We start from the raw sequence: 72,089 nt of genomic DNA, 5'->3' as shown, positions 1-72,089 counted from the left end.
CCTAGAGTTTTAAAAGATTTCTCCTGGGTTTTCAGGTCAAATCATACCAAATATCCTGTCATCTTAAATACACTGAACTGAATTAAAGTATGCATACACTAAAAAACACTAAAGAAATCATAACCAAATATTTTTCAACAAAAACCTATTATGTACACTAATTACCTGATTAATAATAATTAATGCATTTAGCAGACGCTTTTATCCAAAGTGACTTACAGTGCATTCAGGCTATACATTTTTTTTTACCAGTATGTGTGTTCCCTGGCAATCGAACCCACGACCTCTTGCGCTGCTTACGCAATGCTCTACCACTGAGCCACAGGAACAACAAATAATAACAACATTAATAACATAATTAATAACAAACAGCTACAATGTAAAAAGCATCACAGCGAAAATGAGAATGAGACTAGGCCTTGTACATAATAATGACACCAATATTGAAATTCTGGGAGATACTAATGATTATGGCTGGTATTAAAATATTGATTTTTAACATAAATAAATAGTTAAATATTAAAAATATAATAAATATGTCTTCAATATTTATTATATCTTATAATATTTATTAAAACAAACATATTTTAAATATTTAACCAATATACAAATGATATACTATTTTGTCTAAAGTAAAAACAAAACACAAATAAAATAAAAAATAAATAAAATCACAGTATAATGCAAAGTAAACAACTACTGAACTAAACATGAATTTACTTTGTATTTTATTATATATTTAAAATATTTATTCAAATATTTAACTATTTAAATGAAACTTAAAATGTATAATATTTTGTATAAATAAAGTAAAAATGTGCTAAAGATTACATTTAACAGTGTTATTTAATTAATGTTTTTGAAGATTAACTTTAAGTGAGCGTTGGATGGTGGCAAAGGTAATCTAAAAGTAAAATTAAGGGAAATTGAGCATGCACAATTTAATATTCTGCAAAATACCGATAACTTACATTCTAATACAAGCCATTAAGTTATTGTACCGATATATCATGCATATGCCTTGTAGACAATGCTCTAAACTCAAACTACAACAACAGAGGTCTCAGTGCACAAATGAAGGGGACTGCTGGATATTATCCTTCAGCATGCTGTCGCAATAATAACACTAAATATTGCTGAGTACAGTCCTCAAAAGGCCAGAAATGCTGGTGCTAGGAGTAAAACACACCTTGCCCTCCTCTTTTTTCTTGACTTCAGTAAAACATACTAAATTGGCAAACCAGTGAAAACAAATACCCAAGATACTAAAGTTAGTGGGTGGCACTACGATTCACACACTATGTAATACATGTACTACAAACTCTCTCTCACCACATTCACAGCAAACTGAGGATGATGCAAGTGATGGTGGGTTATTAGGATTCTCTCCTCTTTGTCTCAAGCACTTGAGCGATTTAAGTCATCACCACGCAAGTGTCAGTGGGGCTGCTGCGGATCTTTGCCTCAAGCTCTTTCCTTTACAAGAGTCAGCCTCCATCTGTGCCTTTGTAGTTTCTTCATCCTGATGAGGAGAGAGGCTCCAAGGTAATTGCCTTGAATCAGTAAAATTGCATTTCTATACTTGGCAAGCCTTTCTGTGAAAGAGTAACATACCAGAGACTGGGAATTCCGTTTTGAAGAGCGAAAGAAAAGAGAGGAGAGAGAGATATCATTTAATTCTGCCGACAGTCAAACAATGGTGTGTCAGAAGTGATCAGAGGTTACATCTTTCTGAACCGTAAGACACGGAGCCAAGGGAGAGAGAGTATTAACACTCGCTAAGAGACGATATTATAGCCTACTCTGACAAGTAAACAGACATGCACATAGAAAAGCACATGCACTGTTAGCAATCTACCTCTGCATTCATCTGCGGATCACTGAAAGGCTCTCAGATGTTTTCCCAGGTCACTGTGATGAGCCCAATCACTCAGAGTGGACTCACTGCCAAAAGAAACTGACCAGAGATCAACTTCCTATTGAATTCTGTATCCTGAATAACAGGGGAGACCAGGGATGGTTATAACATGGGGTGAGTTGAAAACCATCAGTTTAACCACTGAGAAATAGGTATCATACATGACCACCAACCCCATAAGGTAAAAGTATTTTAGATGTTGTAAGTCTGTGTGTGTGAAGTATGAAGGGGGAAAACAGGTAGAAATCAACAATTCACTCCTAGGTTATAATTTAATTTGCAATGTTAAATTACAGAACTAGCATCATCTCAATCAGCAGATTCTCTTGTTTAATTCAGTGGCAGCTCGTGGGTTTTAAAATAGAGGAGGCAGGATGCTTGTATTGGTCTGGGATCCCTGCCGATTATTATTATTATTATTATTTGCTTAACCACTTTAAAATGGCTTTTTGGTTGCTTTTAGTCAGAAAACGTAAAGAAAACGACATACAGCAAGATAATATAATTTCACTTACCTGGCCTATCACATGAAGCAAACATCCATCCCTTCTTAAAAGTCTGTGTTAAAAGAGAGCTGCTGTTGCACCATTTAATTAAGCCGACTGCTGTAGCCTATCCAGCTTAGGCTGTTTTCCCTACATTTGTATATATACTGTTTGAATGACAGCTTGGTAAATCTGTTGGCGATCAAATATTCGATATTGCTACTCATTATAAGTACTTGGTACATTATCAGCTCAGCGGCAGACGTTCAAACTAATATCACGTAATTTACATCTCTTTGATGATTGGTTGATATCAGAAGGGAGGCTAGTCTCCCCTACAAGGGTTCTTTTCTCAACACTCCTCAGCGCTGAAAGTGAACACTCGATGCTGATTGGCTATTTTTTTTTTACCAACGGAGGCACGAGAGCTCAGCTCTCCCCCGGCCTCCCCCTACCCTTCTCTATCATTAGCGGTTGTAATTACATCAGCAGATTCGGCACATTCGCGAAAGAAAAGCGGCACTTTCACGTTATGTTATTACAAATGTGAAATTACAAACAAAAAATACACATTCTGAGACATGAACTGAAATGAATTGTTAATTGTATTAACATTAAATCGTCCTCCTCCTATTTTCACCTCAAAATTATGGGGAAGCTGTGCCTCCCCCGACGAGCCGCCAATGGTTTAATTTGACATATAGCACTCAGAACTTTCAGCTAGAAATATCATGTTTAGGCAGACAAGGAAGGCTGTAACATGACTTTCCCACTGACTTCTCTCATTTTTTTAGATTAAGTACTGAAATAACTAAAACTAAATAAAATGAAAAACTAAAACCTAAAAATTATAAAGACATATACAAAAACACAACAAACACATAAGAAAAATAACAAATATAAATATAATAACAAAAATAAAATCTATTTCAAAATATTAATAGAAACTATAATAGTAGATCAATGATAAAATAACACTGACACACACACTTCTGTTTCTTAATTGCTAGCTTATGCTTTATGTATATTTGTTCAATAATTTTTCCAACTTGTTTACAATTTTAGAATAATAGGTTTTCTTTTTGTAATCCTATTTTGATTAAAAAGCTTAAAATGAAATGTCCTGGAGTTTGGGCAAGTGGTTGATGGGGGTTGGAATATAATTCTTAAATAATTCTAGAAAACAAAAAACATCAATTTGATTAACAAAACGCAAAATTTTAACTAATGTCTATGTTTTCCACTGTGTTACCCAGCCCACCTGTTACGATTCAACCTGGTAGAGGGCTGCAGAGTTTAGCTCCAACCCTGATCAAACTCACCTACCTGTGATTTTCTAATGATCTTGAAGACACTGATTGGCATGCTCAGGTGTGTTTGATTAGGGTTAGAGCTAAACTCTGTAGGGAAGTGGATCTCATGGGCCAGATTTGAGGATCCCTGCTCTAGTCCATCAATTAACGTGTTGTGAAGCCAAAAGGCTGCATTTTTTTAAGCAACAAATCCATCATCCATAATAACGCTTCCCCAGTTGAAAAAGTTCATCCCCTGTTGTCCTTTCACATCAAAATCCAAAAAGCACTCTGCTAAGCCACTGGCCCCAAACCTTTCAGGTCGTGGTTTCGAATCCTGTGTGGCACATAACACACAGCGATTTAGGGGAAGTTGTGGCCTAATGGTTAGAGAGTCAGACTTGTACCCCAAAGGTTGTGCAGGTTTGAGTCTCGGATTGTAGGTGGGGGGGAGTGAATGGCCAGCGCTCTCTTCCACCTTCAATACCAAGACTGAGGTAAGACCCTTGAGCAAAACACCGAACCCCCAACTGCTCCCCGAGCGCCACAACAAAAATGGCTGCCCACTGCTCCGAGTGTGTGCGCGCACTTGGATGGGTTATGTTGCGAATCATCAGCAGAGTCTGGATCCATTTGCAGCGTTTATTGCGTACACAGACAAGACAGGGTCAATCACCAGTAGATACAATAGCGGAGGCTTGGCTGAGACAGAACGTGGGACAGGCAGGAGGTCGAGGCAGGCGGCAGACAATCACAGTAGTAGAACAATCCAAGTCAGGGCAGGCAGAGACAGATCAGAGTACGATAAACAGTCCAAGGTTAAACGAGTAGGCAAGATACAGGGTAAACGCTCAGTGGTGACAACTCTTCTGTGAGTGTGGGGTCGAGGATATCTCCGGTCTTGACCCAGGATCGCTCATCCGGTCCGTATCCCTCCCAATCGACCAGATACTAGAGAGTGGCACCCCGGCGCCTGGAGTCAAGCAGCTTGTGCACCCGATACGCCTCCTCGCCGTCAACCAGAATCGGTGGGGGGGTCTGCAGCCTGGCTCCCTCCTCCGACTCTCCTCCCGAGTTATTTGTCTTAAAAGCTTGAATGGACCAACATACCTGGGACTGAGCTTTTTACATGGGAGCCTGAGGCACAGATCCTTAGTTGACAGCCAGACCCATTGGCCTGGGGCATATTCGGGACTGGGGCGTCGGTGTCGGTTGGCCTGTTGTTCTGTTCTCCTCACAGCATGTAGCAAGTGAGTATGGGCTCAGTCCCAGACCTCCTTACTGTGTTGTAACCAGTCTGTGACTGAAGGGAGGTCGGTGGGCTCGCCAGCTCAGGGGAACAAGGGTGGTTGGAAGCCCAGCGTGCATTTAAAGGGAGTCACCCCTGTGGCGGGTTTCATGAGGGAATTCTGATCATATTCCGCACAAAACAAGTACCTGCTCCAGTCTGATTGTCGTTGCTGGCAATACGATCAAAGGAACCGGACGATCTCCTGATTCAGGCACTCTGTCTGTCCGTTGGACTGAGGATGGTAGCCGGATGTGAGGCTGATGTTTGCATTGAGGTGTTTGAAGAAAGCGGTCCATACCCTTGAGGTGAACTGGGGACCCCGGTCTGAGACAATGTCCTCAGGCAGACCATAGAAACGAAACACATGATTGCACAGTAATTCAGCCATTTCAAATGACGTGGGGAGTTTAGGAAGGGGAATTAGATGACATGCTTTGGAAAATTGGTCTATAATCGTAAGTATAGTGGTATTACCTTGAGAGTTGGGTAGGTCGGTGATGAAGTCAATGGCGATGTGAGACCAAGGCCGCTGTGGTGTGGGCAATGGTTGTGAGAGGCCTGCTGGTAGTTGTCTGGGTGATTTAGAAGTGTTGCAGGTAATGCAGTTTCGGACGAATTTGGTGGTATCAGATAACAGAGTGGGCCACCAGAATAGTTTTTGGAGCAGATGTGCAGTGGCAGCGATTCCAGGGTGTCCCGAGCTGGGCAGAACATGTACTTGTGTCAATAGACGCTCTCGTAGTGATTCAGGAACATAGGTTAGATTGTGGGGGCTTTCAGGCGGTGGCAGATTCTGGAGATTCAAGTTGTTTGCTTCAGTCATGATGTCCCACTGTACGGGTGCGATGAGGAGGTTCTCAAGAATTATACTTTCATTGACGTTTGAGCAGCACGTCTCCTCCGTTTGACGAGAGAGAGCGTCGGCCTTGATATTCTTGATGCCGGGTCTGTATGATACAGTAAACTGAAATCTAGTGAAGAATAATGCCCACCTTGCCTGTCTGGGGTTCAGTCGTTTGGCCGAGCGTAGGTATTCGAGGTTCTTGTGATCGGTGAGGACTACAAATGGGTGCGAGGCTCCCTCCAGCCAGGGGCACCATTCCTCTAATGCTAATTTCATGGCCAGAAGTTCCCGGTTGCCCACGTCGTAATTCCGTTCAGCGGCGGTTAGCTTGTGTGAGAAGAAGGCGCAAGGGTACATCTTTGCTGGTGATCCGTGACGTTGGGAAAGTATCGCACCTACCCCAGTGTCGACCTCGACAACGAATGGGCATTCTGGATCAGGATGTCGGAGGATAGGTGCTGGAGTAAACCGAGTCCTTAGTTCATCGAATGCCTGTTGTGATTCTGAAGACCAGGTCCATTTAGTGGGGTGACGTTTATATCGCTTGTCATGGTGGTCAAAGGAGCGGCGATCGAACTGAAGTTCCTGATAAATCGCCTGTAGAAGTTCGCGAACCCCAGGAAGCGTTGTAAATCCTTGACTGTCTGGGGAAGCGGCCATTCCAGAACTGCCCTGACCTTCCTCTCATCCATCGCTACCCCCTCCTGGCTGATCACATACCCCAGAAAAGTTGTGCTTCTTTGATGGAACTCGCATTTCTCCTCTTTAGCGTAGAGTCGATACTGAATGAGGCGCTCTAGTACAGATCGGACATGACGAATGTGTTGTTCCGGGGAATTTGAATAGATCAGGATGTCGTCGATGTACACGATCACCCATCTGTTGAGCGTGTCCCGAAAAACGTCATTCATGAAGGACTGGAAGATTGAGGGACTGTTTGCCAGGCCGAAGGGCATAACCCGGTATTCGTAGTGCCCACTAGTGGTATAGAATGCCGTTTTCCATTCGTCCCCCTCTCAAATGTGGATTAAGTTGTAAGCATTGCGTAGATCCAACTTGGTGTAGTATTTGGCCTGGCGGAGCTGTTCTAGCGCTGCGTGGACTAGTGGTAGAGGATAACGAAACTTGACAGTAATATCATTAAGGTTGAGGTAATCAATGCAGGGCCGCAACCCTCCGGCCTTTTTCTTTACAAAGAAGAACCCCACCGAGGCAGGAGAAGTCGAGGGTCGAATAAATCCTTTGACCAATTCCTCCTCGATATAGGCTTTCATAGCTTCTGATTCAGGTTGTGATAGTGGAAAGATCCTCCCCTTTGGAGGGGTGGCGCCAGGTATCAGATCTATGGTGCAATCGACGGATCGGTGGGTTGGGAGTTGTAAAGCGATCTTTTTACTGAAGGCTTCGGCTAGATCGGCATATTCGGAGGGCAGGTTTAATTCGTCGGTGGTTTGAACAGATGGAACCGAATCCTGGATGGGTGACCGTGTGATCCTTGACAAACAGCGGTCTTGACAGGTAGCATCCCATTGAACGATTTGTCCCTCTCTCCAGGAAATGCGTGGGTTGGGGGTGCGCGGGCAGGGTAGGAAATGCGTGGGTTGTGGGTGCGCAGCCAGGGTAGTCCAAGAATGATCGCATGATTGGGAGACTGGATGACGTAGAATTTGATATATTCAGAATGGAGGGTTCCTATTTGTAGTTTGACTTCTTCGGTGATACGTAACACTTTCCCCTCTCCGAGGGGTCGGCCGTCTAGCGCCTCCACTACCAAAGGGAAATTACAAGGGGTAAGTGTGAGGTTATGTTGCAGGGCGAATTCATGTGAAACAAAGTTTCCAGCCGACCCGGAATCTAACAGGGCGGTAGAGGTAATCGTTTTATCATTGACAGTTATTTCAACCGGCAACATTATGCTTGAGGGGGAAGTTGTGATACGATTGTTGACACTCACCGATCGGGGTTTGGATGATGGACGGACCGGGCAGGAGGATATCATGTGCCCAGCCTGACTGCAGTAGAGGCACAGTTGGTTCTGCATTCGGTGCTCACGTTCATCGGGAGTGAGGTGAGTGAAGCCCAGCTGCATGGGCTCTGTTATGGCATTGGTCTCTGGCGTGAATCGAGGCATGGACCGGGTAGGACGTCATGAGCAGATCAAATTGTCAATTTGAATGGCGAGTTTAATGAATTCACTCAAACTTTTCCCCTCATCTCGGCAAGCCAACTCTGACTGGAGCTCCGAATTCAGTCCCCTCCGAAACAGGAGTTTTAATGTGTCCTTGATCCAACCTGTCTGGGCGGCAAGGATGAGAAAGGACAGGGCGTACTCGGCTGCCGGTCTTCTTCCTTGCGAAAGTGTTAACAGTTTATCTCCTGCACTTTTCCCCTCCGCGGGATGTTCAAAGACTTTGCGGAAGTGTTGGAGAAATGTTGTGAAGTTGGGAAATTAAGAGCTGTCCACTCTCCAAACAGCGGTAGCCCAATCCAGCGCCCTCCCGGTGAGCAATGAGCACACAAAGGCAATGCGGCTAAAGTCTGTGGGGTACAGCGAGGGCTGTTGATTAACAAAGAGCGAACACTGGAGCAAGAACCCTTTGCATCTGGTGGGGTCTCCGTCGAATTTCTCTGGGAAAGCTAGTCGTGGGCTCACTGGGGATGTGGGTGATGTTAGGGGTGGCGTGGTGTAATGAGGCACCGGGGCTGGAGCGGCTACAGCCGCGGTTGGCGTTATTTATTTATATGGCGTAACTCCTCGGTGAGTGAGGTAAGCTGGTTTAGTTGGTGGTGATGCATGGCGAGCTGTGTGGCCTGCGCAGATAGCTCAGTGGATAATTGCCTGAGTGCTGCTGGATCGCTGTGTGGCGAAGTCTTCTGTTGCTAATCATCAGCAGAGTCTGGATCCATTTGCAGCGTTTATTGCGTACACAGACAAGACAGGGTCAATCACCAGTAGATACAATAGCGGAGGCTTGGCTGAGACAGAACGTGGGACAGGCAGGAGGTCGAGGCAGGCGGCAGACAATCACAGTAGTAGAACAATCCAAGTCAGGGCAGGCAGAGACAGATCAGAGTACGATAAACAGTCCAAGGTCAAACGAGTAGGCAAGATACAGGGTAAACGCTCAGTGGTGACAGCCGGGGCAAATCAAGACTTCGCAGTGAGCTGATGTGAGTGTTTGGCTTAAATGTGTGTGTGTGATTAGATGCAGGTGTGTGCATGCAATCAGTCCCAGGTATGAGGCATGATGGGAACTAGAGTCCGAATGGATAAAGTCAATATTCAGGAGAGAGTTCCCTCTGGTGGTGAGGAGGAGGTGGTACGGAAGCCTCCTCTGTAACAGGTTAAATGCAGAGCACAAATTCAGAGTATGGGACACCATATTGGCTACACGCCATGTCACTTTCACTTTTTCTCTTTCATATTTCTATCCCGATTTGAATGAGATGACTTTTTCAAGAGAGAAAGCAATATTACGGTTAGAGGATGTTAGCTGGAATCAAGGGTTTGAAGTTAAAAACACCTGAATGATGGATTTATTTCTCACAAACACACAGCATGTGAATTATTTACATACTTGTGGAGGGTTGTGATGTTTCTATCAGCTGTTTGAACTCTCATTCTGATGGCACTCATTCACTGCAGAGGATCCATTAGTGAGCAAATAATGTAATGCTAAATTACTCCAAATCTGTTCCAATGAAAAAATTAAATTCATATTATTATTTATATTCCTAAAAGTCACTGCAAAAATCACTGCCTTACAGATGTTAAGGCAGAAAGGGTTACAATCAAAGTCACTCACCCCATATCAGTAACAAAGGGCAACCTCCTAAACACTGAGGCTGTCAGCTTGGCCTAACAGCACAGCACCTTGCAGCTGAAGTTCTCCGATTGGCTGTTGCCCCACCTAATAGACAGGCTGAATACCGTCTGTTCAGTCAAGCTGTCAACCCTCAGCACAAATACAAACACCCATGGCAAACAAAAATGAGTGATATTAGAAAAATGCTGCAATGGCTGCAATAAAAATGCCTAAATTTCAAAAAAGTAAAATCAGTATTTTCAAAAGCACATTCAAATAAAAATAAACACTCCTAAACATGTTGATTGTCAGATTTCCAGTTTTGCAAATAGCAGCATAGCCTACCTGGCAACGTCTCTGACAAGCAGATGGGTTCAGAATTATATTTCATTGAAACACAAACAGACCAGAGGGTGCCCCCGCAATGCTTTTCCCATGGCACGTGTGTCTTGGCTACACAACAGGAACAGGGTTTCACAAAGAGTAGATTTCTAAATCAGGATTTCTAGTGGATGTATTCACTACTGCAATTAGAGCACAGTCTATGGGTAACGGTCTGTGACCCCATGTCTGACCCATCATTTGGCTGGTCTCCATCAAGTTCCAAATGGGCAACAGCTCAAGCGTGCACTGACCAGCATGTACCTCGGCTACCAGCTGAAAAAGTCACCTATCACTTGCAGGACTGCGGTCTGGTGACAGAGGGACTACATTAATCTTATTTGTCATAAGCAGTCTCTTGGGAGAGGAACGAGCCAGCCTGGGACTCAGCAAAGCCTCTTTATCTCACCCAATCATGAAAACAGACCCAAACACACACACACACATACACAGCCCTATCTCTGGCTGGCAGTCTGGAGCTCTAATTAGATGTGATAGTTAAAGAGACTGAAAATGGGGACAAAAGCCACATTATGCAAATGGTGTTTGATTTTTGCCCATTCTCTCCTCCGTCTCTCGCTTTCTTTTGCTCTCTGCCTCTTTCTCTATGCTCCTTTTTCACACTGTGTACCCAACTTGTGAAAGGAAGGAGAAAAAAAGAGAAAGGGAGAATTTTGTGCCGTGCTGGCCTCAGTGTGTGCCCTTCCATGTGTGAAGACTCAGCTGAGTAGGTCCGATAATTGGACACTTTGGCTGGAGATAGTTTCATAATGGAGAGGCTTGTCATTGTACTGTATGAGAGTGCGTTTGTGAGTATGTGTGGGTGCGAGAGGCTTTTTAGGCATAAGACACAGGAGATTTTACTGAATGGGTTCAGCAAAATCATGCTGTAAAAAATATGAGGTATGGGGGACTGTGGGTTCAGATAAAAATGCAGCGTAACAAGAGAGGAACCTTTCACGTAACACTATAAAATATGGCAGACGTGTTGTACTTTAAGAATAAGTCATTTTGACCCACTTTACGTTGCATTTTTATGGATTTAGCAGACACTTTCATATAAATATATACACAAACACACTTTATATCAGTTAATGCATTCATCAAATCAAAACTAGTACACTAACATTAATAGCACCAATTTCATCCTAAAAAATTAGGGACACACTGATATAAAATTTCTGGCCAATACAGATAATTATGTTCATAATATTTAAAAGCATCATGCTGTGGGGGTGTTTTTCAGCTGCAGGGACAGGACGACTGGTTGCAATCGAGGGAAAGATGAATGCGGCCAAGTACAGGGATATCTTGGACGAAAACCTTCTCCAGAGTGCTCAGGACCTCAGACTGGGCCGAAGGTTTACCTTCCAACAAGACAATGACCCTAAGCACACAGCTAAAATAACGAAGGAATGGCTTCACAACAACTCTGTGACTGTTCTTGAATGGCCCAGCCAGAGCCCTGACTTAAACCCAATTGAGCATCTCTGGAGAGACCTAAAAATGGCTGTCCACCAACGTTTACCATCCAACCTGACAGAACTGGAGAGGATCTGCAAGGAGGAATGGCAGAGGATCCCCAAATCCAGGTGTGAAAAACTTGTTGCATCTTTCCCAAAAAGACTCATGGCTGTATTAGATCAAAAGGGTGCTTCTACTAAATACTGAGCAAAGGGTCTGAATACTTAGGACCGTGTGATATTTCAGTTTTTCTTTTTTAATAAATCTGCACAAATGTCAACAATTCTGTGTTTTTCTGTCAATATGGGGTGCTGTGTGTCCATTAATGAGAAAAAAAAAATAACAAATGATTTTAGCAAATGGCTGCAATATAACAAAGAGTGAAAAATTTAAGGGGGTCTGAATACTTTCCGTACCCACTGTATATATATATAATTGAGGGACTCAAACACAACTATGTTTATGAAAATTATGAAATATAATTTTTTTCCATTTAGTACTGCCCTTCGGAAGCAACAGAAGATACTTGCATGTTTCCCGGAAGACAAATTACAATTTACCTTGATCTTCAAATTCAAAAAGCTCTTAATGCATCGTGTTTCCTTCTGGAGCATCAGTGAATGTTTGAACCTTTTTTAATAGTTGTGTTTGAGTCCCTCAGTTGTCCTCAGTGTGAAAAGATGGATCTCAAAATCATACAGTCACTGCTGGAAAGGGTTCAAATATGCAAAAGATGCTGGAAAACTGAAGAATCTGCAGGACCTGGTGGATTTTTCTGAGGAACAGTGCTCAGTTTAACTGTTCAGAACAAACAAGGGACTCATGATTTTTTGTTTATTCTCTTGCCTGTCTTGGAGTAATTTGTGTTCCTGTGGAGCCATGTTTTGTCTTGTTGTGGTGTTAGAGTTCCGTGTTAGAGTGACCTGTTCACTTGCCTGGCGTCTGGAGTGCTTCAGAGTTTATGGTCAATAAGTATCTGAGCTTGGCTCTCTGGTGCCTTGCTCTGGTCTCTCCACCGGCCTGGTCTTGCCGCCTCCTCTGCTGCTATAGTATGCTGCCAGTTGATGTCTGAGGCCGTTCCAGTGGCCTTCCCTAGCAATTTCTGTTTGTGTTCCTGTTGTGGTATCACCTGTGCACCTCACAACCCTTTTGTATTGATCTGTTTTGTCAATAAACCCTTGTTATTCCCACTGCAATTGGGTCCTCCTTCCAGATCCCCGACATATATATGTAATAATGAACAAGTAGGCTAATGTAGTCAGGGTCTTGTTCGGCGTCCTGGGGTGTTACAAAGTATTTGTGAAATCTAGCTAACAAAATATATATTGTGTGTTGGAGTGGTCCAGACGCTACACTAATTATGAATAATTTATAACTAAATTATTTAATCAATTTCATTTTAGAATAATTTATACAAACTTGACATAATTTAGGCATCACATTAAGTTAAAATGTCTAATATCGGTAACATTAACCAATATGGTATCAATATATTGTGCTTCTCCAATGAAATTTCATGACATTATCCACACCGCTATGCTAATAAGACCCATGAAAATGTCTTTTATTTACTCTTCAGAACAAGCTTTGGGTACGTCCCCATCGCCCTCTGCATTTGACCTATTAAAGCTCACCAGCACAGAAAGCTGATTATATGTGCACCGCACCATTGTTTCCTCGTATGAATGAATCCGGCCGGCCACTTTGAATGGCTGAGCACAATACTAACATACACCAGACAATGACCTTATAATTAACAGATCATGATGAAAAGAAACGACAGAGAGGGGAGGGAACGGAGGCATTTGAAAATAGACATGACTTGGCAGGGAACTCTAACCCTGCAGACAAAGAGTACAAGGTCAAATGAATTAATCTGATTAGCATGTTTATTCGGAATCCATTCCCCCGAGTACGACACCTTTTCTCACCCAACAAAACCAACCATCCTGCCCTCACTGATGGAAGATAATTACCCAAAGAGTTGAAGGGAAGAAAGCTATTTATGAGTACACAGAGAGCAAGATTTCCCTAATATCCAAAAACTGTGCGCCAATGATCTTACAGATGAATTTGTGTGTGTTTGTGTGTGTAATTGTGAAGTTTATCGTCTCTCTGTTGGAGTCTGAGAGCAGGGCCTTCTTTGCTCTTAAGCATGAAGTCTGGAAGAGATAATTAGTTCATCTGACTCCATTCAGTACACTGGCAGACGGTCTACGAGTTGGCATTGCTTCACTGCCTTATTACACAGAAGACACAGGAATAATATTGCATATAATGTGATCGCTGCATGAATTAGGACAGTATTTTACATTCACTTTAACTTCAAAACAAAGACGAGGAAACATTTCAAATGCCTCTAAATTACTGTAGGTATGAAAACTCTTGCTTTTCCGATACAATGACTTCACGTTTGCCCTAACCGTATGCAGCATGAAAATGTGACAAGCAATAAAATCTCTTTCAAATTGTGAAATCTCATTAGTGCAAAATCCTGCTTCTCCTAGCTGTATATCAAACTTCATATGTCCTGATTGGCTGTGATTGTGTTGCATCATGCAGATTTTTCCCTGTCAGTATGGAAAGACAAATTACTTGAGGCTGAAAATTTGCCGCATGGTTAAAAAACACAGTGTAAGAACATGCTTTTACTATTTCATGCTAAAAAAAGATGATATATCAAACACTGCACAGATTAAATGTATTCATCATTTTGCCCATGACGTCCAATAAAATTGTTTATTAACCAAACAGTTTTGATTCTAATTGACTTCAATTGGCTTTTTTGTTAAGAAAATGGATATCAAAGGGAATTAAAACAGTTTAGTTACCAATATTCTTCAAAATATTTTCTTTAGTGTTCCACAGAATAAAGTAAGTCATACAGGTTTGGAACGACATGAGGGGGAGAAAATGATGACAGAATCTTCATTTTTGTGTGAACTATCTACTAAATACTTGCACATCAATCCCTTTGCCCCTCTCTCTCTCTCTCTCTCTGTGTGGTTCTCTCTAGCTGAGAAAGATTGGGCAAAAAAACAAAAGCAAACAAAATCTCATTATCCTCTTAAGTGCGTGATGGAGACTATAAGTGCAGTGAGGTAGACATCAGATGGAGAAGAATGAGGCAGCTGAGCTCTCTTCCACAGATAACCACTCTCTGAGATTGATAGCAGGCCAGACTTGATGCCATATTGGTTTGGACTGGCTTTGTGATGTTTATCTCAAGGGAGAGAATCATCACATCAAGGTTAACACAAGATGAACAGTTTATGGGCAGTTAAGACAAACCCTGAGTTCAGCTGCAGGTGCGGCAGAGCTCAGTATGCTTGTGTTTGAGGATTACAGGCAAAGACTCTGATCTGAAATCAATCCCTGAGCAACTCTGTACATACTGTATAGGCATGATGGAATCAAATAAATATGTAACTTGTTGACTTTCTAATAACACTAAGTTGGACCACATTCAAATGTTCATCATTCACAAAGCTCTAGACAACTTCTTGCATGCTTGTTTATTAAATACTTAACTTTGCTGATTTTTCTGTCCATTACAATTGATGTATATCAGATTGTACAACATAACTCAAGTGAAATCTTTAGTAAAACCAAGACAGATTGTAACAATTGTCAAGTTCTGATGTCCTTACTATTAAAATGTAAACAATGCCACACAAACCTAAGAAAGGTCTTGTGCTAACGTTAGCAATGTCTGGCCTAGAAAAGAAATAAAATATTTTTATATGATCAAAAAGTGTTAAAAGTTTACAAGATGTTATGCATATGTGTAAAAAGCAGACGATCAGCTTTTTTAAAACAGTGGTTCCCTTTCAGTCGGTCACTCTCGACATCACGTCAGAGGACCGACGAATTGGGATCTCGTTTGAGGGACCAATCTACTTTGAGTGTACCTTCGATGGTGGGGCAGCTAGGGGGTTACAAGGGTCCCCCCGGTCGGTTGCGATGCAGTTGTGTCCTAATACCACCTCCAACGCTCCTTCAGGGAACGAGGGTTACATACGTAACCGAGACGTTCTCATATATTAAATTAATATTGATATAATATATAAATAATACTGCAATTATTAATAATATAATAATAGTTTTATAATAATCAATATTCATTTTAATTATCTAACTCAATTAACACGTTAAAAACATTAATGAGGATGTAATCTGAAATCTTTTTTTTCTCTCAATAACTTTTTTTTTTTTAAGAAGAATTTATCATTGTTGAACTTATCCAGTTTCCATTAATAATATTTTAACATTATTTTGTATAGCCTTACCGAATATTGTGTTGGACAGCTGGCCCTTCAAGTCAAAAAAGTTGAGAACCTCTGACTTAACATGAACTAAATTAATATTTATTCTAGTCAAAAATATTACTTCAGATTATTCCAACTCAACCAAATTTTAAGAGTCCAATTAGATAAAAAATAGCCTTTTAACATAACAATTACAGTGTATTTATTATGTTTGAATGCATTTAATCTAGAATTCCACAGATTATTTCCCCCAGTATCATCAGAGATAATGGAGAACAAGTCCGCCTGGATCACCATTATAAGTATCAGAAGGTGGTGTGGCATACGATCAGGCCTGGTAAAAAATTAAGTTTGATTCATGCAAGAGGTGATCCATGAACTATTGCCGCTGTGCCCTTGAGCCAGGCACTTAACCTCAGGTTGCTCCGGCGGGATTGTTCCTGTAATGTACATCACTCTTAAAGCACCTGCTAAATTACTTCTTACTTTCTATCACGAACATTACAATCACAGAGTTTTCTGTCACAGTGACATACGAACGTGTGTGTTCGTGACTCAAAGTCCATTCCAAACCACGTAGAGAGGCTTTTATTAAAAGGCCACGGCTTTCTGTGAGATTGTTGTGCTGTGGTGAGACACTGCCCCCACTGTCATAAACATTTAACGTTTAGACTGAAATCACATGCTGAGTATATCACTCCACAATTCCCTTGATGAATGACTGGCTTGATTAAAGCAAGACTGTGATGAACAAACAGAAGTGCAGTTTAGAGCGCTGTTTACGTGCACACTGTGAATCTGGACGGCAAAATCAGTCAAGATAATGAACAGAAAAACACTGGGCTTATAATTAAATGCTAAGACAGCCTCAACGCAGCCACATCTTTCCTTCACTACCCTATTACAAACACTCTGCTTCTCGAAGCCTGGATATTTCCTTTTTAATCATCAGTGAATCACAAGAGCTTTTGGGGAATGTACGAGATTTCGAAACGGATTAAATATGAATTAGTTGAGGCAATTAATCAAAATTATAAACATCTGTGTACATCTTATAAACCCATTTAACCTTGATAAGTTTTAAAAGGTGTGTTATAATTAGATGCGCCGCGTGTCATTACTCGATTTAGAGATGCGATGTAAAAGTTGAGCTCTTATCAGCAGAGCGAATGAGTAAATGGGAATTAAAGGATCATATGAATCTTCTGTCTGGGGCGTGGTTATCTAACAGCCTCCCATAGCGCACCAGTATGCTTGCGAACACCTTTATTCCAGATGGTGCAGGATGACACACACACAGAGAGAGAGAGAGAGAGAGAGAGAGGGAGAGAGAGAGATAACTGTTTGTTCCATTCACTCTGCATTGCTCAATAAAGAAAGATAATTGTAGAGCTTTGACAGACGTTAAGAAATTATTACAGATGGACATGAATGGAATTTCATTACTTGATGATGCTTCCTCAAATACAACAACAAAACCTGCACAACATCTCAAGCAATGACTTTCAATGCAGTTAAATATTTGCTGATCAGCAGTGTTGGGAAGGTTACTTTGGAAATGTAATAGGTTACAGATTACAAGTTACCCTACTTAAAATGTAATAAGTAGTGTAACTTTTCAATTACTTTATTAAAGTAATGTAACTGATTACATTTGATTTACTTTTTGATTACTTTTCTAAATTTCTAATGTTTTCAACTGTTTATCATTTTCAAACATGTAAACCAGGCAGGGTAAACCTTTCAGTAGTACTCAACACTGATTACTGTCACACTTTCGAAATCCTTTTTCACTTCAATTAAGATTATATTTAAATTTTAAAGTAGACATTGGATGCAAAATTCACTTTTACATGGTGTTTGCATATAAATGTATCTTAGTGTGTGGACACAACCACCCTACAATGATAAAAATCCATTCCTTTTTTTAAATCCCCCCAAATCCTAAACAGTCTCAATTATCAAGCTGTTTTGATTTTCTGAGCAGTATGATGTCATACTGTTCAGGCCCCGCCCACAACTGCTGATGTACTGTCCAATATCATCATATTTTCACCCTCAGCCAGTTTTGTGATGTAGAAGAACATAAGAATCTTAATTTTCTCCCAACAACAGAGCCACTGAGGACGCAGTGCATTAGTTTTGTTTTGTTTGGTAATGCGCCACTGAACACACCTAAATTAATTTATGTCTGCGCAAATAATTTTACTCCAGACTGCTTTCTGAACGAGGAACAATTCAAGGCAGGTTTTGTTAAAAAGTTCAAACTCAAGGATAGATCAGTACCCACTGTTCGTGATCCAGCTGCACCTCCAGAAGAAGTCTGACACTTTATATGTTTTATGATTATTTGCAAATCGCCTTTGCTGTTCACAGAAGAAAGGGGCGGGTGACCAGAGCTCATTAGCATTTAAAGGCACATGCCCCAAAATTGATGTGAACAGAGCAAGGTAAAAAGGGTATTGTTTTACACGACCACTGAGGAATTTTAACCAAAGTATGTTGCAGACCGTTCATGAAGACCCTAAAGAATCATACCAACTTGTAGAAGACCAATGTCCCCTTTGAAGCACAGCCACCACAATGTCAGACTTACTTTGAGATCATTCTGAGGTTAAATACATATTTAAAATCATAACAAGAAATATTTTATCAGCTATTATACTGTTTTTGAAATCAAATCTTTACATAGCTATAACAGTAAACACTGGAATCTAACAATGCCTTGGGGGAAAAAAACAGTTAATCTTTAAAAAATGAAGCATAGCTATACATAAACCCATTTAGGAAATAAAAGAGTTATCAAAAAAGCACGTTCTAAACTCCTGAAACATTGGTGTTTCATATTTTAGAGCAGTCACTGCAATTTATGAAAGAAATCAATTAAATCTGTATGAGGGAGTGTGTGTGGAAAAAAAGCAGATGTAACCCCCTTTGTAATCCTTAACATTTTCATAAGTAACTGTAATTTAATTACACATTTTTTCTCAGTAATTGTAACTGATTACAATTACTTTTATTTTGTAATTACATTACGTAATTCCGTTACATGTAACTAGTTACTTCCCAACACTGCTGATGAGCATATCATCAGCTTACTACATTTTAGTGATTTATATTAGATCAACTTCAGGCCAGTGAACACATTCAATAAGAATGGCAGATGTCATACTGTTTTTGTCATAAATGTTGTGGCAGCAACGAGTGGGTGAGATAAAGCACATTGGCTCTCAGCTAGTTTGACTCTCTTCACCCTCAGAAGTGCAGCTCCCACATTCTGATATCTATAATGAACTGCTGTCCTAAATCTAAAGATTTTGCCCAGTCAGACAGGCTTCCAAAGCACCATGATGAACAACGATCTAAACAATGACCTAAAACAAATTCAATGAGATATAAATAAATTAATGATAATAGTGACTAAAATGCTTACTTCTGGGAAGAAATGGAGTCATAAGTTGATTTTAAAAAAAGATGAAAGAAAAGGGATTTATAAATAGGACTAGGTATATTAAAAAAAAGATCTTTATTCTATTCCAATTTCCACTTTGATTTGATTCAGATTCATTTGCATCTATTTGTTATAAATTTAATTTTGCTTGCATATTAAAGATATTCAATAATTATACAGTGTATCTGACTCATTCACCGTCCTATGAATATGTACCGGTTAGATCTGGTTTCCTGTGCTTTTAAAACAAGTAACTTCTCTTTGTGAACTACTAAAAGAACTGTATAAGATTTGATTCACTAAAAATAACCAGTTCATAAGAGTAATTTGTTCATGAATCAGACTGCACTGGGCGCATATGTTTTTTGCATTTATCTCAAAAGAAAACACTCACCAGTATTTGCGATATACAATCTTTTCATTTTACAGTAAAGGATACACTATTGTTTAAAAGTTTTGTGTTGGTCTCTTATGCCTCCCAAGGCTGATTTTTTGTTTTAAATCAAAAGACAATGTTGTGAAATATTATCATAATTTCAAATAACTGGTTTCTATTTTAATATATTTTATGTCATTTATTTCTGTGAATTTTTAACAGCCATTACTCCAGTCTTCAGTGTCTCATGATCCTTCAGAAATCATTCTAATATGCAGAATAGGTGCTCAAGAAACATTTCTTATTATCAATGATGAAATCATTTGTTCTGCTTAAAATTTTTTAAGAAAAGCATCATACATTTTTTTCAAGATTCTTTGATTAACAGAAAAAAAACAAAGCATTTATTTTTAATAGACTGTTTTAAATTAATATTTATATATTTTTTAATTGATTTAATGCATCTTTGGTAAAAAAAAAATGATTTAATATATTATTAATTTGCTTTAAAAAATGGTAATGTACAGTACATCTATGCTACATTTAAAATCAAGACATCTACTCTAAGCAACCATGTTCAAACTGTACACTGCAGCCTAAGACTTTTACCCTGTCTGCTTCTTCAATGATAACACAAGCAGATAAGATGAGAACATCCCAGCATACAAACAACTCTCTTACCCTCTATTTCTACAAAAGGTCACATCGCTAATATAGAGTGTCTCATAGCGTTTGTGTTTGTTTGTGTGTAAACTATCATCAACAGCAGCATGCACCATTTCCAGATGAAAACGATCCTGGCTGTCCAACTCAGGGCGATTAGGTAAAAGAAAGGATGACACAGGCTTGCAAAAGTCAATGAAATGTCACCATCAGTGGTTGTAAGCCTCCTGTGCCATCTCAGCATCTAAACAGGGTTACATTAACAGCACTGATTAACATAAGTGTCAGTAGAAATGTGCCGAAGAGCATCCTAATGATTTTTAAATGGATTTGTGGAAGCAGCAGGTTTTAAGCAGCTCTGGTGATAAGAATCCGCTGGAAGGAGAAAAGAGTTTTACTTTGGAGCTCTATTAAAGGGTTAGTTGACCCCAAAATGAAAATTCTGTCATTAATTACTCACCCTCATGTCGTTCTAAACCCGTAAGACCTCTGTTCATCTTCGGAACACAGATTAAGATGTTTTTGATGCATTCTGAGAGCTCTCTGACCCTCCCATAGACAGCAATGTAATTACCACGATCAAAGTCCAGAAAGGTAGCAAGGAGATCAGTAAAATAATCCATGTGACATCAGGGGTTCAACCGCAATTTTATGAAGCTACGAGAATACTTTTTGTATTCAAAGAATAAAGTCATTATTTTTGTTTTCTTTGTGTACAAAAAGTATTCTCGTAGCGTCATAAAATTGCGGTTGAACCCCTGATGTCACATGGATTATTTTACTGATCTCCTTGCTACCTTTCTGGACTTTGATCGTGGTAATTACAAAATGGTGAGTATACAAGGGACATACTGTATGAACTGAAAACCATATTTTTGGGTGTTCATTTTCACAGCTCTTAGCTTTAGGGATAATACTTCATGACTTTTTCAAATCTTATTATAACTGATTATATGACTTCAACTATAACACTTTTCAAGCCAAAAATACTTCTCTAATGTACACAATTAATACACATTGTGTTTTTCAACAACAGGTTTTGCGATCAGATTATTATTAACTGGTTGATATTATATATTCGCAAACTGGGTTTTAATCAAGTCAGAGAAATTATAAATGGATAATAATATATAATTTTGATAATTTCATTATTATCACTATTTTATTATTATTAGACATACATCATTGGTGTCTCTGGTGCCTCAAACATGAAAACAATAAAGACATAACAGCATAAACTGATGGTTAAAAATACTTGGAGTTGTCAGAGTTATCTTAATACACATGCTTGTTTATATTCTTGCAATAGCTTAAAAATCAATAATGCAAAAATAACAAGTAAATTGCTGTAAGTAACCACAACAAGTCAAGGCTGAGTCAATTGTTCAGCCTCGGAGTACATCGGAGTAATCATAAGTTCTGCAGTGTTAAATAATTCAAGATGAGTCTACAATAATAAGAAGGATATAGCAGAGTGAAGAGGTGCTCTCACTCTTACTTTTATTTTACATTCTCTTTGTGTCGTCTTATTATTAGGCCTGAGAAAGAGGGTTGTGAATGTTATTGCGAACTTGCCTTGACTCTATACAGGGTCCTCAGTGGCTTCAATGAATAAACAGCCCTCCAGAAGACACTGTTTATTTTGTTTCACTTCAATGAGTTCTTGTAGTCTTTCTTCTCAGTCACTATATTGTATGCTGCACAAAGACACACTGGTGATGAACCACTTTGCATTCAGCAACTACAATACCGACCTAGCTTTCTCTCAAATGCAAACACTCTACTGTACTTCAGAATTAATCTCAGTTAGTGTTTTTACAAACAGGTGGGAGATATGAAATAGCAGGTGGTTGCTTGCTGTGGGTGTAGTTGTTGCTCTTACTAAACTGTAAAGGTCTCAGCGGTGGCGGTCAGATGTTCATCTTAACAACTTTTGTTGATATTTATGAGCATAAAAGGTTTTTATTTTAGTTTGAAAAACTAATTTCACTGGCTGTGAAACTTTCTAAAATCAATTTTTAAATATATTACTACACTACAACTACCTTTAAGAACTTTGGGGCTATAGTAACACTTTTTTAAAAGAAGATAATTTTATTATGCCAGGGTGTGTTAAATTGATCCTGAAAATAAAAACCTCCTATCACTGTTTCCATAAAATATTAAGCAGCACAATTGTTTTCAACAATGATAGTAAAAAAAAAAAATTCTTGAGCAACAAATCAGCATATTAGATTCAGACAAAATCAAAATCACACAATCAGAAGTCATCTTCCTGCCATGTGCATTGACTACAACACAGGTGGCTTAATCTGTTAATTATGAGGACTCCAGTCACACGGATGCACCGGCGGATCTCCTAAGGAACAGGGCGGCACTGCACATATTAATGCAATATACATGTGACCTGTAGCACAGCAGGGGTGAAGGGGGTTGCAACATGCAGATTTCACTTGATTGTGTAAAGTTTAGTGAGGTAATATGGATTAAGACTAGATTATTTAAACTTGAATATCCCACGGGGGCTGGGGATGGGGGCATTTTAGTCAGCAAAGCTGAAAAGCAGATTTGATTGTGTTTGTGATGCTAAGGAAAGGACAATGCTGTTAATTATGAATATTACATGTTACATCAAATTCTCATGTTTTGACTAACACCTTTTTAATACATAGCAAGACAAAAATCCATCTTTAGCCTATATCCCAAAGCAGAGAGAAATCTGTTCGTGTGGGCTGCTGAGACAATCTTAAAATGTTCTTGTCTCTTTTTGGCCTTCATCCCTTTCTGCTACTCTAAACTGTACTAAAAATACTAATATTTTAATTAAAGATTAAAGGGACATTCCACTCAAAAAATGAAAATTCTGCCATTCCAATCCTGTATGCATTTCGTACACCTCCAGAAAACAAAATATTTTTTTGAAGAATACTGGTAACTCATTTTCCGTTCCCTTTGAATTCCATTGTATTTTATTTTTGTCCATACAATGGGCAAAATATCTTATTTTACATTACAGAGTGAGTAAATTGTGAAATAAAGTGTGGACAAACAATTAACTATGAAAGAATAAAGTTGTACAGTAAGTTGTACTATAGTGCTTAAAGTTTAATGCAACTATGCCTTAGGCAGCAAATTATTCCAAGTGCTATCTATAGAATTCTTACAATATATTTCTGTAGGACAGCACATAAAAAAACATATTAAACTTGACTTACACTAATCTTTCATGAATGTCAGATCCTTTTTACACTCGTGTTCCTGGTAGATCTCTCATGAACTGGTTGTTCCTAATGGAGATTTCCAGCAAACTGAAAAACCATTACTGGTGCTACTCAGAACCTTATTCTCTAAAGGTGTCCTTGTTGTGATGGAGATGGCTGTGGCTCAGAGAAATAGGTTTTTTATTGGACCATGAGATTTCTGAGTTATTTCCATCATGTTCTGGGTCACCATCTGGAGTGTACCTACACCCTCACAACCAGCCAAGGAGATTGCTCTTTATCTGCCTGTCCCCCCCATTGCCTCTCTTTCCATTTTCCATCCCTTTTTCCCCGCCTGTCTTACGATTGCTTGACAACCTGCCAGGATAAAGGAGATGTGTAATGGGGGAAGAAAGAAGGAAAAAGATGAAAGTAAAGCTAAATCTCACCCACGTCTCCCTGGACCAACCTGCTCCTCGTGGGGAGTCCAATATCATCATACCGTTTCAGTTGTGGGATTGATTTCAGCTGTTGTTCAAAAGCCCAAAACTTCCCAAGGGAGGGCATTTTCTCTGATTTAATAAACAAGGATAGAATGCCAAAATCAAAACAAAAAAATGGATTGCCCTTAGCAGATCTCATCTAATATTATCTACTGGGTCCATTTTTCCTTTAACAGATGTCATTTGAAGCATCATACTAAGTCGCAAACCAGTTGCGAAAGGAAAGGAAACGAAAGGAAAAAAAGGGAAGGGAAGTGAGGAAAAGTAAAAAGAATAAAACCAAAGGAAGGATACAGGAAAGAAAAACAGGAAATGAAAATGGAAAGGGAAGGGAAGGAAATAGGCATGGAAAAGAAAGGAAACGGGAAAAGTGAAAAAGAAACGGCAAAATAAGGAAAAATGAAAGGAAACAAAAAAGGAAAGGGAAGTAAAATGAAAAAGCAAATTGAGGACAGGCAAGATGTAGGAAGGAAATAAAAGGAAAAGGAAAAAGAAAAGAAAGGAAAGAACAGAAAAGGAAAGGAAATTGGAAAAGAAAAACAGCATTAGAAAAAAAAGAAAGACGGGAAAGGAAAAGAGGAAAATAAAATAAAAGTACAGTAAACAGAAACAAAAGAAAAAGAAGAAAAGAAATTAGCATATAAAAATGTATATAAGAAAGTGGGAGTTAAAAAGAAAAAGAAAGGGAAAGAAATAAAAAAGGAACACAAAAATGTTCTCAAAGAACGCAACCCATTAAAATGAAATCAATTGCAGCAAAGATGTCTTAAAGAACTCTGTGGAATCCTATGCCAACCACTTCACCGCATTTACAAACAAAAGCAATTCCCTGAGGAGCTTTTATTATAGACAAACACTTCTGCTTCCACAGCATAACTATGTGTAAACCCACTCTTGTTCTCTAAAAGCATTTAGAAATACAGGCTATTTTGCAGCAGAATAAACTTTTAAAATCTTTGCCTCCTCAGAGCTCAGAATCAGAGCGGTTGGTTGTGTGTGTTTATTGGGTTTGTTTGTGTTACGAAGGAGGGGTGATGTCTGCTGCTGCAGGCTGATTTTCACCCTGCTTATCTCCCATTTACATGGGTCACAGGCTTTATAAAGCTTTTATTGTGTGTGTGTGTGTGTGTATATATATATATATATATATATATATATATATATATATATATACTGTATATAAACTTGAAATTGGCCTAATTAAACTTTCCCAAATTAAACCTTAGAAATTAAATTTTATTTATTATTATACTGGGGAGAAATGAAAGTCTAAAACTGACCAGGATTTTCAAAAGAGATGTCACAAATGATATCAGACACCAGATTTGCTTTGTACCCACTATTGTGTGTGCCCCTCCCCCCAAACATTATGCAGACGACACTCATGAATATGCATGATTATTTTGGGATGAATAAATCCATAGCATTTGAGTTTTTTCCCCACAAATAATTCAGCACTTGCAACTCTTTGAAATTCAAAGCATTCACAGCATGTGCACACAACTGAATTAAAATATATATATATATATATATAAAAAAAAACTTTCAGGGGAAAAAAAATAAATAAATAAAATGTAGTGATAAAAAGTAAAGATTCACAAGCTGGTTGGTGCATGAGAGGCCAATGCTGCTTCTTATAATTGTGTAATTTTAGATTTATGCAGAACCCTGAAGGAGGATTGCTGACTTTGCCTTTTCCACAATAATAATCTTGTCTTATCTCTTCATTTAGTTGGTTTTATGTCACTACACCTCATTATTCCTTCTCCCTTCTGCTTACACTTCCCTGAAAAGCTCCCAAATAACCCTGATGTGCCTATTCACCATATTAATGTTGTGCTAGAGCAACAAAGGGAGAGAGGAGCAAAGGAAGATGGGAGTGTAGAGAGAGAGGCTTATATATGCTCAGTGACAAAAGACCCTAGCAGAGTTGAAAAGCAGTCTGGACCTTCACACAAAAACAGCTAGCAATAGGCTTTACGAACACATCACCTCACTTCTAACATGCCGTTACGGCCAACACAAACAAAAGCAAGAGCAAAACATTCAGCAGCCCTAGGTCGCCTTGGCTGAGCATGTATTATGGTTTTGCAAGTGCTAACAGGGACAATTATTGTCACCACAAGGGAAATATTTGGTTGAGGATCTAGATTTAATTTAGTCACTATTGGTACGAAATAAACTGGCAGCCCTAGAGGTTTGACATTGTCTAATAAGCTAGGCCTGATGGGAGTGCACCCTATAACATACACATACACACACACACAATTGTACAGGCACTGAATGGTGAATATATCCACCACTAGAGAACCAATGACATATGTAATGACAATGGTTCTCAAACTGTGCTCCACTGGTGGTCTGTGAAGGTTTCAAAGTGGTCTGTGACATGAGTGAGTGATAAAAAAAGGTCAAAATAAATAAAATAATATTATTGACATAATAAATTGATAATATAATTGGCCAATACTAGAGTATCAGAATAATATGTATCAGTATCTTCGTATATTGTATATTTAATTGTACTGTCTATGTTGTTTTTTACATTTAGATGAACTTTTCTGTCATCTGATGCTCATTAAAAAACAGTGTTAAATGTAATTGTTTATTTCTAATTTATTTATACAAAATATAATAGCATTTTAATATAGGTTATCAGTAATATCTGCTATTTACCATGTATAAGAATCATTACTTTAGTATTATTTATTTTATTGTATTACTTAGTTGACATTTTTATATTTTAGTATGTTTTAGTAACTTTGTTATTTGCTTTTGTCCTTTTTATTATTATTTTTAATATTTCTATGTAGCTTTAATTTATTTTTATTTCAGTATTTCAGTTTATTTTATTTCAGCTTGTTTTAATAAATGAAAAAAATATTCTTAATATTTTAGTTAAAATGTTTTATTTTAGTTTATTTTTTAGCTTAGTTCATTTAGAATTTTAATATCCACTCATCTCTAGAATTAACTGACTGCTTTAACATTAATTTATGAAATTATATAATTTATATTCATTTGTAACTGATAACGTCATTTTTATCTTTATCTTCATAGGTGAAATTAGCAGTAATTTATTAAATGAAAAATTAAAAGAAATAAGTACAAAAAAGCAGTCGGAATGTATTGTATGAAAAATGTGATGGTTATGAAATAAAAACAACTAAATTGTTTTAAGGTTGATGGCTTCCAGATTCAGGGTTTTCCATCATTTTTGCTTTACTGTTGAACGCTCAAATGCATTGCTTTGGAATACCTGCTTTATGCTCACTACACTAGAAAGAAGACAAAATACATTGTCGATATGCATATGAGAGACACTGAGAAAGTGACAGCACATGCCAGGGAGCAAAAGCAAACAGTCCTACAATGCAACTGAATAATAAACAAGCACGCCACCAAACAAAGGAGGTGTCTATTGTCCATACGAGTGTCTTATCAGTCCACTCAATACTGATTTTGCGGAGCACTGATATGAGAGAATGAGAAAGGAAAGCATCAAGAATTCAGCACTCATTATCACAGTAAAATGTGTGTGTGTGTGTGTAGGGCCTAATATATTCTGGCAGCCATGTGCTAGGCTGTTTGTGTGTATCCTAATGTATTCTTACAGCCATGCGGAGGGTTGCGCCACTTAGCATGCACTACAGGTTTCCTTTGTCCCCCGAGACAGTGATGAACGAGTACTTCTCTCACATAAAGACCTGGGAGTTACACCCAGCAAGCTCAAACACAAATACTCGCACGCACACACTCCACAAGTGAAGTGACACACTCCAATGAGCTATAATTAAAATAGCCCTGAAATAAACATATTCACCTGACAAACGGGCTAGAGCTCTTCCTGTAGAGGTGTGTAAGAAGAAGCGCAAGGCACATGGTCTCTGTTACATGCAGCCTCGCAGTATGTCAGCACCCATACATATGTAAGAAGTCGTGTTACATATGTGCTGGTTTCTACAAGGATAAGCTGCAACTGAATAATGTATAGTAAAGCAGCACAGATCACTAATCAATCGTTCAATAATACAACATACAAAGTGCTTGTAAGGGTAATGTAGGTACTGAGCGGCTGAATAAATGAACAGTGCATAAAATACATGGCATGCATTAGCCTCTGTACACTCACTGATGGGTCATTAATGCTGTGGCAGCAATCGATCACTCCAGTCCCTTTTCCTATATTTGTATACATAAGCATCATGCCCATCCAAGCTGAGAGAGCACATGCAATTTTAAATGTAATTTAAAAAATAAATAAATACATTTTATATATCTTTTTTAAATTGCATAAATATTTTTATAAAGTATAAAATTGTATAAATACATTTTTATTATAATAATATACTGGCATTTGATAGATAGATAGATAGATAGATAGATAGATAGATAGATAGATAGATAGATAGATAGATAGATAGAAATAAATATTTTAATATTTTTCAAAAATTACTGTATGCAATAAAAATATACATAGGCCAAGTCGTTACATTTTCTGCAAATTATTCGCTTTCATCAAAAATTCTGACCACCCTCATCTAAGTAATTTTACAATGAAGAAAAATAAAACGAGTTATTACAAAAATGTCAAAGCTCCTTATAATGTACAATGTAACGGACTAAAGACCTTTAGGCTTAAATACAAATAAAAAATGAGCAGTTTAAACCAATGAAACGAGGCATGTTTGACATGTCTAAGGCAAAAGGCAGCCCAAAGATTAACAACAGTTAAGTGTGCTATTCAAGCCTTAATCAAATTCAAACTTCAGTTTTGGCTTCATCTCGCTGTGTGATGAGAAGTGTGGAAATGCGTGTTTTTATAATTAGTCTCTGTTGTGGACATTATTGCAGAGCTCTGGGATGTTTTAGCACCTGAGGCGCAGCATCACACACTTAGGTCTGTTAATAAGCTGTCCACAAGCACAACATCTGGACCCGTTCTGCTATTTTTAACTGTCTGTCTCTTATTTCTCAACAGCAACACTTTGATATCTTATTTTCTTCATGAAAGTACATCACTTAATGTTGTGTATTCTAACAAAATCAACTTCATCAACAATTGTTCCAACATAAAAAACATAATATTAAGCACATTATGCAGTATGGCTATAGTATAGAATATCATCTGCTGCTTCATCTACCGGCAGATCTTCAGCTATTCCTATTATTATTACATTTACATTTAGACATTTAGCAGATGCTTTTATCCAAAGCGACTTACAAATGAGGACAATGGAAGCAATCAAAATCAACAAGGGAGCAATGATATGCAAGTGCTATAACAAGTCTCAGTTAGCTTAATGCAGTACATGTAGCAAGTTTTTTTTAATCATATAATAAAGAAAAAGAAAACCGATGGAATAGAATAAGAATAGAGCAAGCTAGGTGTTAGAGGCCTTTTTTGCTTTTGTTAATCAGAAGTCAGAAAGTCAGAATTATAATTGTACAATAAATAAAAAGAAAAAAATATATAGAATGCAAAAAGATTAGAGAAACAAGTGTTAGTTTTTTTTTTTGTGGAAGTCTAAAAGGGACACGTTTTTTATTTTTTATTAAAGGGGTCCTATTATGCTTTTTCACTTTTTAAATTTTAGTCAGTGTGTAGTGTGTATGTTTGGGCATAAAAAAGATCTAGAAAGTTACAAATCTCAAAGTCCACTCCAAAGGGAGATATTTCGTTTTTTTTAAAAATCCCTTTTCAAGAACTACAACGAACGGTTCGTTTGGACTACTGCGTTTGTTTTACGGGCTTTGTGATATCACAAAGCGGCTCATTGGAATATCATTAAAAATAATTCCCGCCTACAGAAATTTGAATGTTTAGGGAGGGGCGAGGTCATGGTTAGAACGCTTGGTTGAGTGAGTGCATCAGACGAGACGACGAAGAAGTGCTGCTGTAGAGTTAGTGCATCAGAGAAAATGAAGAAGAAGAAGAGCTGCTGTGCTGTAGCTTCAAATTTTCGGCATGTCTAGAACAATTCTTACAAGTATAACACGACGTAGCTGGGTGCCACGGACAGACGCCGAACGGCACCGCCGGTGTGCCTACACTCATAGAAAATAATGTATTTGAATTTTAAAGATGTGGCGCGACACGACGCTGCGCTTCTCGTCTGGTGCACGACCTCCTGAAACGCTGTTTTTTTTTCACCTCTGTGTCCAAACGTCTTTGCTTGGGCTTCCGAAAGCAGATGATGTCAGGAAACAGTGGTTGCAATTTATTTTTTAACTCTGTTCCTGAGCATTATAACCCCAATTTGCTATTGTGTGCTGCGCATTTTACTGAGGACAGCTTCCACAACATGAGGGAGTACAGTGCCTGCCGGATTTGCCAAAAAGCTTTTGTTGAAAGACAGAGCAAGGGGGCGTAGCAGTAATGAAACACTGTCTAAGCTGTTCGCCAATCACAACGCACTGGGACAGCTAACCAATCACAACACATTTTGTTTTTAGGAAGGCGGACCTTCATCAAAGCCGTTTGTGCCAAGATGGGGAGAAAAGTATTTTAATAATGTAAATTATGTGAAAAATAATGCGTTTTTCGAACCACCAAGCATGAGAGCATGTTCTAGTACACCCCCAAAACAAAATCAAGACTTTGTAAAAGAGCATAATAGGACCCCTTTAACAGAATCTTAGGTTGTGTCTCAATCCATCTCTAGTTAAGTAGTAAGTACACTGACAAGTGAGCCATTTCTAGGGCCTTCCAATTATCAAAATCATTCCAGTGCACTGAAACATCGCCCCCCCAGGAATGAACTACTAGTGAGCATCAGTTGCTCACAATATTCACTTGACAAGTGTTCAATATTCACTTGTTCACGTGTCAAGTCTTCTCCAGTCTCATCCTCTGATAGGAAAAGCACCTAAACCTTTGAAACATTTAATGATATTTTTTACACTAGGCTAGCTAGTATTTCATTTTAAATTATACATATAATAAGAAAAGTGGGCCTTTCCAAGAGTACATCTAACGCAGGTACAGACATCAAGCCTCAGATTGTGCGGTTCAGAGACTGTGAGATGACAGAAAAGGGTAGCAACCCATCTGTGTAAGGACAGTCAGCTCACCTTTCTGCCCCATCAGCGGTTCATCATTGATGACAGGTCACAGCAAGCATGTATGAGCATGGCACTGTTTTTTAAGTGTAAAGACACTCAACCAGGGTTGATCTGGACAGCAAACACTGATATTAGGCACAGATAAAACAATGAAGGTGACACAGGTTCAAATAACATAAACAAGTATACGGTCTAACAAACACAGTGAAAAATGATACATAAGGCCATATGATCATTAGAAATGCACCATTAACAGAAAAGGCAGAATAACCTATGGCAGTGTCGATTCCTATGGTTGAAAAGGTGCAGGTTTTGCGGTCCACTGCGCTGGACCGCAAAATTTCTAAACACACGGACGCCATCTGAAACAGCCTCATGAAGCTTCGAAACATTCACGAATCATTTGTTTTGAATCAATGTTCGAAACGCAAACTAACCAAGTCACGTGATTTCAGCAAACTCAGCTTCACGCTTTAGCCTAGCCGTTTCGAAATGTCATTAGGACGCTATGGGGTGTTTCTAATATGAATTATATTGTTGTATCTGATCTTGAGTCCGGTTTATCATTTAAGGTGATTATAATTTAATGATTAAGTAAACTTTTCTATAAAGTTAAGATTCTGTAATATAGGTGCTGTAAGTGCTACAAAAAAGACAAGATAAGAAATATTGATCATTAACAGTATTTAAATGCTATTACAGATTACACTGTTCTTGAAAGGAGTAAATATTTTAAAAAGAATTGTTTTCTTAACTTTTAATAGGCCTACATTTTCTGCTGGGGAATAAGCTATGATGTAAAAAGTGGTAACCTGCCATTGTTACCTTAAAGAGCTATTTCCACCTGATTTAAGCCATTAAAAAGTTTTACTGGTATAAATGATTGAATTCAGGTTAATTTGGCGATGTTCAATAATATTTTTGATTTTAGATGTTATTTTCTTTTGTTTGCATTTTTTTCAGTGTAGGACTGACTATTTGCTTGGTTATCTCTACAGCTCACTTAAAATTGTTTTAGATCAATAGACTTGACATTATAGTTCCTTGGGAGCCTCTCTGAACCCATTTTCCTTACAAACGCTGCCTTTTCTAGCCATCAACTTACTGGGCCTTAGGTTTCAGACACAGCCTATATGTGTTTTGAGCTTGAGTTGACAGAAACATGTGAAGTATTTGCATGTGCTGCAGTCTTTCCCCCCTCCTTTCTCCTCAGGGCATCCCGCGCTCTTTTTCTCTGAGAGCATTCCGGGCAATTATTCCAATTAACTACAGAGCGAAGTTATTAAGCATATGCACAGATCACTTAGGGAGAATTTCACCAGGTGTTTCTCTCTATAGCCTCCTCTGGGCCTGCTCCACCATTTAGGGGGGGAAAGAGAAACAGAGTGTGGAATTTCTCCGTCCTGCTCGTGTCAGACTCTATTGTTCGTCTCTCAGGGACAGCAGATGCTCACTCTGTAATTATTTTCGGTGTGGAAGCTGGCGGTTGACAGTAGATGTGCATCACTCTAAATTGGCTGGGAGTGACCCCTGGCCATCCAGGAGCACACGGGGCAGCAGAGATGGAGGGGATGGGAGGCGAAGGAAGACAGGGGTCCTAGCGTACTAACAAGCAGCCAACTCAGGACACGGAGGGCCGCAAGCATCAGTCTGACCTGCACAAACTTTAATCTTTCTCTGTGTCTGCTTCGCCTTTTCTTACTCTTACACTTCTCGATTGTTCTGCCTTCCTCTGACTAACAAGCAGCCGAATGTGTATGTGGGATCATTGGTGAGCTCAGCATCACTCAACAGTCCTTCCAGCAACATAACGAGGATGTATTAGGCCACTTCCAGCAAACGAACTGGACCCAGGTTCATCTAGTCACACTGGGGGAAGTTGGAATGCAAGACAGCACCTTGGTCCGGCATATTTTAATAAAATAACAGAGATTATAAGGGGAAGGAACATAAAATATGTTCAGTATGGTGACAGTAAGAATGAAGTCATGTCTTATAGGATGAATGCAAGACAGCACCTTGGTCCGGCATATTTTAATAAAATAACAGATTATAAGGGGAAGGAACATAAAATATGTTCAGTATGGTGACAGTAAGAATGAAGTCATGTCTTATAGGATAGTGAGTCGCAATTTTGTTTACTGTACAAGGCAAATGTACATTAGCTGAACCAGATTTGCGCTACATCAATAATAATGATTGTTGTCAGATTTTACTGCTGATTTCATGTATGATAAGAACTTAACAATAAGGCATTTTTCCAAATGAACAACATTTTCACAACCACAAAAGAATGAAATTTTTTTATTTTTAGCATTTGTTTGCAATTATTGCCTGAAATATTTATATTTGTATTTTATATATTTATTTTTATTAAAAATACATTTTCTTTATTTTTTTGGCGTACACGACATTCTTAGCAATTCTGATGATGAAAAATCAACAGAATTTGCAGCAACAATGTAGAATACATGATGGAAAACCAAGCGATCAAGTTCACAAGGAATAAAACTATACTGTATGTACAAGATACATTAATGTACAATTTTCAGTGGCCTAAAACAGCTAATAACGACTGACTGAATTTAATAAGATGCAGGTGTTTGACGCAGGTCTCTTTCTGTCTTTGAATCTGTAATTTGTCCAGGAATGCAAGGCTAATCGCTCTCTCTCAGTCTCTCCAAATGCCTCGTTGTTGACCCAAACAGAGGCTAACTTTTCTCTGTGATCCTGAGTTGGAATCAGAACATGCTGACATCACAGCAGCATGCAATTATCAACTCTTAGTCTCCAAACTGGATGTCCACTCCTTAGACACATATTTCTGAACCATTATGAGTAATTTCAACATTTGAAGTTTGCCTCTCAGAAGATCTTGACATCATTAGCATTCATATTAGACAACGGCGCAGAGCTGTGATGAGTTTAACCATCTGAGAGTTGAATTCATTAATTGACAGTTATTAACACGCAAAGGTAGCTTGTCCTCTACCAGAGCGACACTTTAAATTGATTCTGAGTGGCTCAACCAGACGTTTAATTTGGAGAGGCAGAGTAATTCTCTGAATGTTCTCTTGACAAAATAACTCTCCTCTCTCCCTGAAGGACGTTTGTCCTCTCCAACTACTGAAAACAATTTAAGAGTCCTTTTGATAAAATGTTGTTTAATTAGTTTAAAGGAGAGAGAGATTTCTGGTTAAGTAAGGCTCTATTAACAGTAGTGATTCCTATTTTTTTTTAAAAAGCATTACCAACCAAATAATACCCAGGACATATGGATCAGATTTATTAAAATGCAAAACTGCCTCAAAAAGATCCAGTCAAGCCATTACCCCGGTCTTTTCTTCACTCTTAAAAATAAAGTTTTATTATTGGCACCTTTAATATCTATGGAAACTTCAGATAGAAAAAGTTTTTTCAGATTATTATTAAAATGTTCCTCACACTAAAAAAAATGGTTCTTTTAAAATCTGTTCACTGAAAGCTTAGGGGAACACTAAATGTTTTTTTTCTATTGTATCGCAGAGAAAAAACCCTCTGGAACATTTATTTTTAATAGTGTTGGCCAAAGAGTCTTGATAGATAGAGAGTTTTATATCTACAGCTTTGTAGACTTTCTATAAAACTGAGCATTGCCTAAAATAATGTGTGTAGTACATATATTAATAAAAGATGTTATGATACATGCATCTATACAATCACCATACATGATAGGTGATTATTGCAAAACAAACCCAGACGCAGAGCATCTACTCACTCACTCGCGGACATGAAATATTGATCTAAGTGGAATTTATTTTATAATGTTACCTGTATATCATCTTAAAGCTTCTGTTAAGAAAAATATATTGGGTTTGGGGTTGTGAATTTAAGCAAAAGGCCTGGATCAAGTCAAGAAATACAACTTTACTCACTGTGGGTTACACCGTTTAAACAAAATGTTTAACTAAACTCCAAGGCGATATTTCATGAAAAAGCAGCAGCTAAAATTTTTTGCCTGCAAATGTAATGTGATTTTGAAAATCAGAATCTAATCAAGGTAGCTTTGACCTTTTGGTCCAGTAGAATTATTGTTGGATGAGCAATCTCATTCAGTTAGAACGGTCATTTATGTTGTTAGTCAGCTTTTTGTGCTGGAAGTGTGTGTCATGGGGCTTCTTTTAACACACATTGTGGAGGGCTCTTGTGGCTACCTCTGGAAGTGAAATACACAGTTTGTTCCACTGTACAGGAAAGTGCTGTTGTGAGATCATAACAGGATGGTATCAGATGCTAACGTCATGATACTTTTATGTAAATAAATAAATACAATTTTATTTAAAGAATACCATATGATATTTATATAGTTGTCCAACGTACTACCAGGAGGAGGTGCTATGAATAGTCAGTATAGTATGGTCATAGTCTCTCATTTCTTTTTTTAATACGATTATCGAACAATAAGAATATTAAGGACATAATTTAACAACCCCTCTATATTTTGAAAGTGCCCCAGTGACAGCTTTTGTTTTTTTCTGAGAGTGTTGACTACAATTAAAAAAAGTATTAATTTATTTATTTATTAATACTAATATATATACATAGATCTATATGGAAATTGTATTTTAGTTGGATTTTCTAGAAATTTTTCAGAACTCATCAATTAAAACAACACGACAATTCCCGGGTTGTCATGTATGATAACTTTAATGACTCATTAGTACATATTCTCATCTCCATCATCCAGAGATCAGCTCTTTTACATGATACAAAACAATTTTGTCTAAAAAAGAAACAAAAGACATATACAAAAACAAGTTAATGTGATGCAAACATGACACCACGCCCAGCAGAAACTTTCAGTGGCAGCTTGATTGCTCTGAAAGCCATCCCCGGCACAAAAACAATCTTTCTGTGACTTACCCAGGAATGAATTCCAATATCATTACCACACTGGGTTCCTGACCAAATGGAATAACTGCCACTAATTGCTCAATTCTAAAGTGTTCAGATTAATGGTCTGTGTCCTTAGTAAACACTTTAATTTGACTGACTTGTGCTAATACATATTCAACACTGAGCAACAGAGGACTTGTAATCATTTTTGTTTTTACTCTCTGCACCCAGTGCTTCAGTTCTTCTTCATAACGCCAAACTGGATCCACAGTTTTGCAGAAAACAATTTATAGATAGGCCTATACCATTCAAAAGTTTAGGATCAGAAAGATTTGTTAATGTTTTTGATAAGTCTCTTATTCTTGAGATGCTGCATTTATTTGATTTAAAAAAAAAAACAGTAGAAGTTATATTGTGAAATATTTTTAGAATTTTAAATTACTATTTTCTATTGCAATGAACTTATTTTCATCAGTCATTACTCCAGTCTTCAGTGTCACATCATTCTTCGATGCTGATTTGATGCTCAAGAAACATTTCTTACTATTATCAATGTTGAAAACAGTTGTGCTGCTTAATATTTTTGTGGAAAACATGATATATTTTTTAAGGATTTTTTTTAATGAAATGGTAGATCAAAAGAACAGCGTTTATTTGAAATACAAATCTTCTGTAACATTATAAACATCTTTGTCACTTTTGATTGATTGAATGTGTCCCTGTTGAATAAAAGTGTTAATTTCTTTCAAATAAATAAATAAATAAGACTTGATGACCCCAAACCTTTGAACAGTAGTGTATATACCAAGACAAAATATAATATTTTACTATTTCTCACTGAGAGTCACACCAATGCAGTTTACAAAGGTTTTGTTGCTTAATTCTTTAATGCCAATATTCATTCAATATTAATTAGCAGTTTTTTTTTAGGTCATTTACACTGAAATAGACCCACTTCATGAACTGTTTTATTTTACGACTTTGTGTTTATGTAGCATCTCATAGAGAATCGGAATTCTCTGATTGCGATTTATTTCTATATAGTACGTTTAACCACTTCTACTGTACAGGGCACCGCACAGTAGGTACCAAATTTGTAGAAGTAGTTGATTCACCAAACCATCATCAATTTTGTCCTGTTTATTAAGATGATTTAAAAAAAAAAAGTATTTAACTGACTTATGTCAACACTCTTCATGCTCAAACTCTGAAACAGTGGCCACACTTGTGAATTAACATACAATTTACAAAACGGAACAAGACAAGTGCCATAGAAAGGCCGGCACTGGTGTTTCAGCTACACAGACGCTTCACAAAATGAGTATGAAACATGTCAGAAATCTTTAAACATCTACTCTAATACAATTTATTCTTTACAAATCTCTGTTTTGGCACAGTTTTTATCTACTTTTATGACTTGGTCGAGAAGGAAGCACAATTGTGTTTGCTCCACTAGTGCATGAGACATATTCAGAGCCACAGACGTCACAGCAAAAACACTACAAATGCTTATTTAAATATCATTTTTGATTGTGATTTCACAAAAGGAGATTACAGTTGCGGTTAATGCTAATGCACATCCCTATTAGGGTGATTTATTGCTGAAGGTTTATGGTGGTCAATATGACTCAACGGTCTGATTTTATGGGATCAAACTCTAACTGAGCACTACATTTGATTTAATTACCAGAATAACCTTTTTGGTTTTGGTTTAAAATCTATTGATTCATCCTACATACATTTTAATGATTGAATGATTTAAAGTGGTGATATGCATTTAGCACGCTACAGGAATGGTCAAGCAAGTAATATCAGCAATATCAGTGTACTTGCGTACAATTTTGTAAGTCTAATTTTTAAAGGGCTTACAGGTACATACCTCACATTAAAAAGCGCCACTGGTGAAACTTAAAAGTGCTGTAACATCAATAAATTCTCCATTTTATTCTTCTCCTTTCATTCAGAATTAGTGCACAGTCTTTGGTCAATAATAAAAACCTTTCAAGGTTTATTATAACACATCAATTCAAAGCAACAAAAATCTAAGACTAATCTGATTGGTTATAGAGTGGAGGTAACGTCAGTGAAAATGACCCATGGCTTCAGCGGCTTTCACTCGCACGAGAGGATCTGGATCCTGCAGCAGCATCACCAGACCTGAAGAGAGAAAAAAGGACATGAGGAAAGGAAAAACAGTCTTTTAGTTTGTCCATGAATCAAAGTAAACAGATTGAACATACAAGTCAGTTTATAACCAAACAAATGCATAGTGCATTTATGTGTTAGAGTTACAACAGCAATATATTCTACACTGCATTTTACCAGACAAAATCGCCATTAAAATAGAAGCAAAAATAATAGATTCCTTAGGTGCCATGAAACAACAAATGTAGCAAGATAACAATGATGTGCTCTCCTTTAAATATATCTCTTGACTGCAGATATTATTATAGAACTGTGGTACCTACCTTTGGTCACTGACCCCATGTTCATATGGGAGAAATGCTCATCATGAAGGTTCCCCAGCAAAAACCCTAAACAGTCACACACACACACACACACACACACGGTTACAAAACCAACACAAAATAATAGTAGGGAAAAAAACATAAATACTAGATTTAAAAAAAAAAAATACTGTATAAAAAACAACCATTCAGTGAAGCACAAATATTTGCAATACTAAACACTGAACTAAAAAATGTATATATTATTATTATTTTTACCAATAAACATGGCAGCACTGGCTCTGATCTCAGCCCAGTTACTCTTGAAGAACTGAATGACTGTGATGTGGTAGAAGTTCAGCATGCCTGGAAAATCCTGGATCTTTGAGAAAACACATTATACCTTTTTTTTCTCTTTAGCTTAATCAAACAGATCATAGTTCAGGAGAAATCAGCATTTCATTTTTGGGTAAACTATTCAATTAGTAAAAAAAACATCAACAGAAAAAACATTGAGTATTAAAAAATCCATACAAATGTGACAGAGCAGTTATAATAACATTCTTTATAAAAGGGAATCTGTCAACACATAAGCACACCGAGTCAGTTATTCTTGACTGTAATAAAGTGTTATTATAATAAAGAAATCTTTGGCTCTTGCCGTACTAGGTATTTAGTGAGGTCATTAATGAACTCTCCATAATGCAGACCCTTCTCCTCAAGAAGATGATTCTGGAACATGGCAGAGATCTGTTCTGAACCTACGATTGGAGCACATATGCGCATGGAGTACTTGCATGCCTAGGGGAACAAAGAGACATATACTAAACTCACACACAAGCAAACATCATGCTTTTAGACTTAAAAATATCCTCTTATTATAATTACTCTAGAAAGACTCTACTTTTTGCATCAATGTTGTAACTAATTTTCAATATTTATAGCCATTACAACAAAATCAATCTTTGTAGGAGTGTGTGTGGACTAAACTCTGACCTTGACCACTTGAGGGTTGGGGTCACTGAGATGCAACAGCAAGCTGACCAGAACATTGTGGATCTGGTCTTTAAAGACGGGCTCACCCGAACCGAACTTCGACAGGTTCCCCAGGAGCATGATGGAAGCGCATCGGATCTCATCGTTCTCCTGACAGAACATAACAATGGATCTTTGAGTAAAGCCATATAACAACAAAAACCCCATGCTTACTAAAACACTGTTCTCTAATAGCCTGTATTTACCAAAAAAATTCACTATTTTTACTAACAGAATGCAATTGGGCCTAAAACATCTAAATTTTCTCAAATCATACGTCTTCATAAAATTGTCAGTGAATGTAGGTGTTTAACCCTTTAGTGTGTTGATTGTAAGCTTCAGGAGGTCAAACTAAATATTATACGTTTCCATTTCATTTTTTGTTTGAAACTTTTACTACCCTATTACTAACATTAGGGATGTCTCTACATACATGTACAGTTCAAAGCTGTAATACACATAAAAATTAAACAGACAAAAATGTATTACATTTGAAAAAAAAATTTACAAAACTATGCCAGAATGGGCAAATGGTATGCATTCAACACAACATGTGCTAACATGCAAAGATCTTTCATAAAGAAATTTATGAGTTAAATTATTAATAGAAAACTAGATTTTACTTTCAAATTTTAAAATGTATTTTTATTAATAATTTATTTATTTAATTATTTATGTCCTCCCGTTATGCTGTATAAAGGGTTCCAAATGTAGAACGCACGTAAAATGTTTTTGGTAAATGTTTTACATAACATAACAATTAGCTACTAATAAAACACAAGATTTGTGTCTTTTTATGCTTTAAAAAAATAATGTGATACAAATAAACCTATTTTATCAGTAAAGTAGCAGCATAAATAGTACTCTGTGGAAATAGTAGCTTCACAATTGACCCTTCGCAAAGACCTGCCCCGCTTCATTACTGTTACTACGTCCGACAAGCCATGGCGCTATCACGGCACACATCTGTTCTCACGCAGTGAAAAATACAATCACAGAGCAAAGTGGACACTGTCAGCTTTTAAATTTGGTCATTTTTTTAAAGAAATTCAAACAATAAATACCGTTTTTTGGCTCTTTAATGTGTCGTGACACATTCAGTTTAAGCGGGACGTGAACCGATCATCTCTTCCTCTTTACTAGTTTAATAGCACGAAATAAACATGAATGAAAATCAAATTCTATCTTTTGTTTCAACTGCAGAAAGATGTCAATACACACCATTTTTCAAGTTCAAGTCCACCAACGTTAATCTACTCTCCAGTCTGGTTTGTTTGTCAGACAAAATGGCAGATTCGGTGTTATGATTGGTCAGATCGCCTGTCAATCAAACTCCCGGCAAAGGGTCAATTGTGATTTAAATATTCAGTGTCTTCTCTCAAGACAACTCACATTCTCCAGAAATGGTTTAATCTTCATGAAGATGTAAACCACAAGCAGGTGGACGTTCTTTTGGTCCAGGTAAAGCAATATTTTGGACATTCCAGACATGGCCTCCAGTGTGATGAGTTTCCCTGGATCGTCCTTTTCTTCCATACCTGAACTCATGGCAGCTAAAAGCTCCTTTGCATATTTATTCACCTGAATGGGAACAGAGGCAGTGAGATTAACATATAGCAACATATAATTACACACTGAACTGACTGCTTTTGTTACACTGCTGTTGAATGTAATACCAAAACTTCACTCGACTATAGAGAGAAGACAAAGTGCAAAGAAAAGAATAATAACAGAGCAGAACAAGAGCAGGGCATCTTAAGCAAACAACATGGGGAACATTTAGGCAGCAGTTGTTAGGCAGCATTTCAGAATACAGAAAACTTCTGCAAACGTCCTTACTGATTGCTGTATAAACAAGCTGCCATGTGTGTGTCACACTGTTGCCAAGAATCACTGCCCAAGGAATCAATTAGACTCTTCATCCAATGAGTGTTTTCAGATGTCAAGCAGAGTGTCTATACCTTTTCAGGTGAGCCCACAGCAATGTTCCCCAGGCCTCGGACCGCCAGCATGCGAACCGTACCGCAGGTGTCAGTAATTCTTTCCATCATGTTGTTCATCAACATGTCCAAAATCATCAGTTCAGTCACTACATGGTGGTTCAGCAGCTTGAAGGAATAAACAAATAAATCTTGACGTCTAATTTATAACAGCTATTAGTACACATTCAAATAAAGGTGAAAAGGGTCCTGTAAAAAAAAAAAAAAGACTTGTCTGGTTCCCCACCCCCAGTTTGGTACATTGCAGTTGCATGGTTCATTTATGATCTAACAACGTCTCAGAAATAATTTATATATATTTACATAACATACACTCAGTAGTGTTGAATTCAGTTGTATTGGATTTACTGTATAAGGGGTGAAGATACAACAACATGTCAAAGTTTTTGGTTATCAATTGCAAAATAAGCTTGCCTTGTCATTAGGGATGCACCGAAATTTTGGCCACCAAAAATTATCGGCCGAATATGGCATTTTCTGTTTTTTTTTTGGCCCATAGAGAAAAACAACTGAAAATATATGCACCGAAATTTTGGCCGCCAAAAATTATCGGCCGAATATGGCATTTTCTGTTTTTTTTTGGCCCATAGAGAAAAACAACTGAAAATATATGCACCGAAATTTTGGCCGCCAAAAATTATCGGCCGAATATGGCATTTTCTGTTTTTTTTTTTGGCCCATAGAGAAAAACAACTGAAAATATATGCACCGAAATTTTGGCCGCCAAAAATTATCGGCCGAATATGGCATTTTCTGTTTTTTTTGAAAATATATGAAAAGGGTATATTTTATATTAATATATTTTCTGTCCAATTATATTGTGTTACTTTCAATAAAAGTGTGTTTATTTTCTTGTCTTGTGTTTTTTAAATTCAGTATCATTAAAATTTAGTTAAATTCAAAAGTTTAAAAAAACTACTTTATATTATTTAATAAAATAATAAATAATTATTACAAAGCATTTTCGGTTTCGGTTTTTGGCCAAGTGCATCCAGAATTTTCAGTTTTGGTTTTAGCCCAGAATTTTTATTTTGTGGCATCCCTACTTGTCATTATTATAATCTTGAAATTCTATTAAATGAAGCTTATTATTATTATCATTATTTTTTTCATGAGAAATGTGTTCAATAAATAGCAATACGGGTTGATATTTGCAATATTTTGCAATTTATTGAATCCTTGCTAAACTGAAATACAAATTTTATTTAAATAAAAAAAAAAATCATGCTGACCCCAAACTTTTGAAGGGTAGTGCAAATCGAACCGTGAGAAATTTGAACACTTACACTCTTATTTAAAAAAAAAAAAAAACAGTGAACAATCTGTGCTCTTGTAAAACAAAAATTTGAAATTTTTGAACTAAGATAACTAAAATCACACAACAAAATAAAATGTTCTCACCTCAGAGAAGAATGCTGTGACTGTGATCCTCTGGCACTCATAAATATTACAGAGAGAAGGACACAGACCTTCCACAATAGCAGGGAGTCTTGGACCAGCATGCTTTGCCATTGCTCTGATAGAAAGAACAGCTTCTTCAAAATTAAGTATTGTAGAAGATCACACTTAATCTTACCACAGTGGGATAGAAAGCAGCATGTTAGCTCCAAAATCTTACTTTTATAGGTCAGAACTTAACAATTTCCATGAACCCACGGCATGAGACCATGCGTGTTTACAAAAGCTTGAAATTGACGTGTGGCGCTCACAAAATATTGTAAAAAATAAAAACAACAACATGTGTCTTCAAGAACAAGTCTACTGTCATACGGATCTCCTTTACCACAGTAGAACAAAGTAGAAAAGTTTGCAAACAACAAACAGTCCAAGAGGACTGGGGTATGATGGAGGACAGGTGTGTGTACCTGGAGAGCAGAGTGACTCCTGTTGTGTGCTGCTGCGGGTCCTTCATCTTGTCCCAAGCTCCCTCCTGATCTAATGGTTTCATGACAGCGTCCAGCTGAGCTCGACCCAGCAGGATCCGCAGGGCCTCCACTGCCACCCTGAACACACAGCAAAGAGAAACACAGATGTCTTATTAACTTTGAGCTTAGCGATGTCTGCAAGAGCAGCTACTTTCAAATTCACCATCTGACTTTATAAGTGATCGATTTGAAAGTATGTTGCAAAGCTAACAACTAATAAGCACACAGGCAGAAAATTAATAATTAATTAACAAACAAAAAAAACACAATCATAAAAAATAAAAAAAACTGTTGGAGATATCAAAATTCTGAATCCAATATTTATGCCACTCACCCGCACACATCAAAATTGATCACATTAATTTTGTTGGTTGTTTTGCGGTCTGAAATGATGCTGTTGCTGTTGAGATCTTTAGGTAGCTGAACTCCCACACTGGAGCCCAAACGCACCAGTAGAGAGCTGAAGAGCTTTGGAAACACATATGCCACGGCGTCAGCTGACTGGCCATTCAGCATCATCTCACGCAGGGCACAGGTCATCTAGAAAACATTGCATAAAAAAAACAAATCCCTACTATTATTAAATATATCAAAATAGAAAACCGTTATTGTAATTGTAAAAATAGTATTGTACAATATTACTGCTTTAATGTATTTTTGATCAAATAAATGTAGTCTTGGTGAGCATAAGAGATTTCTTTCAAAAACTTTACTGAGCCCAAAATTTTGAACAGTAGAGTAAGCCATTGAATAAATACATGGAAGAAAAAAGGTTTAAAAGTTTAAAGCCATTTCCTAACTAATGTAACAGTAAAGAATATAGCAATTAACTGTTTTCACTAGCATATGTTTTAACAAGCTGTGAGAGTCAATGGAATCGCATGTCAAGACTTTTTGCAAACACACAGTTTCCATTTTTGATGTGTTGTAGCGGAAAGTAACGCTTGCAGTCAAATCTCTAAATCCTGCTTCTCAAAGCTGCATTTTAAGCATTCTGTTTTGAATTTGGAGCTATTTGTTGTGCTTCATGCAGCATTTCTCCTTCATTGAAGACAGAAAAATGATTCAACGTCCCTCCTGATCTAATGGTTTCATGACAGCGTCCAGCTGAGCTCGACCCAGCAGGATCCGCAGGGCCTCCACTGCCACCCTGAACACACAGCAAAGAGAAACACAGATGTCTTATTAACTTTGAGCTTAGCGATGTCTGCAAGAGCAGCTACTTTCAAATTCACCATCTGACTTTATAAGTGATCGATTTGAAAGTATGTTGCAAAGCTAACAACTAATAAGCACACAGGCAGAAAATTAATAATTAATTAACAAACAAAAAAAACACAATCATAAAAAATAAAAAAAACTGTTGGAGATATCAAAATTCTGAATCCAATATTTATGCCACTCACCCACACACATCAAAATTGATCACATTAATTTTGTTGGTTGTTTTGCGGTCTGAAATGATGCTGTTGCTGTTGAGATCTTTAGGTAGCTGAACTCCCACACTGGAGCCCAAACGCACCAGTAGAGAGCTGAAGAGCTTTGGAAACACATATGCCACGGCGTCAGCTGACTGGCCATTCAGCATCATCTCACGCAGGGCACAGGTCATCTAGAAAACATTGCATAAAAAAAACAAATCCCTACTATTATTAAATATATCAGAATAGAAAACCGTTATTGTAATTGTAAAAATAGTATTGTACAATATTACTGCTTTAATGTATTTTTGATCAAATAAATGTAGTCTTGGTGAGCATAAGAGATTTCTTTCAAAAACTTTACTGAGCCCAAAATTTTGAACAGTAGAGTAAGCCATTGAATAAATACATGGAAGAAAAAAGGTTTAAAAGTTTAAAGTCATTTCCTAACTAATGTAACAGTAAAGAATATAGCAATTAACTGTTTTCACTAGCATATGTTTTAACAAGCTGTGAGAGTCAATGGAATCGCATGTCAAGACTTGCGTCCATTTTTGATGTGTTATAGCGGAAAGTACCGCTCGCAGTCAAATCTCTAAATCCTGCTTCTCAAAGCTGCATTTTAAGCATTCTGTTTTAAATTTGGTGCTATTTGTTGTGCTTCATGCAGCATTTCTCCTTCATTGAAGACAGAAAAATGATTCAACAAATCAAGTCCAATCAGTATAATTAAACACAGCTGGAAATGAAGGTGTAGAACCATCTCAAGGATGATCAGAAGAAATGGACAGCACCTGAGTTAAATATATGAGTGTCACAGCAAAGGGTCTGAATACTTAGGACCATGTGATATTTCAGTTTTTCTTTTTTAGTAAATCTGCAAAAATGTCAACAATTCTGTGTTTTTCTGTCAATATATCAAAATATTTACATTTAATTTAATTTATTCCTGTGATGAAAAAGCTCACACATATTAAAAAGTTCTTTAAAATCGAAATAATAATTCACAATAATACTATTTTTACTGTATTTTCCATCAAATAAATGCAGCCTTGGTGAGCTTAAGAGACTCCTTAAAAAAACATAAAAAATCTTTATGACCCAAACATTTGAACAGTAGTATATGAACCACTTTTTCAATACTGTTATGGAATCCAAAAACTTGTAGCAGTATTGAGTATATATTTTGTGGGGGAAAAAATCTATTTAATCTGTGGGTAGTTTATTTACATAAACTGTCCAAACAAACCAGTTAACTGAAATAAAAAGGATGATAGATACAAGAGATAACATTATCTCAGTTCACTGGTCTATAAAGATCGATTTGTTTCCCAGAATCTGATGAAAGTGCAATGTACCAGATCCTGCAGGCCAGCACCTCTGTTCTTCAGCAAGGTGTTGAGGATCACGCTGGATGCTCTGGAACAGTTGGACTGAGAGTCCACCAAACCATCAAATAGCATAAACAACAGGGTGCTCAACTGCTGCTGGGGCAAACGCTTACTGATGATCTAAAACACAAGACACAGGGAGTGGAGAGGGAGATAGAGAGTCAGTTTCAGAAAGACAGCTGGTGGATCCGTAAAGTTTTTTGGAAGTATCAGTATTTTACATCAGGACAACTAACCTTAGTCAGTTCAGAGCATGTTTTATACAAAACTGAATGGTCAGGATTGCTTAGCTTCTCACGAACATCTAACAAGCCCTCAACTGAATCATCCTTGTAGTCCAGTGAAAAGCCTGTTAGGGAAATGAAAGAGGCAAGATACTTTGCTAAGCATTTCAGCATTACATAACACAGTAAACAAGTTCATATTAACAGTGTGAATCTGAAGCTCACCCTGTGAAGCTCAAACCGTGTTGTGCTATAAAAAAACAGTCAGTACCTTCATAGCGCAGCTGAATGTACATTAGTCTATAGATGCAGTCTATAGCTGCTCGTCGCACCTCAGGGTTTGGGTCTGTGCACCGTGGGGACAGGCGCCCCACAAGAGCTCCCAAATTATGGAATGTCACCAGATTCTAGACAGAGAGAGAATGAAAGAGAACGATTCATTAGCACTGAGCTTGAGATCCAATAAAAACAAACTACATTTGTTTCCCAACGCACATATTTCATTAAACAGTGGCTTGAGGAAACCAAAACATCTTTAAGGAAGAGCAAAATAAATGATCCTACTTAACATTCCAGCTTGTGCAGAGTAAAATAAAAAATAATAGGTGTTGAAAGTGAATACTTTGTATCTAAAGGATGTAAGAAATGTGGGTTACACTTTATTTTAAGGTGTCCTTGTTACAGTGTAATTATACATTTAAGTGCTGAGTAATATTAATTAACTACATGTACTTACTATATGGTTAGGGTTAGGCTTAGGGTTACTTGCATGTAATTGCATAATTAATTGTTATTATAATAGTAAGTACATGTAACATGTGTAACAAGGACACCTTAAAATAAAGTGTTACCGAAATTTGTCTAGGCCAATTGTTTTGGGGTAACAATCTACAAATAACCAGAAGACTTTTTTCACACACTTTAATTGCTAAATTTACATTACAATTCCTAAATTACTACAAAGAATTACTTTAACAATTACTTAACATAACTACATATCTGTAATCTATCATATCTATATATTTTAATTATAGCATAATCAAATTACGTTTCTATTTATTTAACTATTTATTACTTGTATACAAACAAAACCCTATTTCTCTCCCATGTTGGTTGCACAAGTATTGTAAAAATTGCTGTAATATGTTTGAGCATGTTGGGAATTTTAGAGATGCTTAAAATTAAAATAATAATAATAATAATAATATGAGTAACTCAACATTGTAACACACAACCTTTTAAACGAAACATTAGAAATTCAAAGACTATCACTAATTACTGCATTATGGATCTTACAGATGTGTAGGTAATATACATTCACACACACGTATATAAGTCAATACTGTTCCTTACCTTCACACTGAGATTGTCCAAGTAGAACTGCAGTAACTCTGCTGTGGTCTTTACTGCCCTCTCCCGCTCATGGTCTTGTCCTGAGCTCAGCCAGCTCTCTATATGCTGGAAAATGCACAAGCACTCAATAAATGGGGCTCAGACAAAGGGACTACAAAATGGCAAGACATTTTTATATTTTCTCCTTTACCTTGAACACAGATTGCAGACCATCAGGACTCAAGTCTCTGACTAACACATTCCTCAACAATTCATGAAGAGCATTAAAAGTATCTGAATATAAGACCTGAGGAAAAAAGCATTGCAGTGAAAAATATTCTTTATGTTTAAAGCATACAGGAGAGAGTAGTCATGTTCCCAGGTATGTGTAAATACATGCATATTTTACTCTGACCTCTCTTTGCTGTGGGTCCAGGGCTTCTTCATCTTTAGCCTTGTCTGGAGTGTCCACAGTAGGAAGCCCATAAACTCCATTCAAACATGTTTTTAACAAGTCAAAGATTTCATTTTCTGTTAAAGGAGGATCTAAGTTTCTGAAGGCTTGAGTCAAGTTCTTAATAGATTGTGGCACTGCATCGCAATGGTCAAAGATGTCAGTTTAGCATATGTTTACAAAGACCAATCTTTTAAAAATGAATGAATGCAGAAGCAGACGAACAAAATAAATATTTAAAATGGTAGGATACATAAGGTTGGCACATGTGGTCAAAACAAGATGGCGAACAGGGGTCCGCATGACATCTGTTGGTTCTGCTTTTATGAAATCCTGCAGGTAAATAAAAGACATAAATGTCAAAGTCGTCTGCATATCATTCTGAAACTGATCTGAGATTTACAAAAAAAAACAAAAAACACTTCATTTCATATCACATGATGTCATATTTATCTTCTAGATTTTGGCCAGTGTAAACTGGTTTATAACCTTTCTTACATTGAAAACATACATACATATACTGTATTAAAATCGGAATGATATTCAAATCAAACCTCTCACCATCATAACGCCCATCAGCTCTTGTTTGCGGGAGAACAGGAAGCCCTGTTTACGAACACTTTGGCTGATGGCCTTGGCAATGAGTCCGACACTATGAATGAGACTGAGCTTCATAGTCAGGTCCTATGAAGTGCCCATATACACACAAACACACAGAAAGAGATGTAAACACACACTCAAACTATGCTATACGTAACAGTGCATGTGTAAATCAAACAGCACAGGCAAATCAAGACCTGGAATTAGAAAAGTATTTCCTGGTCACAGCTGTATTCAGCATGCTCATTATAAATTAATTTACATGCTTGACAGTGCTATAAGAGAAGAAAATCACAATCTATGACAATATAATTGTGATTCAGTAGAAAAAGAGTTGAATCAAGCCACCTAAAATCCACAAAAGTCAGAAAACCAAGTATCTAGACACTGTGATGATTTAGTAAGACAAAGGTTATCAGGTTAGTGAGCACTTTTTGACCTTCTCAAAAGAACAATTTACTTTTACTTACAAGTGTAGTGTAAAGAGAGTTTAAAATGCCATCTTTATTTTAAACTCACTGAACTTAAACATGTCTAAACTTAATAAATCAATAGACCTTTTAAAAGATCCAGACTAAATAGGAAGCTTATAAATGCTTTTCAAAATCCGTCTCAGGGTCATAAAGAGATAGCTGAGAGGTGTATGCACTTTTTTTGAGAAGCTCAAAAGGTTATACTGTAAAGGTTTTGATTGCAGCATCAAGATTGAAGAGAAAGTGTGTTAAAGTTTAAAGGTCAGAGGTGAGAGAAGCTCCTTGTGATCGCTTCCCTTCACGGTACCTTGGTCTCTACTTTAATTCCCAGAACCTGTACAATAAAAGTAATGATCCAATGTAATTCACAAACATTAAAGACAATCCATATTATTTAACAACAGAATGGATTACTGTATAAGAATGATGAATTATGTGACCCTTGAGATACTGTTTGTACACGGAGATATAAATCTAATAAATGCCTGTTGTATATATAACATCTCAGTTTAGTGAACTCCGTGAAGAAAAGCTAAATTCTCCTCAAATCCCAACAAAGACCAAGATGAACTCAACTTTGATATTCAAATTGTACTGCAGAACATTAAAACAAAATGAGTTACATGGTTCCCTAACAGTGAAATTATTTCAAATCGCACAATTACATTATGATTATTGATGAGGCATGATTCAGCACTCAAAGAGAATTAATGATCCTTGTCATTAGAAATCATTTAGATCAAACTGTCATAACTGCAGCCTCAGAAGCAACCAACTGAATCTTGTCAACAATATACTAGGACTTTCAGAGGACTTGTTTAGCAAAACACCTCACAGCAACACATTTTTCAGTTTTGCACCTCACTGCTGTAACAAACAATGAGAAATTATTAATGTATTAATTCTGATCAAATAAATGAGCTGTTCATCTAACATAATAGAACTACAGAGGCATGAACATTTCAATTTATCCAAAAACCTCCGCCAAGCATCCAATGCAAATGCAAGTTGAGTCATCAATATTTCTGGACCATTTTCCCAGAAAAATCAGCTAGAAGTTACTTTAGTCAACACTAACATGTGGCTATGAAACAAAAAGCCACAAAACTATACATTTAACTTAAGAGGAATAATTAAATAACATTTTGGAATTTAGAAATACTAGCTTAGAATACCGTTGTCTACAAAATCTCACTAACACTACAGTAATACTGCTGTATTTTTGGACCACAATACTACTTTTAAACCACAAAAAGATACTGTAGACAATCAATATAATGGAGTTATGATATGTTTTACCTTGGTGTTGAAGTTCTTGGAGATGTTTTGGAGAATGTCACTGTCTATGCGAGTGAGGAGCTGATCTTCTGGAGCGTGCAACGCAACATATCCATAACACAAAATGAGAGTGCTTTTCATTTTCTCCACATCAACATCGTTTTTATCCTGAAGGACAAGACAAGTGACACACAACAAGATACATGTGTGAAATATAGCTTCTGAAGCACTTAATAAACCTAATATAATTATTCTTTTACAATTTTATATTTTTAAAAAATATAATATGGTAAAACAATCATTTCAAACCCAATTTAAATGTTACAGTTTTTAATAATCCAATTTGGGAAACAAAAAGATGTTTTAATTTGCATCATGTGAGAAGTACAATGAAGCTCGGCCTACTTTGAGAAGACCAAATATCCCTGAGGCTTTCCTGAAGGCGTCAGACTTCCCAAACTCCTCCAGTTTTTCCAGAGTGCCATCGAGATGACTGCTGGCACACAGCCCGATTCCCATGGCAACACCCTGCATACCAATTACTACCTGTTCATTATTCTTAATTAGCGGCTTTTCAATAACTGCAAAAACCTCAGATATCCAAACTGTGGAACATTTGAATACATTTTATACCAATCTATGATTAGAAATTATGTGATCTGTGTTCTCTTGAGATAACTGACACTAGACAGTTGGAAGAATGACCTCAATTTGGGTAAAGGAATGGGTCAGAATGGTCGACTGGTCATCCAACCAATGGACAACCATATTTTCCAGAAGTCATGTTTTTTAATCACCTGAAATGTTATATAATAAAATGTATTTATTATATTTCCTGAAATATAAATATTTGTACTTATTTTCTGGAAAATACAGTAGTCAATTAGTGACTAGACTTAGAATGTTTTCTAATATTTGATTTGTGGCAGTGTGGTAAGATGTGATTAATTATTATTAATAAAGGGGTCATATGATGCTGCTAAAAAGAACATTATTTGGTGTATTTGGTGTAATGAAATGTGTTTATGCGGCTTAAAGTAAAAAAAACACATTATTTTCCACATACTGTACATTATTGTTTCTCCTCTATGCCCTGCCTTTTTGAAACGCATCGATTTTTACAAAGCTCATCGATCTGAAAAAGCGAGGTGTGCTGTGATTGGCCAGCTATCCAGTGCGTTGTAATTGGCCGAATACCTCAAGCGTGAAACGGAAATGTTACGCCCCTCACATGTTATGCCATGTCCCGGCCGGAGCACGAGGTCCAAAGAGAAAGGAAAAATTTAAATCGCATCATATGACCCCTTTAAGACATAATTCCCCAAAGAGGGCTGTGCTTCAGCAGGCTATTTGACTGTCAAGACAGTAAACTCTCTCTGAGAAGTTATGCCTCTAAATTCAGAAGTTGAATGAATCAGTGGCATACCGTTCTTTCGATTGCATCATTGTGACGAGTGCTGATCAGGATCTCCTGCAGCTGTTTCCTGACCAGCTCTTTATTATAGCACTGCTGGAGAATCACACCGATACACCTATACAAAAAACGCTGAGAAAAAAGAGAAAGAAAGAAAGAAAGAAAGAAGAGTTTATCACAAGAACCCAGGAAATGATGTAAAATGTACATTCAAATACTTTGTTTGGACGAAGATTTATTTATAATGAGATTTATAATGTAGGCAATCATTTTTAAAAAGCCGAGAACAATTGTCTTGAAGAGCTGTTTTGTACATATTTATATTTATCCAAATCAACTTTTACACATTCAATGCATCAATACTAGGGAAATATTTGCTCACACAGTTCTTTCACAAATGATTACTTATTGGCAACAGCTGCAATCACAATGATGATTATGTGATTCATTGTCATGCCCTACAAAATAATTAGAACAAAAAAAAAGCAATAAAAAAATATATAAGATGACTTATAAAATAGAGGAAAAATGGGGGGGGAAATCTATCAGGTCTACAGGATTCCTAAATCTATAGGACTTAGAATGTTTCTTTTCGGAAATAATAAGTCTGGTCTATAATATGAAAAGTCACAAATAGATTTCTAAACTGACCTTCTCCTCCAGAGCATTGTTGTAGGTAGGAAGGTATCGTGTAGCTTCTACTGCAAGCTGACCTGTCCACTGGCTGTCGTCAATAGCTGCCAGAGTTTTAGACAGCATCTTGATCGCAATCAGAAAACAATGTCTGATTAGTCGCCATTAACTTTGGCCATTAGGATGTTTGCATCTTGTCAATGCTAATCGTTTACTTATTCTTCTAGATATAGATATAATTTATTCCTATAGATTTTTTACAAGATGTTTTAAATAATGCAAGCCTTTCCTGCAATACCCATTTATAAATTCATACACATTACTACAGACCTGAAGTAAACTTTCTTCCCACTTCTTTTTATCCAGAGAATCATCTGTTGATTCTGGTTAGAAGACAGAGGACAAAATTCAGTCAGAGATGCATTCAAACCACTCTCTGGAAAGAGTCAAAGATAATGGGATACCCAATATAACTTTTTAAAGCTATGCCGTGTAACTATCTTGGAAGAGTCGCTGAATGTGAAATACGATTTATCAAATTTAAATATGATTTTGGCTGTATCTTGGAAACATCTGGTTGTCTTGTGAGTCTCTAAGGACAGGTGGTTGTGGTTTTGGAAGACACATGAGAGGTTTCACTGAAACCTCATCATAGCAGATGAATCGAGAACCTCTCCTTCAACTAAAAAGCGACAGAGCGAGCCTTGAGAACCTGTGAAGTATAAGTTACTAGACTAAATATGGTAACAAAACCTCTAATGTCAGAAAATTCACCTACTTCTCTAAATCTCACAGCAGGTTAGATTAGACAGAGCTGATGTCCTAAATTAGTTTTGAGATGGGTGGGCATTTGCAAACATGGTGAAACACTGAAATGTGGAGCTGGATGTTATGACCAATAAGTGGCGTGGTCTGGTTGACTCATGAGGCTGTACCTAATCCACTACATCTCCGTGGTATATTTTAACAAACCTTCAAGATAACTGAGCATCTTTGGAATCTCGTTTTCCCACAGAGGCTCGGCTTTAGGGTGAATGTTAGGGCTGAGAGCATTGAGCAGACTCAGGGAGGGAGCACCGTGCCCCCTGCATCGAAATGGTAATGCGGCATTTACCTGAGGAAAATGCAACATTAATTTTAGATGTTTAAGGTCTGCACTAAGCAGTGACTAAATGACATCATGATTCAAAAGAGTGTATGAAGAGAAACTTCTTTAGAAAAAAAGTAAAAAAATCTGTCTTCAGAAAAAAAAGAAAAGAAAGAAAAAATTGCAGCAATCAAGACTAAAAAACCCAACTAAATGGATACTGTTAGATTGAAATCAATATTGTGTTTAGGAATATTATGTGTTTTTAGAAATAGTTTAGGGTTGGTATGATTTTTTTATGTTTTCACATGCTCACCAAGACTGCATTTATTTAATCAAAAATACAGTAAAAACAGTAACATTGTGAAATACTCTATTTTAATTTAATATAGCTTTTCGATATGAATATATTGTAAAATGCAAGATTTAAGCGGTCACTTTTAACTGATTTAATGCATCCTTGCTCAATAAAAGTATTGATTTCTTTGCAAATAAAATCTTCCTGACCTCAAACTTTTGAACATTAGTGTATGAAAGTAGCACCTGGTATGTTGTAATAGGGAACAGTGAAATATCCACTTTAACAGTAATTATACAAAAATACATATTGATCAGAATCAAGAATCACATTTTCCAGAGAGGCACATAAAAAAAATATTACTATTTACCTTACTCATTGCCTGGCTAAAAACTGAAAACAATCTAAGTAAAAAAATCACTAGGAATGCAACACTTACCAAGAGCCTTATCATCAGGATATATTGTGAGGGAAGACTAGAGCCTGTGCGAAGAAGGAAGAAACAAAGAAAGATAGAGAGAGGGGAGGGCAGACAAGGGTAACCCATTAGTGAAGCACATGATCCAAAAGCATTACAATTAACGAATAAATAATCACTGAACCTGGGACTTATTTGTCCTACTAGAGTTCAATTTAATCACTGTCAGCATAAGAAACAATTACCCTCTGCCCCAAGCACTTTATTCAGTTGATAAATACCACTTTTAATTTAACTAATTAGAAACAGACTCAACAGGCAAAGCAAACGACTTGCAATAAAAACAAAACGTCTGCAAGTGCAATTTAGTTTCAGGCCAACAATGGAAAAAAAGGTTTAATAACCGCTGCAGCATTTGCCACACTGCCAAGAAGACAGAAAGTGTGATTCCAGGGTGTCTTTAGGTCAGACAGTGGAAAAGCTCTTAGTCTGGGACTAGGCTCATCAGTGACATCATGACCGTATGTGTGCGTGTCCACACCTTGTGCATTGAAGTTGATGATGAAGCTGGCTTCTTGGGCTGCTCGTTTCTTATTGGCCAGCAGAATTAAACTCTTGCACAAGGGGGTAGTGGCGCTGGCGTACTGATTTGGGGTCAGGTAGCAAAGCAACATAGGCCATAGAACCTACACAAGAAATAATTTCAGATATGAAGTAAACCAAAGAGATACATAGAAGTAGTTTTGGTCAATTAAGGTTGAAGGGGTCATATGACGTTGCTAAAAAAAAGAACATTATTTGGTGTATTTGGTGTAATGAAATGTGTTTATGTGGTTTAAGGTTCAAAAAACACATTATTTTCCACATACTGTACATTATTGTTTCTCCTCTATGCCCCACCTTTCTGAAACGCGTTGATTTTTACAAAGCTCATCGGTCTGAAAAGCGAGGTGTGCTCTGATTGGCCAGCTATCCAGTGTGTTGTGATTGGCCGAATACCTCAAGCGGGTGACAGAAATGTTACGCCCCTTACCATACTGTGTTTCCATGTGTCTCGGCGAGACGAGACAAAACCAATAAAACCCATGACAAACGAGGCATTTGTAGCATCCAGTGGGGAAATAATTACTGATTATAATGACTTATACTGTCTTTTTACGCGTTGCGTTGCATCGCGCCGCGTAAACACAAAACCATGTCTGCATTTGTGATCGGAGAATCGACAGACTAGCACTGCTCTACACTGCTCAAAACTCGCGTTTGAATCATCATTGGCAAATCCTTTAAATGTGAAAAGGTACTTACAGTCTGTGAGTCAGCATTATTTCTCAGAACACCAGCATTGTAGTCTACTCTCACAGGATCAGGAAACAGTCCTCCATAAAATGCGTTGCACACATCTGAATATTTGGTTTGAACTGTTCTGGAACAGTGTTGTAAATACAACTTAACCACTGATGTCTAGTTGTGTCTTCTTTTGGAAGACCAAACAAAGTAGTTTCGCTTTCACAACGAAACACACAGCGTCTCCACGATATGGCGGCGGTGGCAGCAACAATACTAAAGCGAGAATCAAAGTTACGTCTTCTTTCTTTGTGTAAATATTTGGGCGGTGTTATGCAAATCTTCCCACACAGTGACGTAGACATGTGGGGGCATGTTTAAACGAGGCGTTTTAGGAGGGCGTGGACCAGTCTTAACTTTTATAAAGAATATCTCTTTGGGTTTGAGACTTTAGTCTTTGCAACTTTAGGGATCTTATCTATTCACGAACAGCTTGTAACACTCCAAAGAGAAAGGAAAATGTGAAATCGCATCATATGACCCCTTTAATACCTCCCATCAGGGCCACAATTATTACACTAAACTCTAATGCAATAAACATGAATTAAAGAATGTAAAATGTAACATAAAACCCCAATGTACATAACAAAAAAGAAAAAAAAAATGGAAGAAGCCCACTTATTTCAATGAAAAACCATCAAATGTGAAGTGTCACACAAGGAATTCTGGGAATGTCAATTTACGTCTTTTCACTGTAAATTATAAAAATATTTTTTCTTATTCACTTGCAAAAACGGTAAATTTAACAGTATTTTACTGTAAAATTACATGAATTTTTTATTACCGTTTTATTAAAATGTCACTGTATATAGTAAGGGAAGTTACTGTAAACAAACAGTTTACAGTTTTTTTTCTGTTCCCTTTACAGTTAAAATTATGGTAAATTTTTACATTGGACTTTTGTTTAACATTTTCCTTAAGGTCTTTATTTATTTATAATTATTTGCCTATATAAATATGTATAATTATGTGTGTGTGTGTATATATATATATATATATATATATATATAAAACAAAGGAAGACCTCAGGGAAAACAAATCGGTGTCTACTCTGATAAATCCCACGAAACATAAATCCATACTCGCAATAAATCTCATAAAAGTCTAAATTCTGTGCTTTAAAACAATATGTTAACAAGAAAGACACAACAAAAATCAAAAAATAGTCTGGCTGTATATTCTTTTCCTGACATTTTCCTGGTTATCATTCGTTTTGGAGGAAGGAATGGAGACAGTCTCATCGGCACATAAACCGTCTTCGTCTGTCTGCTGAGGAGATATCCTTGTCAACAGCCTGCTGTTGATGTTGGGATGCTCACAGGAAAAAAAGGATCTAATATTTCTCTAGACACTCTCTCTTACAAGCCGGGCCGGGGCTGCTGACTTTGGCTGTGAAGATGATGGACTGTGCTGAGTGACTGCAAAGACCATCTCTCACTATGTAAGCATTTCATTGAGTTGTCTTTAGGATAAGACGCATTGCAGATGTGCAGGTGTCTGATTTAGTGGCAGCAGGACCGTCGCCACCATAGACACTGATGTTCTCCCTAATACTCTTATGAAAATTAGCCATGGTTTTATTAATGTAAAAGTGTGGTAACGAGGTTTTTTTTTTTTGGTGGATTGATTACTCCAAATGCCATGGTTAAACTAAGGTTAATATAGCAAAACAATGGTTTAACTACAATAACCATGGCTTCTTGATTTTATTTGTAGAAAACCATGGTTAATTTTCCAATGGGTATTCAGAATAACGAGTGATCAATATTGGTTTTCAAATGGCTGATTTTTTTAATTATTACTTTTGGACCCCACCAATACTGAAAATCTGATCAAATTCTTAAGAGGCAGCAGCGTTAAGATTGATAGTTAAGATATAACAGCTTTATGACATTTACCAAGCTCACTAATAAGGGCATAAAATGACAAATGACATGCAAACACGGTCAATCACAATGCTGCACAATAGTAACAGAATAAAGCAAAAAAAATAAAACAAAGGCGAGGACTGCACATTTTGAAAGAAGAACCGTGACTTCAAGAGTCAAGATGAGGAAGGTGTACGCTTGTTTGTACTCGTCTATATACTCACATCTGTCAGGCGGCCCACAGTAGTAGTGAAAAGATGCAATGTGTTATCACACATGCTACGCAGAGCCTCATTGGTCACTTCCTCTGGGTCTGGAGGTCGCTGTCCTCGCTGTGTGAATATTAACAATTTATTAGCTATATTGAATCACACAACCCAGCATAACTAGGGCTGGGCTAAAGCCAATAACAGTTCAAAGGTAACAAACAGAAGGGAATCACCCTAGCTAACGTAAATATTTAAAAACTGAGGTGTGCACTGACATATGACACAACATGGGCTATGAACTTAATTTAAAAAAGCTTGCTACATAGATCTCAAACAAATCGATTACAGACAATTTTGCAATTCAATGCATAGGAAATCAAGCAAGGAGATTTGTAATTCAAAGAGAAGTTAAAATATGATCAGCGAGCAGGAAGTTCATTTGCAGCTACAGTCATGTGACACTGCTTATCTGCAGTAAGAGAAGTGTTAGTCAGTAAAGGTTGTTTGTACATGGTAAGTGTCTGGTAGAGCACAGTGCTGGATGATGAAACGGACAAGCAGGTCTCCTCCCTCTATATACATATATATATAAAACAAAGGAAGACCTCAGGGAAAACAAATCGGTGTCTACTCTGATAAATCCCACGAAACATAAATCCATACTCGCAATAAATCTCATAAAAGTCTAAATTCTGTGCTTTAAAACAATATGTTAACAAGAAAGACACAACAAAAATCAAAAAATAGTCTGGCTGTATATTCTTTTCCTGACATTTTCCTGGTTATCATTCGTTTTGGAGGAAGGAATGGAGACAGTCTCATCGGCACATAAACCGTCTTCGTCTGTCTGCTGAGGAGATATCCCTGTCAACAGCCTGCTGTTGATGTTGGGATGCTCACAGGAAAAAAAGGATCTAATATTTCTCTAGACACTCTCTCTTACAAGCGGCAGTGCCGGGCCGGGGCTGCTGACTTTGGCTGTGAAGATGATGGACTGTGCTGAGTGACTGCAAAGACCATCTCTCACTATGTAAGCATTTCATTGAGTTGTCTTTAGGATAAGACGCATTGCAGATGTGCAGGTGTCTGATTTAGTGGCAGCAGGACCGTCGCCACCATAGACACTGATGTTCTCCCTAATACTCTTATGAAAATTAGCCATGGTTTTATTAATGTAAAAGTGTGGTAACGAGTTTTTTTTTTTTTGGTGGATTGATTACTCCAAATGCCATGGTTAAACTAAGGTTAATATAGCAAAACAATGGTTTAACTACAATAACCATGGCTTCTTGATTTTATTTGTAGAAAACCATGGTTAATTTTCCAAAGGGTATTCAGAATAACGAGTGATCAATATTGGTTTTCAAATGGCTGATTTTTTTAATTATTACTTTTGGACCCCACCAATACTGAAAATCTGATCAAATTCTTAAGAGGCAGCAGCGTTAAGATTGATAGTTAAGATATAACAGCTTTATGACATTTACCAAGCTCACTAATAAGGGCATAAAATGACAAATGACATGCAAACACGGTCAATCACAATGCTGCACAATAGTAACAGAATAAAGCAAAAAAATAAAACAAAGGCGAGGACTGCACATTTTGAAAGAAGAACCGTGACTTCAAGAGTCAAGATGAGGAAGGTGTACGCTTGTTTGTACTCGTCTATATACTCACATCTGTCAGGCGGCCCACAGTAGTAGTGAAAAGATGCAATGTGTTATCACACATGCTACGCAGAGCCTCATTGGTCACTTCCTCTGGGTCTGGAGGTCGCTGTCCTCGCTGTGTGAATATTAACAATTTATTAGCTATATTGAATCACACAACCCAGCATAACTAGGGCTGGGCTAAAGCCAATAACAGTTCAAAGGTAACAAACAGAAGGGAATCACCCTAGCTAACGTAAATATTTAAAAACTGAGGTGTGCACTGACATATGACACAACATGGGCTATGAACTTAATTTAAAAAAGCTTGCTACATAGATCTCAAACAAATCGATTACAGACAATTTTGCAATTCAATGCATAGGAAATCAAGCAAGGAGATTTGTAATTCAAAGAGAAGTTAAAATATGATCAGCGAGCAGGAAGTTCATTTGCAGCTACAGTCATGTGACACTGCTTATCTGCAGTAAGAGAAGTGTTAGTCAGTAAAGGTTGTTTGTACATGGTAAGTGTCTGGTAGAGCACAGTGCTGGATGATGAAACGGACAAGCAGGTCTCCTCCCTCTAGCTCTAGGTAACCATGATGAGCCATAGCACTGATCACCTGCACCACTCTCTTCTTCACCTGCACAGGCAAACACGATCATTAAAACCTTGCTGAGCGCTCAAAATGAGCAGCACCATTTCAGCACATTTATCCCACATTAAAGAAAATAGATCACATATTTTTTTACAAACCCGATTCCAAAAATGTTGGTACACTGTACAAATTGTGAATAAAAACAGAATGCAATGTATGGAAGTTTCAAATTTCCCGATGTGGAAGTTTCAAATTTCAATATTTTATTCAGAATACAACATAGATGACATATCAAATGTTTAAACTGAGAAAATTTATCATTTTAAGCGAAAAATAAGTTGATTTTAAATTTCATGGCATCAACACATCTCAAAAAAGTTGGGACAAGGCCATGTTTACCACTGTGTGGCATCCCCTCTTCTTTTTATAACAGTCTGCAAACGTCTGGGGACTGAGGAGACAAGTTGCTCAAGTTTAGGAATAGGAATGTTGTCCCATTCTTGTCTGGGGGCATTGGTGATCCTCTGCCCATCTTGACTTCTGAGAGACACTGCTACTCTGAGAGGCTCTTTTTATACCCAATCATGTTGCCAATTGACCTAATAAGTTGCAAATTGGTCCTCCAGCTGTTCCTTATATGTACATTTAACTTTTCCGGCCTCTTATTGCTACCTGTCCCAACTTTTTTGGAATGTGTAGCTCTCATGAAATCCAAAATGAGCCAATATTTGGCATGACATTTCAAAATGTCTCACTTTCAACATTTGATATGTTTATATTCTATTGTGAATAAAATATACATTTATGAGATTTGTAAATTATTCCATTCCTTTTTTATTCACAATTTGTACAGTGTCCCAACTTTTTTGGAATTGGGTTTGTATAACTTATGGATACTTATACGTACCAGAGGTTTATAGTCACATTTAAACTTTTAAAAAAATGAAACACATAAAAACATATACATTTTTTGTAAATATTTTATCGCTTTACCCGTGTCTGACTTTCACCATAAAATATTTTTTAAATGATAAATTAATCAACAAAGACTGCAACCAAATTTTTATTGTGTGAAAAATAAGGATTTTTTACAAAAAGTACCACAGTTGTTATTTTCAATTGTCTAATACAGTGGTTCTCAATTCCACTCCTCGTGTACCACCGCTCTGCACATTTTGTATGCATCTCTTATCACTTCAGACGTTTGTTCTATTCGACCAAAAGTGCCCTGCAAAGTGGACATTACAGGATATTCCACCATGATTCCAGTTCGAAGGAAGTGTATATGTTCCATTCAAAGGGCATTAAAGTGTGCGAGACGTGAATGTAATTGTATTTATTATAGGTATATTATGTCACACTTCTCTAGTAAGTTCCGTCTGTGTGTGAAGACCCTGCAGGCCGTGGCATAGCACAAATCCGTGAATGAATGTTCCAAAGTGAAGTAAACTTCAACAGATTTCCCATGCTCAGGGAGTAGGGAGCAAAGAATACTGTGTAGGGACCATGTCAATCGGAGCACAGTTCATGCATGGAGCTCTCTCCTAACGATGATCTCAATCAGGTGTGTTAAATAAGAGAAACATGCAAAATATGCAGAGCGGTGGTGCGCGAGGACTGGAATTCATAGTTTTCACGTGACGTCTCACCCTTAAAGGAACACCCACATGGAGGGCAAAACAAGGCTTTCCTCCACTGACCACCAGTTATTTTTACGAGGTTTGCATTAAGAAGTAATGTAGTAAGACATTACTCATTACTGATATTTATAGGCCAAATTCAGTATACACTTTATTGATGATGCATACTTTTGAGTTGCCACTCAAAATTACCGCAAGGGAAATTCTCTTTGGGACAAAGAGTGCCCAAAGTTGATGAAACACATATATTTTGTCACTTATCACATTGAGAGGATATATTTTTGTACCTTATTGCTGTGGTCAGCCAGAGGTTGCCTGATGCTGGCTAGAATTAGGAGCTTCTTGGTTTCCATAATGGAGGCTTGAACAGACAGAGCAGAGTTTTAAAAATAGAGATTCTGATCTTTTCGTAGCCAGGTATGACAATCTGGATAAGAGCGTCTGGCTGAGGAAGAAATCATTGACATTTGATTACATGTTTAAAACTCACTGGATGCGTTGATGAGGTGTCTGAGAACAGCAAGTGAGCCCATTCTGTTCCTTTCGTTACTGTTCTCCAACCTCTGGAGGACAAACACCATCAGACGGTCCGGGAACGTGTTGGCTGGGGGCAAAAACAGCCAAATATAGAAGTGAAAATGAATGCAATTTGTCAAGTTTACCCTCAGTTAACGATAAAGGCTTTGACAGTGTTCTGTGAACCACCAAAATCTGTGTATAAATGCATACTTTAGTCAAAGGTGTCTTGTTTTAATGCCTGGTAAAGGACCTAAGTTGAACATTAATGGGTTAAAAACCTGGGTAATTTAAAAATAAATAAATAAAATAAAAAATAAAATAAAATAAAACAAAAAAATAAAAAAACGAACAAAAATTCTATTACATTTAAGGAGTCATTGATCTAATTTATATATTTTTTATGCATTAGTACAGGTCTAGAACTAACAGCAAATCTTTTCACAGTTGAAACACCCGCTCATGATTGACATGCACACACTGAAAACACTCAACAACTCCTGGACTCCTTGCATCTGCTTGACAACACACAAAAAGAGAGAGGAGAGCAATCCAGCTTGTGTGTGTCACCTCAAATCAGCACCAAGCACACAACTGTATGATATCATCTCACTGATTGGAGAAGTCTGCTGGTCTGACACTTTAACTTAATCTCAGCTCAGACTCCATCAGCACATGACAGGGATATTGCTACAGCAAGTCAGCTGACTGAGAATGCAACCTTTGCTTGGGTTCATGTCCACATGACTAGCCAAAAAATAGATTTCAATCAGATGTTTACATTTGCATGCACATGCTTCAAAAAAAAATAAAAATAAAAAGGTTTAACCAAGACCCACCAAGGATAGTTTGGACCACAAAAAAGTGAGGCAAAACTCCTGGCTGGAACTTGCCGAGTATCTCCTCCATGATGTCATTAATATATTTGTTTCCCACAGCAACCAGAATATTACTGGCTGCTTGCTGCCATTCCGGGACAACCTCCTATACAGAAGTGGAAAATTTGTTTTATGTGTTTAAATATAGAAATCCTCACTCTATAATTTGTGTTGTATATTAAATAAAAACTAACTAATAAAAGTAATCTTTTGTATTACTAAACTTTTCCAGATTTATGATTGAACTGTCACATAACTATTTACCAAAAACAGAACCTTCTTTATAGTTTTAATGGAATTGTTTAAACATTTGGGGTCGGTAAGATTTTTCCATGTTTTTTAAAGAAGTCTCAAACACTCACCAACAGTAAAATTGTGAAATATTACTATCATTTAAAATAACTCTATTCTATTTTACTATATATTTAAAATGTCATGTATTCCTGTGATGGCAAAGTATTACATGATCCTTCAGAAATATGAAGTATTAGTATCTTACTGACCCCAAACTTTAGGACAGTAGTGTAAGTCAGCTGTCTCACCTTTGATTTAGTCATCTCATCTGATGCCAGCTGTATGACACTCTTGATCTTGGGGTAACTGACGTCATCAATCCTGCTCTTCACCACCAATTCAATGGTTTGCAAGATCACCACTCTGTGCCCGACCACCAGCTTCACAGGACAAAGATGACTTGCAAGTAAACTCATGAACATGTACTACAGAGATACACTATGAAAGACATGCTAATCACAGTACTAAATTCATCACAGACTCATACATCCCATATTCAAATCTTACAAAGTCAGTCAACTATTAAAACAGACCTCAGTCAAATCAGAGGCACGAAACACAGAAACACAGTCATGTCTGTGAGCAATGGGTTTGCCCTGCAACACTAGGCATTACAAATCAATAAAAGGAAGAGCTCTGGTTACAGATAAGAGGTTTATTACAGATGAGATTAATGTGCGAGTTTCCTTGAAACATGCATTAAATTAGCTTCTTTTTATTTCTGTTTAGGGAAGTGTTTTCAAAAGATTTACACGCAATTTAAACTGTTTTTAATATATTTTAAAATGTAATTTATTCCTGTTATGGCAAAGCAAACAGCACTCAAGAAATACTTATTATTATAAATGCTGAAAACAGTCGAGCTGACTATATTTATGGGAAATGAAATCTTTGTCACATCTTTATTGTCACTTATAATCAATTGAATGCATCCTTACTGAGTAAACATATTAATTTCTCCAAATCAAAACATTTACTCACACCAAACTTTTGAATGGTAGTATATCTTGATGGAAACTCTTTGACTGACCTTGGGATGTTTGAGCAGGTAGTCCTGGCACATGGACAGGACTTTATCAGGCTGCTGGTTCCCCAGTGTCAAGATGGACTTCCTGACCTGTTCCTGCACCACTGGATCTCTGTCGTTGGCACCATCCAAAAGAGCCAGGGTCACCTCTGATTGGATAAAACAAACACATGAATTTGCACACAGAACGTTATGGAGATAGGTATGAATTGCTAATATATGTATACTGGTACATATTTTCTATTTTAATATATTTTTTAAATGTAATTTATTCCTGTGCTGGCAAAGTTGAATTTTCAGCAGTCATAAACTCCAGTCTTCAATGCCACATGATCCTTCAGAAATCATTCTGATTTGCTCAAGAAATATTTCTTATTATCCATGTTGAAAACTATTGTGTTGCCTGATATTTTTGTTGAATCTGTGATTCGTTTTTTCAGGATTCTTTGTTGACTAGAATGTTCAAAAAACAGGATTTTTGTCAAACAGGAATCTTTTGTAACATTTTAAATGTCTTTACTGAAAATTCACTTTTCAAATTACTGCATCCCTGCTGAATAAATGTATTAATATCTTTTGTTTTTTAATTGTACTGACCCCAAACTTTAGGACAGCACTGCATATAAGTACATCTTTCGCATTGCTTTGCCACTGTGTCTGTTTCTCAAAGGATAAATTGATCTGAAATCCTTTTATTGGTAATACTATATCAGACTATGTGGTAAATCCAGATAGAAAACTCCTACACAACAAATTCTTTCAACACCAGAAACTGCTGTTTCTTGCCTACTCAAAAACAACTAGAGTGGATAATCAATTCATCATTGGGATTAGTGTAATTAACTCTGTCTGAGATGTGCGCTAATTGGTCACAAGCTCTGCATTGAGGACATGATGGATGCATATGAGTCACTCCTGCTCCTAAACTCACATTACAGAGAGTACAACGTAAGGGGGAAGATCTGCAATGCAGAATATCTTAAAACAGACGTTGCAACATCTGGACATTTTAACCACACTTAATCTTCACATACAGTCCCATCTGATTAGATTATTCTAATCTACCTACAGCGCACTGAGTAAACGAGTTGCCTAAACATACTCATTGGGCAATTAGCTTCAAATCCAACCTAAAGAATAGTGTTGAAAGACACTAATGGGATAAGAGAAACTCATGACTCTGTTCAATGTGACTAGATTCATGTGGGAGTCCATTTTAAATGAAAAACAGGTGCTTTTGTTTTGCACCTAAATATCCCTTTTGTCATCAACAAGTGACAGATATGGGCGAATATGGATGAATAATCATTAAATACACTAATATTGAAAAATATTAGTATTAGTAACAGTTAGTAAAATTTTTCCCTAAAACAAAGTTTATTTGTTTTAAAAGACATTAATACTTTTATTTAGCAGGGATGCACTAAATTGGTCAAAAGTGACAGTAAAAAACTTTATTTTACAAAAGATTTCCATTTAAAATAAGTGTTGTTCTTTTGAACTTTCAATCCACCAGAGAACCATGAAAAAAATGTATCAGTTTCCACAAAAATATTAAGCAAAATAACTGCTTTCAAACTTTCAGAATAATAATAAATCAGCATATTAAAATGATTTCTGAAGGCTCATGTGACATTTGACTGGCTGCTGAAAATTCGGCTTTGCCATCACAAGAATAAATTACATTTTAAAGGGAAATTATTTATGTCGATGTCTCAGCTTGCAGATGATCGCTACGCAAAAGCTTTGCGTGCTCGACTCTTTAGCTCCTGCTCTATTGTGATGAATGTAATACACTTTTAATTTGACAATTACGTTTCCTATAACTATGTTTTTTTAATTGGTGGATGTAAATGAAGATGACTACATTTTTGTTCTTTCTTGTGTTTATTATATTTGTAACTTTTTTTCTACTGTTGAAACTCTTAATTACTGTACATTCATCATTCTGAATCTACTTACCAACATTTGCTGTTTGCCTAAAATTATAGCTCCTCTAATTGAAAAACAAACAAACACCTTTTTAAACACTTTCAGAGCAAATACACAAATGTTGAGCTGTATACTGAGTATTGTCAAAAGGCTGAAAAATACAGGGATATATTTTCAACTACAGTACATCGCCTTGCCTTAACCTCTATGTTTAGCTAGCCTGTTCTGGTCAGCCGCCAAATGCACTACAAGTAACCAGTGTTGCTTTATACATTGAGACACTGGAGATGAAAATCAAGGCAATGTTTAACACAGAAAAACATACATGGTAGTGCAGTGCCACAAGATCATGCTTACAGTTGCTTATGTGAAGTATAAAGTGGGCAAAGTGGATAAGAGTGTTACTCACGCTCTAAGTCGGTCTCCTCTATAACGCCCATAATGAGGCTAGCAGCAGAGATTTAGGAATGCATCTGGTGGTCCTGTAATCCTCAAAAGAGCCCACTCTACAGATATAAACCAACAACATTAGAGATAATCAGAACCAATTATCAGTTTGACCACTATTATTCAAATTTCGTAATATCAGGCCCACCAAAAAAGGGCACATTTTTCTATACATTTTTTTTCTTTTTGACATCCATAACTTATTCAACAACATTATGATTTGTTATTAGTATTTTTAGGGTTATAATCAACATTATTGTAGTATACATATTCATAATGCATATTTCATTGTTGCGTTCTAAAGATTATTTAATTATCATTGTCAAAAATCAAACATATAAAACAATAATGTGTTGTACATATCAGTCCCAGTCATGGAAAATATCTCTAAACTACACATAGTATGTTTAAGCCTAGCCAGCGGTGTGGGTATCACATGCAAGTGCACCTATGATTCCTAAAATGCGGTCTAGGTAGGCAGCTCAATAGGTTTTGAGCCACAGCCCGACACAGCATTCCATGTGATTAGGCAATATGACATAAAAAAGCCCAGATCATGTAATATGCATTGAAAACACAACGTTTCGAGATACTGACAATAATGTTTGTTCCCGTCTTATTGTAATAACATTGTAGGTCACTTCAACAGTCGTTAGTATTCACAGACACGTTCAATGTCAACTTCCTCAAAGCCACAGCGACCAATTAAACTACTACGACAGCATTTGCATTACATTATTGTTGGCTGTTATGCAGTCAAGGCGACTGCAATTAAAATACAACCGTTTAATGGGATTTTACAACAACGTCAAATGTCTAAAGATGCGCAATATGTCAATCTTGTGTTACCTTTCCCCTCGTCTGTCTGCTTCGCTCGCTCGACCTCAGGCTACACACACGACTTCCCCTTTCTCGCATGCATTGAGCAGTTACTAGTCAGTGAAGGCCCTGATGTAAATCCAATAACCGCTTCTGATACTAAACGTGACCGTATAATTGATTATTCGGCTAGGTTGATGGTCTCAGACGCTACATTGTACCATAGGTAAACACGCCTAATCACGTGCTTCTGCTCAGGAGGAACGCATCAGAGTGGGCGTGTTCTGTCACGCAAGTCCTCCAAACACCAGCGAAGAAAACACTCGACCTAGCAAATCGACCTACTTAATTATTCATATGTGCCGTGTGCTGTGAAAACGTACAATTTGGGATGGCTGAATATGCATTTATCTACCACGTTGTATCTACATGCTTAAAAAAAACAATAATTTGATGTTAATGAATGTACATTTTTGAGCTTGTTCCACTGGAACAAGGTCAACAGATTAGTTCAAACAACCAGCTACAGCAGAACTATCAGAAATATCCTCAATGTTAAAATATTGTGTTGGAAAAAGGGGGAGGTCAAAAAATTTGGGAACCACAATACAGACAGATTGAGCAGCACGATTCATGAAGAAAACATTGTCATCCTCTATATTCTTACTGTATTACTAGACTTGCCATGTCCCAAAAAATAATAAATACTTAAATTTAGAATTTTGCCTGTGAGACTGCCCCCAAAAGGGTTTAGAAGTTAACAGTTGTTATTCTCAGTTTACACAACACCCACTAGAGGAAGCTAATGAGCTCTTTTGACAAGAAATGTACACCTTTGCAACCTTTCAGGCTTTGTCAGACAGAAGGCATATCCCTGGGCCTTAAAGGGGTCCTATTATGCTTTTTCAATTTTTCAACTTTAGTTAGTCTGTAATGTTGCTGTTTAAGCATAAAAAAGATCTTACAAAGCTCAAAGTCCATTTCAAAAGGAGATATTTTATTTAACAGAAATCACTTTTCAAAAACTACAACAACCACTCGTTTGGACTACAACGCATATTTTCCGGGATTTTGTGATATCACAAATATCGACGAATGGGACGAGGCCTGGTTGAGCTGCACTAGAGAAGGCAACGCGTGTTATCACTATGTCGGAGACATGCTAGCTTTCCCAAGGCAGATGAACTTAGAGTGGTTACAATCATCCGGGTTTAAATCGCACTCAGATTGATTTGATTTTGACGCAATATTTACGCTGAAGCTCGCGGGCGGCTATGGTAAGGGGCATGACATTTCCCGACCAGGCGCCGAGTGCTGCCAATCACAAAATACACTGGCCCAGCTAACCAATCACAGCACATTTCGTATTTCAGAAGGCGGGCCTTCATTTGATACAGGAACTATGGCCGTTCATGCCAGACTGGGGAGAGAGGTGTTGTAATAATGTAAAATATGTGAAAAATAATGTGTTATTCGAACAACCTAGTATGAGAGCCTGTTCTAGTACACCCCCAAAACAAAATCAAGACTTTGTAAAAGAGCATAATAGGACCCCTTTAAAACTTTTTCCATATGAGTCTAAAAACACATTTGTGTAACTGGACTTTTGACTCAAAACCTATATCTCTAGTTTCTGAGGTATAACCAAGTTGCCTGTGTGACAACTATCCCCGGTCCCCCTCATTATACTGTGGGTAGAGAAAAGAATCACCCCCCTTTAAAATAATCACATTTCGTTGCTTTGCAGCCTTTGCCCCATCCATTTTCCTTCTATCCTGACAAGTACTCCAGTCCCTGTGTGACAACTATCCCCAGTCCCCCCGCCCCTCTCCTAAAATGATCAGCTGTGGTCATTTTGATTTTCTCAGCATGAAAAGAGCTTTTCTGGAGCATTTCAGTCCTTGGTAGTGTCAAAAGATCTCTGGGATAAAGTTGTTGACAGGCACAACTCAGGAGATGGATACAAAGAAATCTCAAGGGTTTATCAATGTCTAAGCACAGTGAAGTCTATTATTAAGAAGTGGAAGGTATTTGGTACAACACAGACCCTCCCTGGATCGGGACATCACTCCAAACTGGATGAAAGAGCCAGGAGGAAACTGGTCAGAGAGGCTACCAAGAGGTCTACAGCAACTCTGAAGCAGTTGCAGGAATTTATGACAAAGAATGGTCATTGTGTGCATGTGACAACAATATCACAAATTCTCCACAAATGCGGCTTGTATGGGAGGGTTGCAAGAAAAAAGCAACTCCTCAAGAAAGGTCACATGCAATCACGACTGAGCTTTGCCAAAACGCACCTTGAAGATTCTGAGGCAGATGGGACTAAAATTAAAACTTAATTATTTGGCCTCAACACCAAATTAAATGTCTGGTGGAAATCCAATACAGCTCACCATCCAAATAACACCATTCCTACAGTAAAGTATGGAGGTGGTAATATCCTGTTATAGGGTGTTTCTCTGCAGCAGGGACTGGAGCACTTGTCAGGATAGAAGGAAAAGGGATGGAGCAAAGGCTGCAAAGCAACAAAATGTGATTATTTTAAAGTGGGGTGATTCTTTTCTATGCCCACTGTATAATGAGGGGGGCCGGGGATAGTTGTCACACAGGCAACTTGGTTATACCTCAGAAACTAGAGATATAGGTTTTGAGTCAAAAGTCCAATTACACAAATGTGATACCATCAAATTCTTGAGGAAAATCTGCTGCCCCTACCAGAAAGTTGTCAATGGGAAGAAGGTTTACCTTCCAACGTGACAATGACCCAAAGCACACAGCAAAACTGAGCACACAGTGGTTGAAGGAGAAAAAGGTACATTTCCTTGCATGGCCTAGTCAGAGCCCAGACTTAAACCCCATTGAAAATCTGTGGAATGACTTGAAGTCTGCAGTCCACAAACGATCACCATACAATTGAACTGAACTTGCACAGTTCTTCAAAGAAAAGTGGGGCAAGGGGGTGATCCTTTTTCCAGCTCAGTGATTCAGTTTTTTTTTTTCTGACATGATGAAGTTATATCTTTCACTTGGATGTCATAAGTTGCACTTGGTAAATACAGCTGGATAAAACAAAAACTGTGTCAGTCTTCATTTCAGGCGGCAAAGCAAAAAAAGTTGGTTTTTTTTTGGGGGGGGGGGGTGATTATTTTCTATACCCACTATATATACACAAGATCTGAATCTTAAAGTCGCAATTAAATGCAAGTAGCAACATAATTTCTTCCGTATTATGATCCAAGTACATCCAAGTGTTATGGATTATCAAAAAGAAGGGGTATAATGCGGGGACTTGGATGCATTAGTTGTTGATTGAATTTTGAGTTTCAGCAGAATAAATGATAGGAGTAAACAACAAAAGTCCTGCATATGTCACATAGATAAGTCTGTTTTCACTGGAAGGTCCAGTTTAATATTTTGATTCAATATTATGAGGTCAACATTTTTTCCCCCCCAAATGAAACGTGGACAAATGAATTACTCACAATAATATCAATAGCATGAACTTAGATAATAAGTAGAGTGAATTTTCATTTCATGCTGACTTTAAAGAGGACACTGCAGTGTTATTTTAATGTCACTGAAATTTTGATTTAAATTGTTTCATTTTGATTTAAAATGTAATCATTTTAAAGCTCTAATAATTGTGTTGTTTGTTTGACATTTTTGTTTGTTTTATTAAATGTCTATTTATTTATCTATTTATGGTTTAAATAACTAAATTAACCTTGCACTGAGCCACAATGACCTTTGTACATCAGTGATCATTTGTGTCCTGCTTGACTGTTAGTTGTGTGTTTGCAAACATTTACACTCACATTGCATATACTGTAAAATTGCAATGCATTCTGCATCTGGCCAACATAAAAGAAATAGTTATCATGCATGCACATTTTATATTACAAGTTTTTGACATCTGATGGATATGAGTACTGAGAGTATGGTTACATCACTCAAATAAATATGGCCTTATATGACTTATGGCTCTTTACATATCTGTTCTCTACAAATAGTTAGCTTTGAGGAGTTTCTCAAACTGTAATCACCCAAATTGTATTTATAATGATAAACTTGTCTTTTAAATGTTTGAATGTCTTTACCAGCATTTTTTAAAGTGCTAATATTCAACACAGCTTTGAATGCAAATGTATTGAAATGATGTATTTGTGTGGCCTGCTGTTCAGACACTGCTGTAATTACACAGCTTTTATTTGCACAGCATGCACAATATTTTTCACTCCTTTATTTCTTGGCCTTGTCAGAGAGTTTAATGAAAGTTTTACTGCAATTGATGAGACACAACAGGAATTTTGAGTCTTATTAAATAAAATCCAACGTCCGCTAGACTGTGTGGCCTTTTTAATTAGGAATCCAAAACTACTGAGACATTTTCTCCTCTTTTAATGCATAGAGAGGATTGGCAGCCATTAAAGTCATTCTGTTTCACCCCAGGGACATATAGGTCTGAAAGAGAATTGCAGAGTCAGTCTCATAAACAGAACTCAGAATGGATCGCTCACAAAAACCTGCTGCTTTTACTGAGAGGTACC

General features: G+C 37.2%; 1 protein-coding gene across 1 annotated transcript; it reads right to left on the bottom strand.

Moving 5' to 3' along the window:
- Positions 1-37,007: 37,007 nt before the first annotated feature.
- LOC107552799 (maestro heat-like repeat-containing protein family member 1) lies at positions 37,008-67,807 on the bottom strand. Its single transcript, XM_016234794.1, has 38 exons — positions 67,570-67,807; positions 66,683-66,779; positions 64,345-64,490; positions 63,563-63,694; positions 62,978-63,126; positions 62,117-62,289; positions 61,914-61,987; positions 59,909-60,031; positions 59,414-59,521; positions 54,854-54,998; positions 54,334-54,377; positions 53,482-53,623; positions 52,840-52,892; positions 52,528-52,635; positions 51,889-52,008; positions 50,868-50,990; positions 50,484-50,630; positions 49,492-49,518; positions 48,673-48,795; positions 48,365-48,444; positions 48,073-48,211; positions 47,869-47,964; positions 47,679-47,783; positions 46,597-46,732; positions 46,338-46,450; positions 46,069-46,221; positions 44,696-44,901; positions 44,388-44,439; positions 43,624-43,829; positions 43,230-43,367; positions 42,766-42,880; positions 41,326-41,472; positions 40,757-40,945; positions 39,326-39,475; positions 38,996-39,130; positions 38,609-38,711; positions 38,351-38,416; positions 37,008-38,039 (listed from the first exon to the last, which is right to left on the bottom strand). The coding sequence occupies exons 2-38, from the start codon at positions 66,711-66,713 to the stop codon at positions 37,963-37,965; spliced, it is 4,374 nt and encodes a 1,457-aa protein (XP_016090280.1). The 5' UTR covers positions 66,714-66,779; positions 67,570-67,807; the 3' UTR covers positions 37,008-37,962.
- Between the last annotated feature and the right edge of the window lie 4,282 nt (positions 67,808-72,089).

This window comes from Sinocyclocheilus grahami, unplaced genomic scaffold (assembly GCF_001515645.1).
Source record: "Sinocyclocheilus grahami isolate Dianchi unplaced genomic scaffold, SAMN03320097.WGS_v1.1 scaffold459.1, whole genome shotgun sequence".
NCBI lineage: Eukaryota > Metazoa > Chordata > Actinopteri > Cypriniformes > Cyprinidae > Sinocyclocheilus > Sinocyclocheilus grahami.
This window is presented reverse-complemented; position numbering and strand designations above follow the sequence as displayed.

Excerpts from the sequence above, each read along its gene's own strand:
- LOC107552799 (XM_016234794.1), bottom strand. The coding sequence starts at position 66,713 with ATGGGCGTTATAGAGGAGACCGACTTAGAGC. Across the intron at positions 47,965-48,072 it reads TGGACCCACAGCAAAGAGAG|GTCTTATATTCAGATACTTT; the intron begins GTCAGAGTAAAA and ends TTTTTTCCTCAG. Across the intron at positions 38,417-38,608 it reads CAGTGCTGCCATGTTTATTG|GGTTTTTGCTGGGGAACCTT; the intron begins GTAAAAATAATA and ends GTGACTGTTTAG.